The sequence below is a fragment of the Nicotiana attenuata genome, chromosome 10 (genome assembly GCF_001879085.1).
Source record: "Nicotiana attenuata strain UT chromosome 10, NIATTr2, whole genome shotgun sequence".
Classification (NCBI taxonomy): Eukaryota; Viridiplantae; Streptophyta; class Magnoliopsida; order Solanales; family Solanaceae; genus Nicotiana; species Nicotiana attenuata.
This window is the reverse complement of record NC_031998.1, coordinates 18,399,741-18,465,593: the sequence shown is the minus strand read 5'-3', so window position 1 is coordinate 18,465,593 and position 65,853 is coordinate 18,399,741. Positions and strand designations below refer to the sequence as shown.

The 65,853-nt window shown below is 40.2% G+C and overlaps 1 protein-coding gene and 1 long non-coding RNA gene across 4 annotated transcripts; one reads left to right on the top strand and one right to left on the bottom strand.

The window, feature by feature from the left end:
- On the top strand, window positions 36,707–45,558 carry LOC109233097 (syntaxin-52-like). Of its 3 annotated transcripts, XM_019398856.1 has the most exons (9): window positions 36,707–36,940; window positions 38,969–39,097; window positions 40,584–40,666; window positions 42,045–42,120; window positions 42,718–42,941; window positions 44,168–44,373; window positions 44,470–44,570; window positions 44,717–44,761; window positions 45,097–45,558. In XM_019398856.1, exons 4-9 carry the CDS (start codon window positions 42,118–42,120, stop codon window positions 45,220–45,222), a joined length of 705 nt encoding a protein of 234 aa, XP_019254401.1. In that variant the 5' UTR covers window positions 36,707–36,940; window positions 38,969–39,097; window positions 40,584–40,666; window positions 42,045–42,117; the 3' UTR covers window positions 45,223–45,558. The 3 variants fall into 3 exon arrangements, with proteins under 3 accessions (XP_019254401.1, XP_019254400.1, XP_019254402.1); XM_019398855.1 differs by lacking the exon at window positions 38,969–39,097; XM_019398857.1 differs by lacking the exons at window positions 38,969–39,097; window positions 42,045–42,120 and having other exon boundaries at window positions 36,708–36,940.
- Window positions 50,043–52,203, bottom strand: LOC109233096. Its single transcript, XR_002069037.1, has 2 exons — window positions 50,663–52,203; window positions 50,043–50,312 (listed from the first exon to the last, which is right to left on the bottom strand). It is a non-coding gene; the product is annotated as an uncharacterized LOC109233096 (long non-coding RNA).

The window sequence follows — 65,853 nt, the reverse complement described above, 5'->3', positions numbered from 1 at the left end:
TTTCAACTAAAACAAAACATTTAATTTTCTAATGCCTTACAGAAGGAGGAAACGTTATGTACTTCAAAGTCTTTCAACTAAAACAAAAAAATTCATTTCTAAGGCATTACAGAAGGAGGAAAACGTTATGCACTCTTAAAAAATAATCTCTTTCAAGCTTCATTCTCCAAGACATTAAGATCAGATCCTACAAGTTGCAACGGTTCCACCAAGATTTAGCAACGTAAATTTTGCGGTTCTAAGGGAGTAAGGTGTACCTCTTTTTCAAAGACATCATACAGATTTTTTCCTACTCCAGGTATGTTAAGGCTAAGCCTTCTTTCATTTTGGAATGATCTCGTAACTACACGAGTTTGATAAGGAAGCATAAAGAAAACTTCATATCCCGGAATTTATGTATATTTTGCTAGTCTCGCAAGTTTCTTTCAACGTAGTTAAAAGTGTTTGTTATCTGAATTGGTTAATAACTTCTGCATGATTATCTTATTCTCTACTTTTGTAGTGTACTGATGTATGATTAAGTTATTTTCCTAGTTTCAATGGCACGTTTGAAACATATGTATGATTCGGTTATTTTCCTATTTTCAATGGCACGTTTGAAACATATGTATGATTCAGTTATTTTCTTAGTTTTGTAAGTTACAATAATCTCCATATCGGAACTTTATATTCAATTGAGTATTTTCTTCTTCCAGTCAAGAGAGCAGAGAATTTATATATACAGTATTAAAGTATTTTCATTACCATCGAACTATAATTGATGGGCAGGCCCCTATTGGGCAACCGTTGATTAGATGGTAAGTTATGCACCAAGCCTACTGTGCCGAGCGCCTATGAGCGAGCCCAGTTGGTCGAGATACAGAGCCTAGTATGGCCGAGTGCCTATGAGCGAGCCTACTACGGCAGAACATATATATATATATATATATACATATATATATATCGAGTCTTATATGGCCAGACAACTATTTTACTTACCATATTAAGGGAGTTGAGTCAGTATCAGCATATGAGCATATCTTCAGATTTTCTTTGACTCTCAGTTTCTTTCAGTTATTATGTTATCAGTTCAGTTTCAGCTTTTAGTACATTGCCTTACATACTCAGTACATTATTTCATACTGATGTCCCATTCTGGGGGCGCTGCATTTCATGCGTGCAGGTTCAGACAAACAGACGGGTAGACCTCCTCAGTTGGCGTTGCCTGAGTTCAGCCTTATCGATAAGCTCCCCGTCTTTTGGAGTTGCCGGGTCTAGCAGTTTGGTATACATCTTGCGCATTTATGTAGATAGGCTATGGGTAGGTCGGGGCCCTGTTCCGATCACAGTACATCTGTCAGTAGAGGCTTGTAGACATATCCTGTCAGTTAGTGCAGTATGCTGGGCTTGTAGGCCCTGTACGTATATTTTGTTAGCTCGTCAGTTGTAGTAATTATGACGGCCTTGCCGGCCCAGCTGTTGACATTTAGTCACCGTTAGTCTCTATTCAGTTATATATTTTGCCTCGTATATTATCTTGTAATGTGGCCACGACCAACGTATGACATTACATGTTCAGAGTCTCTTAGTCGCAAGTGATACACAAGGATAGGTAAGGCACTGGGTGCGGGTCTCACCCCCAAGCTGGAGGCGTGACAAGAGTGGTATCAGAGTAGTTCTGTCCTATGGAGTCTACAAGCCGTGTTTAGTAGGGTCTTTTTTATAGATGTGTGGTGCACCACACATCTATAAAAAAGACCCTACTAAACACGGCTTGTAGACTCCATAGGACAGAACTACTCTGATACCACTCTTGTCACGCCTCCAGCTTGGGGGTGAGACCCGCACCCAGTGCCTTACCTATCCTTGTGTATCACTTGCGACTAAGAGACTCTGAACATGTAATGTCATACGTTGGTCGTGGCCACATTACAAGATAATATACGAGGCAAAATATATAACTGAATAGAGACTAACGGTGACTAAATGTCAACAGCTGGGCCGGCAAGGCCGTCATAATTACTACAACTGACGAGCTAACAAAATATACGTACAGGGCCTACAAGCCCAGCATACTGCACTAACTGACAGGATATGTCTACAAGCCTCTACTGACAGATGTACTGTGATCGGAACAGGGCCCCGACCTACCCATAGCCTATCTACATAAATGCGCAAGATGTATACCAAACTGCTAGACCCGGCAACTCCAAAAGACGGGGAGCTTATCGATAAGGCTGAACTCAGGCAACGCCAACTGAGGAGGTCTACCCGTCTGTTTGTCTGAACCTGCACGCATGAAATGCAGCGCCCCCAGAATGGGACATCAGTATGAAATAATGTACTGAGTATGTAAGGCAATGTACTAAAAGCTGAAACTGAACTGATAACATAATAACTGAAAGAAACTGAGAGTCAAAGAAAATCTGAAGATATGCTCATATGCTGATACTGACTCAACTCCCTTAATATGGTAAGTAAAATAGTTGTCTGGCCATATAAGACTCGATATATATATATGTATATATATATATATATATATGTTCTGCCGTAGTAGGCTCGCTCATAGGCACTCGGCCATACTAGGCTCTGTATCTCGACCAACTGGGCTCGCTCATAGGCGCTCGGCACAGTAGGCTTGGTGCATAACTTACCATCTAATCAACGGTTGCCCAATAGGGGCCTGCCCATCAATTATAGTTCGATGGTAATGAAAATACTTTAATACTGTATATATAAATTCTCTGCTCTCTTGACTGGAAGAAGAAAATACTCAATTGAATATAAAGTTCCGATATGGAGATTATTGTAACTTACAAAACTAAGAAAATAACTGAATCATACATATGTTTCAAACGTGCCATTGAAAATAGGAAAATAACCGAATCATACATATGTTTCAAACGTGCCATTGAAACNATATATATATATATATATATATATATATAAGCCTCTAATTGTCAGATACATTTTAAGCCTTTTTGGTTCTCTAGGTTTTTGAAGAACTAGGTAGCATTCGAGAGCTATTTAATGATTCCATCAAGACTGTGTTACAGGTAATACAAATTCAATAGGATACTAACATTTATGCTAAGGTTTCATTCAAAATATGGTCATTTTGGAAAATATTTTTACCCTGTTTATGTTTATATTAGCATTCATAAAGTATATAGCCTCAGAAATTCTGCTTGTCTTTTGGTGGCAGTTTTGGAAAAAATGATGAGCATTACAAAGCAAAGAACGTACAACAGTATCATGGCAGTAGTGCTAAACAAGTCTTGGGAAACAACACTAAAATAGGTATTTGATCAATTTTAACATAATTTGATGACATGTTGTAACGACCCGATCGGTCGTTTTGAGTATTTGCACTTTGCTCGCCAGTTCTCGGGCATGACTAGCCCCGTATGATGTATTATGACTTATGTGAATTGTCGTTTTTGGTTTTCAGGTTATCCGGAATTTGATTTGGGAGAAAGATTCTCAACTTGAAGCTTAAAATTTGAAAGTTTTGACCTTTTAGTATTCGATCTCGGATTTGAATTTTTAGGAGTTGGTTTGCTCCGTTGGGTGATTTTGGACTTGTGAGAGCGTCCGGAGTGTGATTTGGAGGTCCGTGGTAGGATTAGGCTTGAATTGGCCAAATTGGAAATTTGATAATTCTCGGGCGATAGTGGAAAATTTGATATCGGAGTCGGAATGGAATTCCGAGAGCTGGAGTAGGCTCGTAATGTCATTTGTGACGTGTGTGCAAAATTTGAGGTCATTCAAACGAGGTTTGATAGGTTTCGGCATCGGTTGTGAAAGTTTGAGGTTTCAAGTCCATTAAGCTTGAATTGGTGTGCGATTCATGTTTTGGTTATTGTTTGAGGTGATTCGAGAGCTCGATTGAGTTGGTATGGTATTTTAGGAATTGATGGCACATTTGGTTGAAGTTCTGGAGGCCTCGGGAGTATTTCGGGTGAGTTTTGAGCGCGTCCGGACATTACCGGAACTCAGGCATGGTTCTAGGGCTTAATTTTTGCTGAGGGCGGAATAGGGGGCGCGACAGCGTAAATTTGGTCGCAGAGGCGCTCGGATCTTGGCGATTTTTCGAAGGTTTTTCAAGAAATTCATCGGGGTAAGTGATTCTAACTCGGATTTGGCTAAAATACATGAATCTATCATTGATTTTATCATTGATTTTATCATTTGATTATTGATTTGGGGTGAAAATTTGGGGAAAATTTGTGGAACTTCATAAAATGAACTTTTGGAATTTGAAAGTTGATTCGAAGTCGGAATTGAGTGAAACATGTATGGTTATCTCATAATCAAGTGGATTGTCGGATTTTGTGACTTTGGTCGAATTTCGAGACGTAGGCCCAAGGCCCGGCTTTTGAGTTGAGTTTTTGACCTTTTGGCCTTAAGCTTAGTATTTTCTTATGGGATTGGTCCCTTTTGCTCGTGTTGATTGTATCGAATTGTTTGTGGCTAGATTCGAGGCATTTGGAGGCCGGTTCAAGAGGTAAGGACATTGTAGAGTAGAGGATTAACCGGGTTGAGGTAAGTGACCATAACTTACTCTCATTTTCTGCGATGATGTCCTGTTGTCCTCTAACTCTTTGTTGTATTTTTTTCCCAAGGTATGTGAATGTACCTTTTGCATTCTATAACTTTCCACTAGTCCAATGTTCAAGAAGAGTCCTCATTGTAAGGACCCGGCCGGTCGCTTCATGAGCTATAGCCCTGTTTCCCTCATTTCTGCTTCCTTTTGTGTTCATCAGCTATATTCGATCGTATCGTGTTAGTTGGTTCGGGTTTGGAGTGGTTTTGGAGTGAATTGAGACACTTAGTCTCTTTTGTGAAGGCTTAAGTTAGGAAAGTTGACCGGATGTTGACTTATGAGTAAACGACCTCAGATTTGAATTTTGATGGTTCCGTTAGCTCCGTTAGGTGATTTTGGACTTAGGAGCACGTCCAGAATGTGATTTGGAGGTCTGTTGTAGAATTAGGCATGAATTGACTAAAGTTGGAAATTTGGCGATTTTGGTCGGCAGTAGAAAATTTGATATCAAGGTCAGAATGGAATTCCAGAAGTTGGAGAAGGTTCGTAGTATCATTTGTGACGTGTGTGTAAAATTTGGGTCATTCAGATATGATTTGATAGGTTTTGGCGTCGTTTGTGAAATTTGGAAATTTGAATGTTCTTAGGCTTGAATCCGAGGGTAATTTGGCGTTTTGATGTTATCTTGAGTAATTCGAAGGTTCGACTAAGTTTGAATGATGTTATGTCTTGTGTTGGTATGTTTGGTTGAGGTCCTGAGGGCCTCAGGTGAGTTTCGGGTGGTTAACGGATCAATTCTTCATTTTGGTAGTTGGCATATTTTTCTGGTATTTTGTTGCAGAGAATTCCTTCATCGCGTTCGCGAAGAGATTTTTGAGAGGGGCACCTGAGTTGTTCTTCGCGTTCGCGAAGTAGTTCCCGCGTTCACGAAGGTGTAGAATTTTAAGGCTATGCGTTAGCGACTAGGTCATCGTGTTCGCGTAGAGTCAACGATCTTTGGGAGCTTCAGGAAGATAAGCCAATACGTTTGTGAGGGTTGTTCCGCGTTCGCGTAAGATCAACCAGTTTAGGCTTTGTGTTCGCGAAGGGGGATTTCCAGGTCAGTGGCAGTTTGTGCTTCGCGAACGCGAGGGCAATGCCGCGTTCGCGAAGAGTAAAATTTGGGCAGCAGTGTTAAATATCAAAACTGAGGGTTTGAACCCTTTTTTCATATTTTGGGCTAGAGACCACGGAATTGGGCGAGTTTTGAAGGGAAATTCAAAGAGGTGATTGGGGTAAGTGTTTCTTCACTTGATTTTGGTTAGATTCCATGATTGTATCTTGATTTTAATCATCTAAATTGGGAATTGGGAAGTAAAATTGGGGGAAAATGGAAGAGAATTGGAGAGATGATTTTGGGGATTTGGATGGCTATTTGAAGTCGGATTTTGATTATTTTGGTATGGGTAGACTCGTGAGTGAATGGGCTTTCTAGTTTTGTGATTTTTGTCGGATTCCGAGACGTCGGCCCGGGGGCCGGGTTTGAGGGGATTTCGGGATTTGTGCATAATTTGCTAGTTTTTCTTGTGGAATTCATTCCATTAGCATGTATTGATAGTATTGTTCTGGTTGTGAATAGACTCGGAGCAGTTGGAGGCCGAGTCGAGGGGCAAGAGCATCGCGGAGTAGGAATTTGACCAATTTTAGGTAAGTAACGATTGTAAATCTAGTCCTGAGGGTATGGAATCCCGGATTTCGTATCATTTTACTATTTTGAGGTAGCGCGCATGCTAGGTGATGGGCGTGTGGGCGTGTGGGCGTGCACCGTTGGGGATTTTGACTTGGTCCGTCCCGTGGCAACTATAAGTTGTGTATTTGGTTGAAACTATATGATACTTATGTGTTTTAGAAGAATTTCTATACATTGGGCTGAATGCCGTATTTGGGCCTCGTGCCAAAGCTATTTGGACCCTTGGGGGCCTTTTTCTTATAATCCTCTCACTATTTTTGGTTGAAAATCTATAGTCAGTCATGTTATACTTATTGATTTCATAACTGAGTCTTTATTTCCCTGTTTTGATGCATATAAAATGTTATTTTGGGCTGCGTACCCTATTTTTACTGATAGCCCGAGTGGCTTGAGAGGTTTATGACTGAGAGAGGCCGAGGGCCTGATTTGTGAGGATATTTATGGGATCGGGCTGCAGGCTGCAGCATGTTGTTACGATTCATGAATGAGTGAGACCGAGGGCCTGATTGATTTATACCACGAGGTGGCCTGTTATAGCGCTTGGGCTGAAGGAGCCCCTCCGGAGTCTGCACACCCCCAGTGAGCGCGGGTACCGTGAGTGTGAGAGATGTTATGACCGAGGGGCCGTATATGAGTGACTGAGAGGTTTGCCCGAGGGGTTGTTCATCAGTGATGTTTTGCCCGAGAGGCTATTTATGATTTTATTATTTTTGCTCACTATTGTACTGAGCCTCTGTTGAGAACTGTTGAAAATATCTTCAAATGATTTTTCTGAAACTGAGTTTAAACGAAATGATTTCATTTAAACTCTACTTTTAAAAGCCTGTTGTACTTTTACTGAGATTTCATGATATTAACTTATATGCATGATTGCTCATCACAGCTTCTCAGCCTTTATTTACTTTGGTTACTTACTGAGTTGGCATACTCACGTTACTCGTGCACCTTGTGTGTAGATCCAGGCACATCAAGACCCGGTAGCGGCTGTTGACAAGTCCAGCTATAGATCCTTCTCGGAGTTGGCAAGGTAGTTGCTGGCGATCGCAGCCCTGTTCTTCTCCCTCCTATCTTCTTGTAGTTTATTTTGTAGTTGCAGTTCTTGGCTATGTTAGTCTTAGTATCTCGGATAGTGTTTAGTAGACGCTCATGACTAGTGACACCTCGATGTCGGGCTTTTCTTTCCGCACTTTGTTATTTAGATTTTTGCTATGAAGTTTTATTATTAATTAGCTTGAATTTATATTTAAATTTAAATATCGGGTTGTTTTTGGTAAAGAGTCGGCTTGCCTAGCCTCACGATAGGTGCCATCACGACATGATAGTTTGGGTCGTGACAAGTTGGTATCAGAGCCTAGGTTACATAGGCCTCACGGGTCATGAGCGGGTTTAGTAGAGTCTTGCGGATCGGTATGGAGACGTCTGTACTTATCTTCGAGGGGCTACAGAACCTTTACGAAAAACTTCACATTCTTGAATTCTTGTCGTGCGAATCTATTGATTCTGGTAACTAAACTTCTGTTACTCTATTCTCTCACAGATGGTGAGGACACGTGCTACCGGTCAGGATGGACGGCCACCAGTACCACCAGTTGGGGCCGCGAGAGGCCGAGGTTGCAGTCGAGGCCATGGTAGGGGCAGGGGTGTAGCCCGCACAGCAGCTAGGGCAGCACCTACAGATCCACCAGCAGCCCCAGTTCATGATCAGGTCCCAGTTGTGGATGCTCCGGCGGGACCAGCTCAGGCACCACTGTGCCTATTGTTATCCCGGGTCTTCAGGAGACCTTAGCTCAGATTTTGACAGTGTGCACCAGTCTCGCTCAGGCGGTCTCTGTTTCACTACAGCAGCTACTTCCCAGGCTGGGGGCACTTAAACTCGCGCCGCCCGTACACCTGAGCAGGTTGTTCAAGGGCTTCAGACACCGGGGGTACCATCAGCCCAGCCGGTTGCACCTGCTCAGGATTATGTGGTACCATTCATGCCTGATGACGAGCAGTATAGATTGGAGAGGTTTGGTAGACTTCAGCCTCTGACTTTCATTGGTACAGAGGGCGAGGATGCCCAGGGTTTCTTGGACAAGTGTCTGAGGATTCTTCATACAGCGCGTATTCTGGAGACCGGTGGGGTCTCGTTCACTACCTTCCAGTTCTCTGGAGCTGCCTTTACTTGGTGGGAGGCTTATGAGAGGCGTAGGCCTGTTGGTGCAGCGCCCCTTACCTGGCAGTAGTTCTCCATCCTCTTCTGGAGAAGTGTGTGCCGCAGTCCCATAGAGAGGAGCTGCGCAGGCAGTTCGAGCAGTTGCACCGGGATGATATGACTGTGACGCAGTATGAGATGAGGTTCTCTGAGTTAGCCCATCATGTTATTTGGTTGGTTCCCACAAACAGGGAGAGGATCAGGAGGTTCGTTGATGGCCTCTCATATCAGCTATGGATTCTTATGACTAGAGAGAGGGTGTCTGGTGCTTCTTTTGAGGAGGTTTTTGACATTGCTCAAGACATACAGTCGATTCGCTATCAGGAGCAAGTGGAGAGGGAGGCCAAGAGGTCTCGTGGATCTAGTAGTTTTGGGGGTGCTTCTCATGGGGGTTAGTTTCAGCACGGCAGAGGTCGTCCATTCAGACATGCTCAGTCAGCTCGCTTTGTTCACCGTGGGGCATCATCGGTCCATGGTTCTCATAGTTCTCATCAGTGTGATTCATCACTTAGTGCCCTCCCAGCCCAGAGTTCGTCCCGTGCCCCATCAGTTCAGGGCTCTTCTATGCCAGGTTCTTCTACCAGTCATCCCGGTGCTAGGGGTTCCCTTCAGTCCCCGTCACCAATACCAAGGGGTTGTTATGAGTGTGGGGAGTTGGGGCATATGTGGAGGCAGTGTCCTCGTCGTCATGGGGTCCGCCTCAGTAGAGGAGTCAGCCATCGACTTCATCAATAGTTACTTCACCACCCGCCCAGATAGCTAAGGGTGGAGGACAGTCAGCTAGGGTTCGCCCTAGAGGGGGAGGTTGATCAGGTGGTCAAGCCCGTTTCTATGCACTCCTAGCCAGACCAGATGCTATTGCTTTAGATGCTGTGATCACAGGTATTGTCTCAGTCTGCCACAGGGATGCATCTATCCTGGTTCCACTTTTTCATATGTGTCATCATATTTTGCTCATTATTTGAATACGCCTTGCGAGTCTCTTGTTTTATCTGTTCGTGTATCTACTTCGGTGGACGATACTATTGTTGTGGACCACATATATCGGTCTTGTGTGGTGATTATTGGGGGTTTGGAGACCCGAGTGGACCTTTTACTGCTTAGTATGCTTGATTTTGATGTGATATTGGGCATGGATTGGTTCTCTCCGTGTCTTGATTTTCTGGACTGTCACGCTAAGACAGTGACGTTGTCTATGCCAGGGGTGCCACGAATTGAGTGGCAAGGTTTATCGGATTATGTTCCCAGTAGAGTGATCTCATTTTTGAAGGCCCAGCGGATCGTTAGGAAGGGTTGTTTTTCTTATTTGGCTTTTGTGAGGGATGTCAGTGCAGAGACTCCAACCATTGATTCAGTTCCGTTAGTGTGGGACTTTCCGGATGTGTTTCCTGCAGACCTGTTGGGCATGCCGCCGAATAGGGATATTGACTTCGGAGTTAAAGGAGTTGAAGGAGAAGCTTCAGTAACTCCTTGATAAGGGGTTTATTCGGCCTAGTGTGTCATCTTGGGGTGCACCTGTTCTATTTGTGAAGAAGAAGGATGGAACAATGAGGATGTGCATTGATTATAGGCAGTTCAACAAAGTCACAATCAAGAACAAGTATCCTTTGCCTCATATCGATGATTTATTTGACCAGCTTCAGGGAGCGAGAGTGTTCTCCAAGATTGATCTCAGGTTAGGGTATCACCAGTTGAAGATTAGGGACTCGGACATTCTTACGACAACTTTCAGGACACGATATGGTCATTATGAGTTCCTTGTGATGTCTTTTGGGCTGACCAATGCCCCAGCAACTTTCATTCATTTGATGAACAACATGTTTTGGCCTTATCTCGACTCGTTTGTTATTGTATTCATTGATGATATCCTGGTGTACTCGCATAGCTAGGAGGAGCACGGTGTGAATTTGAGAGTTGTATTGCAGCGGTTGAGGGGGGAGAAGCTTTATGGAAAGTTCTCCAAGTGTGAGTTTTGGCTTAGTTCAGTGGTGTTCTTGGGCACGTGGTGTCCAATAAGGGTATTCAGGTTGATCCGACGAATATAGACAGTTCGGAGTTGGCCCAGACCGTCCTCAGCCACAGAGATTCGTATCTTTCTTGGTTTGGCGGGTTATTACTGTCGGTTCATTCGGGGATATTCATCTATTTTCAGGTGGTCAGACGAGTGTGAGGCGAGCTTTCAGAAGCTCAAGACTGCCTTAACCACAGCTCCAGTGTTAGTTTTGCCATCAACTTTAGGTTCTTATACGGTATATTGTGATGTTTCTCGGGTTGGTATCGGGTGTGTGTTGATACAGGAGGGTAGAGTGATTACTTATGCTTCTCGTCAGTTGAAGCCCCAGGAGAAGAACTACGATGTTCATGATTTGGAGATGGCTGCCATTGTTCACGCGTTGAAGATTTGGAGGCATTATCTCTTTGGTGTGTCTTGCGAGGTGTTTACTGATCATCGTAGCCTCCAACACTTGTTCAAATAGAAGGATTTCAATTTGAGGCAGCGGAGATGGTTGGAGCTGCTAAAGGACTCTGATATTGCTATTTTGTACCATCCGGGAAAGGCCAACGTGGTGGCCGATGCCTTGAGTAGGAAGGTGGTGATTATGGGCAGTCTTGCATTTATTCCTGTTGGGGAGAGACCTCTTGCGGTTGATGTTCAGGCTTTGGCCAATCGGTTTGTGAGGTTGGATATTTTGGAGCCCAGTCGGATCCTAGCTTGTGTGGTTTCTCGGTCTTCCTTGTTTAATCGTATTAGAGAGTGCCAGTATGATGATCCTCATTTGCTTGTCCTCAAGGACAGAGTTCAGCACGGCGATGCCATAGATGTGACTATTGGTGATGACGGGGTATTGAGGATGCAGGGGCGGATATGTGTGCCCAATGTAGATGGGCTTCGGTAGTTGATTGTAGAAGAGGCACATAGTTCGCGATATTCCATCCATCCGGGTGCCGCAAAGATGTACTAGGATTTTAAGACAGCACTATTGGTGGAGGAGAATGTAGAAGGATATAGTGGGGTTTGTAGCTCGGTGTCTTAATTGTCAGCAGGTGAAATATGAGCATCAGAGACCGGGTGGCTTACTTCAGCAGATAGATATTCCAGAGTGGAAGTGGGAGCGGATCACCATGGATTTCATAGTTGGACTCCCACAAACTTTGAGGAAGTTCGATGTTATTTGGGTGATTGTGGATCGACTGACCAAGTCCGTGCACTTCATTCCTGTGTACTACCTATTCTTTAGAGCGGCTAGCTGAGATTTATATCCGAGAGATTGTTCGCCTGCATGTGTCCCGGTTTCCATCATTTCACATAGAGGTACTCAGTTTACATCGCAGTTTTGGAGGGTCGTGCAGTGAGAGTTGGGTACTCAGGTTGAGTTGAGCACAGCATTTCACCCTCAGACAGACGGACGGTCCGAGCGCACTATTCAGATATTGGAGGACATTTACGCGCTTGTGTCATTGATTTTGGGGGTTCATGGGACCAGTTTCTGGCACTCGCGGAGTTCGCATACAACAACAGTTATCAGTCGAGTATTCAGATGGCTCCATATGAGGCTTTATATGGGAGACGGTGTAGATCTCCAGTAGGTTGGCTTGAGGTGGGCGAGGCTAGGCTTTTGGGTATAGACTTGGTACAAGATGCTTTGGACAAGGTAAAAGTGATTCAAGAGCGGCTTCGTACAGCACAGTCAAGACAAAAGAGTTATGCTGATAGAAAGGTTCGTGATGTGTCTTATATGGTTGGGGAGAAGGTTCTGCTGAAGGTTTCGCCATGAAGGGTGTTATGAGATTTGGGAAGAAGGGCAAGTTGAGCCCTCGGTTCATTGGGTCTTTTGAGGTGCTTCGGAGGATTGGGGAGGTGGTTTATGAGCTTGCTTTGCCACCTAGCTTGTCGGGCATGCATCCGGTATTTCATGTTTCTATACTTCAGAAGTATATCGGTGATCCATTTCATGTCTTGGATTTCAGCACGGTTCAGTTAGATGGTGATTTGACTTATGATGTGGAGCCAGTGGCTATTTTGGAGCACCATGTCTGAAAGTTGAGATCAAAGGATATAGCTTTAGTGAAAGTGCAGTGGAGAGGTCGGCCCGTGGAGAAGGCTACTTGGGAGACCGAGCGGGAGATGCGGAGCAGATATTCACACCTATTTGAGGCTTCAAGTATGTTTCTAGACTCGTTCGAGAACGAACGTTTGTTTAATAAGGGGAGGATGTAATAACCCATCTGGTCGTTTCGTGAGTAATAGCCCCGTTTCCCCCATTTCTGCTTCCTTTTGTATTCTTCAGCTATATTTGATCGTATCGCGTTAGTTGGTTCGGTTCGGAGTGGTTTTGGAGTGAATTGAGACACTTAGCCTCTTTTGTGAAGGCTTAAGTTGGGAAAGTTGACCGGATGGTGACTTATGAGTAATCGACCTCGAATTTGAATTTTGATGGTTCCATTAGCTCTGTTAGGTGATTTTGGCCTTAGGAGCACATCCGGAATGTGATTTGGAGGTTCGTGGTAGAATTAGGCATGAATTGACGAAAGTTGGAAATCTGACGATTTTGGTCAGCAATGGAAAATTTGATATCGGGGTTGGAATGGAATTCTAGAAGTTGGAGTAGGTTCGTAGTGTCATTTGTGACGTGTGTGCAAAATTTTGGGTCATTCAAACGTGATTTGATAGGTTTTGGCGTCGTTTGTGAAATTTGGAAATTTGGATGTTCTTAGGCTCGAATCCAAGGGTAATTTGGTGTATTGATGTTGTTTTGACTAATTCAAAGATTCGACTAAGTTTGAACGATGTCATGGTATGTGTTGGTATGTTTGGTTGAGGTCCCGAGGGCTTCGGGTGAGTTTTGAGTGGTTAACGGATCAATTCTTTGTTTTGGAAGTTGGCAGATTTTTCTGGTATTTTGTTGCAGAGAATTCCTTCATCGCATTCGCGAGAGGGCTCTCGCGTTTGCGAAGTGATTTTTGAGAGGGGCAGCTCAGTTGTTCTTCGCATTCACGAAGTAGTTGCCACGTTCGCGAAGGTGTAGGACTTTAAGTCTACCCGTTGGTGACCAGGTGATCGCGTTCGCGTAGAGTCAATGGTTTTTGGGAGCTTCAGGAAGATAAGCCTACGCGTTCGCGAGTGTTGTTCCGCGTTCGCGTAAGGTCAGCCAGCTTAGGCTTCGCGTTCGCGAAGGGGGGTTTCCAGGTCACAGGCAGTTTGTGCTTTGCAAACGCGAGGGCACTACCGCGTTCACGAAGAGTAAAATCTGGGCAGCAGTGTTAAATATCAAAATCGAGAATTTGAACCCATTTTTCATATTTTGGGCAAGAGACCACGGAATTGGGTGATTCTTGAAGGGAAATTCAGAGAGGTGATTGGGGTAAGTGTTCTTCACTTGATTTTGGTTAGATTCCGTGGTTGTATCTTGATTTTTATCATCTAAATTGTTGATTGGGGTGTAAAATTGGGGGGGAAATGGAAGAGAATTAGAGAGATGATTTTTGGGATTTGGATGGCCATTTGATGTCAGATTTTGATGATTTTGGTATGGTTAGACTCGTGAGTGAATAGGCTTTCTAGTTTTGTGATTTTTGTTGGATTCCGAGATGTGGGCCCGGGGGCCATGTATGAGGGGATTTCGGGATTTGTGCCTAATATGCTAGTTTTTCTTGTGGAATTCATTCCATTAGCGTATATTGACGGTATTGTTTAGGTTATGAATAGATTTGGAGCGATTGGAGGCCGAGTTGAGGGGCAAGAGCATCGCGGAGTAGGGATTTGATCGGTTTGAGGTAAGTAACGATTGTAAATCTAGTCCTGAGGGTATGAAACCTCGGATTTTGTATCGTTTTACTATTTTGAGGTGGCGCGCATGCTAGGTGACAGGCGTGTGAGCATGCACCGTTGGGGATTGTGACTTGGTCCGTCCTGTGCCAACTATAAGTTGTGTATTTGGTTCAAACTATATGATACTTATGTGTTTTAGAAGAATTTCTGTAAATTGGGTTGAATGTCGTATTTGGGCCTCGTGCCAAAGCTGTTTGGACCCTTAGGGGACTTTTTCTTGTTATCCTCTCACTGTTTTTGATTGAAAATCTATACTCAGTCATGTTATACTTATTGATTTCATAACTGAGTCTTTATTTCCCTGTTTTGATGCATATAAAATATTGTTTTGGGCTGAGTACCCTATTTTTACTGATAGCCCGAGTGGCTTGAGAGGTTTATGACTAAGAGAGGCCGAGTGCCTGATTTGTGAGGATATATATGGGATCGGGTTGCACGTCGCAGCATGTTGTTACTGATTCATTAGTGACTGAGGCCGAGGGCCTGATTGATTTATGCCACGAGGTGGCCTGTTATAACGCTTGGTCTGAAGAAGCCCCTCCGGAATCTGCACACCCTCAGTGAGCGCGGGTACCCTGTGTAAGAGATGTTATGCCCGAGGGGCCGTATACGAGTGACTGAGAGGTTTGCCCGAGGGGTTGTTCATGAGTGATGTTTTGCCCGAGGGGCTGTTTATGATTTTATTTTATTTTTTGCTCACTGTTGTACTGAGCCTCTGTTGAGAAATGTTGAAAATATCTTCAAATGATTTTTCTGAAACTGAGTTTAAACGGAATGATTTAATTCAAACTCAGCTTTTAAAAGCTTGTTGTACTTTTACTAAGATTTCATGATATGAACTTATATGCTTGATTGCTCCTCACTGCTTCTCAGCCTATATTTACTTTGGTTACTTACTGAGTTGGCATACTCACGTTACTCCCTGCACCTTGTGTACAGATCCAGGCACATCAGGACGTGGTAGCGACTGTTGACTAGTCTAGCCGTAGATCCTTCTGGAGTTGGCAAGGTAGCTGTTGGCAATCGCACCCCTGTTCTTCTCCCTCCTATCTTCTTGTAGTTTATTTTGTAGATGCAGTTCCTGACTATGTTAGTCTTAGTATCTCGGATAGTGTTTAGTAGATGCTCATGACCAGTGACACCCGATGTCGGGCTTTTCTTTGCGCACCTTGTTATTTAGATTTTTCTTATGAAGTTTTATTATTAATTAGCTTGAAGTTATATTTAAATTGAAATATCGGGTTGTTTTTGGTAAAGAATCGGCTTGCCTAGTACCACGATAGACGCCATCACGACATAGTAGTTTGGGTCGTGACACTCATGTAATCTAGTAGTTGAACTACGGGCAGCTCTCTTGCATCTTTGGTTACCGCATTCAAGGACTCTACAATATTTGATGTCATCGTCCATGTTCTATTCAACGTAGCATGTACCCGAGACCATTTGTGATAACCAATATCGTATAGGCATGCTTTAACACGCGTGTCGATCTCTTCCATCTTTGGCATTCTTTCATTAAATTCATCAAGCGTGTATGAAACGTGCCGTGACAAAATACAATTCGCTTAACTTTAAATGACCTTTCTTGAACTTTGACTTAAATTTGTCCAAATATGCCACATGCAAGCATAATGTGGCATGCCGGTATAAACCGTAGATGTTGCCTTCAATATACTCTTATTCCGGTCTGAAACAACACACTTATTTGGTTTTTCACCATATGCATGTTTGAATTGCTCAAAAAAACCACCTTCATGATGCGTCATTTTCTGAATCAATAACGGCGTATGCTAGTGGTAATATGCTACCTATCACATATGTAGCAAAAAGAAAATTCAATTTCAGTAAGAAAACTTGAAAATATCAAAAATACATTTTCAGAAACAACTTTAATACAATATTTTTACAATTAATCTACAATACCTGTTGAATCCATTGTACTTGCTTTTAGCATGATTCTCCTATATGTCGACTTCAAGAAGGTACCATCGACCACTACAACTGGCCTACAATGCTCCTAACCTTTGATAGACGTACTAAGAGCAACAAATGCATACAAGAAACAGCCATATTTAGTCTTGTGCAATTTGACTACCGACCCCAGATAAGTCTTCTCCAAAATATACAAATAACTCGGCAACCGACTGTAGGAATCAGCAGGATGACTTCTCAAAAAATTTCAAACATTTTTCTTTGCTCTCCAAGTTTGCATGTATGTAAAGTTCACATTATGTTCCGACAACATGTCAGTTTGTATGTCTTTAGGTGTGTATATTATTTTAGGATTCGCATATTTCGGCATGACGATGCTGCCAACTACCATGCAGTAGTTTTGCATTGTATATTTGTGTTGTCCATTAACGAGCATGTGTGCAAGCTGTTGAATATTTGAACCTTGAACAATGCTGATTCATTTATGCTTGTGGACTTGAAGAGTCACGTACAATTACCACCAAGACATACGAGGCAGTAGCTGCAGAATCAAAACAATGATAAAAATGTTAGACAAATTGTAGTTACCAAAAAATCAGGTTGTTTATGCACAAAAATCGTTCTAAACAATTTATAAACATAAAAACTACCACTTATACACAATATGATTTTGACAAATAAAATGTTATTACCTTCTTGCACTAGACCTTTTCACCGTAAATTAAAATTTATTCATGACAGCATAGTGCTTTATTTCTCTGACAATTGTTTGCTTGTCTTTGTAAACTTGGCCTACTTCAATTACTTTTGGCTATGTTCTGTTATGACTATACTTTCATATTCCACAATTACTGGAGATGTTGACATATCAATCAACTTCACTGTTCCTGATACTTCTCCAAATATGTTACAATTACTTGACAATTGTACCACGTTAGTATTACGATAATCAGACGTACCTGCACTCATTTAAAAGTATAGTAATTCAGATCTCTATATATTTAGGTGTTCAGTTTTTGACCGAAATAAAATTTGTATTATACTTGTAGATAATTTGTCTGTGATCATAATTTGCTTTTTTCAAACCTTAGTCACTGTGTAACAGTTACAATTCAATTGTTTTTAAAGACATAATAGTTGAACTACATTTGTTATGTAGTATAGTTGTAGATAATTTGTAGTAAAGTTATAGAGCACTTGGAATTGCAAAACATCAGGACTAAAGAAACATAGCAAACTTGCAATTGTACTCGCATTCGACATACTGCATTCCTAGGTTTTTGTTTTCCTTTTTCCTCTCCATATACACTCGAACTCCAATATCGTTTCGAGTTTTTATTGGAGGACAACGTTCGTTGACAGTGTATTTGATCTCGATGATTTTTACAGAAGTATCGATCATTAGATGTCTGCAATTGCGGCATTCAATTGACTATAATGTGAATCTTCATTGACTACAATTCCGTCAACATCAAAATCTATGTATCTCCTAAAGCTATCTTACCGACCATTGAGCTGAAATATTATCGCCAATTTTGACGTTATATCGCCAAATTCAATCCAATTGTAGAGAAAACAATTAGGCAATGCTACAAAAACTTTAGAATGTAACTATATGTTCAGAGTTGATTGTCAATACTTCACGTTAATATGCAATTATTTTCTTCAGAAGTTTTTTTTTTAATTTGTTGCTTTGTTTATGGAAAATCATATAAATTTGCGTAAAAGAAGGATTCTGGAGATTTGTTGCCTTGTTTATGGGACGAAATTGCGTCTAAATTTTGTAACTGAAATATACGATATCCCAAAATCGCGCATCTAAAAAAGGAATTCTACCGAAGAAAGGAGTCTATTTTAAATGAATGTATATTTTTTATAGCTAAAACGTGTTTAGGTCGAGTAAATTCCAAAACTGAGATAATTTTAATAATAAGGTTTCATATAGGAAAGAAAAAACCCCTAAAACTAACGGTACCAACCATATACTACTAATTATGTGATACTGTGCAAAAAATAAAACCCTACTGTTAAAAAGAAAAAAGAGTCATTCCCGATTTTTCATAATCATGATTCACGAAGAGCCCTAACCTTCTAAAGTAAAACTTCTCCTTAAGGTTGAATTGTCGTTGCTTCGTATGTTTGTGCCAAGTCCCTCCATAACTGATTCTCAATGTACAAAATTTTGAGTTTTTCTTGGAGAAATAAATTGATTTACCAATTTATTTATTATGTTCATCGTTTTCTTTGGGTTTCTTCAGTCACCCCTTCTCCAATGGCTGCCCCTAAACCCTCATTTTATCTTTTTGTCTTATTTTTTTTCAATTCCAACCTTATTTTCTTAGCCTGAAAATAAACTCCAAAAAATTATAGTCAGCCAAAGATGATCAATCTAAGAAAATCTCAAAATATTTTATTTAGTCAAGATGATCAATAAAATAATTTCTGAATCACGATAAATAAAAAAAACAACAATAAAATTGACTTTTTATTCTGCAGACTTACATGGCGTGAAATGACAGGTCGATATCCAATTGGTAATGCTGGAGCGGTGGAAACAAACACCATATCATCTATCAAACTTATTTAATGAATCTCTGGAACCTTCCTCGTAGCGGCAGCATTAGCGATGGTTGGTGTTAATCGCTGTTGGAAAAATCGGGATTGGCTTTTTGTCACAAACCAATATTAGATAATTAATTATCCATTTTTTAAAATTTAAAATAGTATAATAATAATAATAATTAACGATTAACAAAACTGAACTGCATAAGATAAATTCTTATCATAATGTGGTCTAGTCTATTCCCATAAATCCGGAGTCATGAATACATGATCATACTAGAATTCTACAAATAATGTCTGAATGAAATACAACTGTTCGAAATAAAGTAAATAGTAAAAATAGTATAGAAGGGTACTCGAGGGACTGCGAACGCCAACAGCTCTACCTCAAGTCTCCTTTCGTAAGTCGATCCGGGCAAGAACTCCTCTACACGCCACTGGGCCGACACCGATATATGCACAAGAAGTGCAAAAGTATAGCATATGTACAACCGACTCCATGTACTCTGTAAGTGCCGAGCCTAACCTCGACGAAGTAATGACGAGACCATGGCAAGTCACTCACAATAAACCTGTACGAAACAATCATAACAAAAAAAATAGGAATAGAAATAAAGCAGTAAACTCATGTAAACGGACCCAAAGGTCAACTACCAGAGGATCCCAAAATAACATAATCTCAAACCTCGTATCACAATACTGAAAATAAACTCTACGGCCATAAACAACTACAACACATCAAATCCGTTGCGGCGTGCAACCCGATCCCAAGTTTGAGCACAATATTTTTTACAGCAACTCATTTCCAATATCATATCATATGCATTCCTGTTCCATTGTGGCATGCAACCCGATCCCCCAATATCATTTCATTTCTGTCACGACCCCAATTTCCCTCTATAGGATGTCGTTATGGAACCTGGTCTCTAAGACAAGGAAAACCTAACATTTACTAATTTAATACTCCCTCCGTTCCAATTTATATGAACATGTTTGGCTGGGCACGGAGTTTAAGAAAAAATAAAGACGTTTGGAATTTATGGTCCTAAACAAATCAAAAAGGGGCCTAGAGTAATTGTATGGTTATAAAAGCTTGTCATTAAGGGTAGAATTGTAAGTTTAAGCTACATTGTTACCAAATTTAGAAATAGGTCATTCTTTTTGGAACGGACCAAAAAGGAAATAGGTTCACATAAACTGGAACGGAAGGAGTAAGAAATTTTAACCAAATCACTATTAGGCATGAAACAGAAATTTCTATAATAATCCAACAATCCAAGGTACATATATAACATCCCAAAATCATTAATACAAGTTATAAGCTCTACCGAGTTCACTAGAAATTTTTTAAGTACAACTATTTCGGAATAGAAATAAACTGTACAAAATAACTTCAGAAGGTGACTCCGAGGCCTGTGAACACGACGAAAGGTATATCTTGAAGTCTCCACATCAATGCCAGATCAGGTAGCTAATGATCAAAAGACTCTAAAGTACCTGGATTTGCACAAAAATGTGGAGAAAGCATAGCATGAGTACACCACGGCGGTACCCAGTAAGTATCGAGACTAACCTTTGTGGAGTAGTGACGAGGGACAGTCAAGACACCTACCGGTCTTAATAACTTGTACAAGTGTGAATGTGAAACTAACGGGGAACAATATCAATACAAAGCTAAGCATGGTAAAAATAACAAATAAATACTTGCATTTGGAAACTAGAAACAATAATTAGCAACAAGGCACAACAGGTAATAACGCCGTAGAGTATGCTGAATACAGTTAAGTATGGTGAAACCAAGTAAGGAAAACAAGTAACAACTCAATGAGAACAATCGCTTTCACACAATATTTATTCGAGAACGACCCTGAGGTACCACATCTCATAATCACAAATCACGGGTCCCAATTCACGAACCCTAATCACTTGGCATCTTGTGCCCGCATTATAAATCACAACTGCACAGACAACTCACGTGTTGCACGGGCAACTCATGTGCTAATACCATTAACACCTTATATCTGCATGGAAAACTCACATGCTAAGGGAGTGACAATATCTCATATCCGCACGGACAACTCACGTGCCAGCAATAACAGTAACTCATAACCGCACGGACAACTCACGTGTACAACCCTCACAAAGAAGGCAAGTAAATGAGAATATATGTAAATGATCAATAAACATCAGGATTCATCTTCTTAAACCGATATGAGTGAATAATAATGTGTATGTTTGTGCAAGTGTTCTATCCCAACTCGAGTCAACAAATAAGAGTAGAGACAACGAATGACACATAGGCAACAACACAACAAAACGTAAAATGCATGACTCACACCAGGTAGGCACACCACTACACAAAAGTCATCAATAATAAATCCCTCAGGCCATCACAAGTCATCACAAATCATCCCCAACATAGCCCCCTTTTTCACCACGTGGGCAAAAATATAGTAAATACCTGCCTTATCTTGCCGCACGCGCATAATAATATTCCCGCCTTGTCTCGCCACATGCACAACCCCCCTCCCCCCCCCCCACCACACGTATATATATATATATGTGTGTGTGTGTGTGTGTGTGTGTATCCAGTCTTGTCATGCCGCATGTGCAATTATCAATAATAACAATAGCACGGACAACTCACGTGCGAACACCCGACAATCCTCTCAACAGTATCATGTGTGCCAAAAACATAACAACACAATATAACAACTCGTACCACATGTTCCCATATGCCACAACATTTCCTCAAAATGCTTCCAATACCACAACCACACATAGCCCTCGTCTCAACGACACTAAGTACAACAACAACTATAATAACACGGGAGTACGACAAGTAAATCAACACGGGAATCTCTAAACACAAAGAATGGAAGAACGAGCTCACAATGAAAGCCATAACAAGTAATAATGGTTTCAAACAAGAATAACTCAACATCAGGAGAGATAATGTGTAACAACGGTATCAAATAAGAGTAACTCAATAATGGAAGGGATAACATGTAACAATGATCACAAATACGTACAACTCGACGATAAGTGAGATAACATGTAACAATAATTCCAAATAGGTATAACTCAACAATAAGATGGATAACATGTAACAATGATTCCACTTAAGGATAAGTCAATTAAGGCATATAAGAGTATATTTGGTAGCAAGGGTAGAAGATGAATCGATCAACTTCAAATAAGACACACATAAGGGTAAAATTTAGCAATGGAAGATTTAACATGATAAGACAACTTCATTTTAATGTACATAAGAACCTAAGAGTCTAAGCCGGTCAAATGTCCACATATAAGCCGTTTACACATCTTTCACGTAGTTCAAATAGTACAAACAAACTAATCCCTACAGGGTAATTCCCCCACACAACGTTAGGCAAGATACTCACCTTAGAAACCCTCAATCAATACTCAAAAATAGTTTTTCCTTTACAATTCACCTCCGGTCGGCACAAATCTAATCAAAATCGACTTAATAACATCAAATAATGCAAGAGAAATCAATTCTAGTAAATAAAGCTATGATATTTACACAATTCCTCAAAAGTCAACAAACGCAAACTCGGGGCCCGCCCGATCAAAGCTTGGTTAAATGCTACATTGCGACTACCCATGAAACCACGAGTTCATATATATGATTAGTTTCAAAATTCGAGTCCAAATCGTCTCTCAAAACTCAAATTCTTATTTTTCAAAAACTTGACAAAGTTTCACAAATTTTCACTTTGATTCACATGATTTGATGTTAAAATCTAAGATATATTGATGGAACATGATTAGAAATAGATTTGAATCACTTACCCAAAGTTTGTAGATGAAAATCCCTCTTCAGAATTGCCTCCTACCGAGTCTAGGGTTCCAAAATATGAAAATGAGACCTTCCTGTCCCTCAGCTTTTTGTCCAGTCGCAGGTGTCACAATTGCGACATGGGGTTCGCAAACACCGCAAATGCAAAGAAAATATCACAAAAACAAACTTCTCACATTCCTGCTATCATCGCAAATGCGATAACTGATTCGCAAATGAGAACATTGGACCATCGTGAATGCGACCACTACTGAACCCAGACCACCTTCGCAAATGCGAACATTGGGTTCACAAATGCGACCCTAACAGACTATGCCATATATCGCAAATGCAACCTCCCACCCCGCATTTGCGAGGCCTGTAGTACATGTTCACACCAGCACCACTAAAACTCTCCCAAACACTCAGAAATACATCCAAAACTCACCCGAGCCCTCGCGGCTCCAAACCAAACATCGACACAAGTCTAAAAATATAACACGAACTTGCTCGCGTGATCAAATCATCAAAATATCGGGCCTCGAAACAGAATTCAATATGAAACTCAAGAACTTTTAAAAACACAACCGCGCATCTGATTCCTATCAAATCAACTCGGGAGGACGCCAAAATATGTGGACAAGTTCCAAACGACAAAATGGACTTATTCCAAGTCCGAATCAGAAATCCAAACACGATAGCTACGAATTCAACCTACAGTCAAACTTATCAAACTTCTAAGCCTTTAAATCGCCAACTTTCGGCAACAAATTAACCTACGGACCTCCAAAATCGATTCCGAGCATACGCCCAAGTCCAAAGTCGTAATACGAACCTATCGAAACCATCACCGCTACGAGGTCATTTCCAAAAAAGTCAAACCTCGGTCAACATTTTCAACTTAAGCTTCTAAAGTGAGAATCATTCATCCTAATTCATTCCGAGTCATCTGAAAATCAAATCCGACCAAGCACACAAGTCATAATACACAATCCAATCAAGACCTCGAACCGCTGAGTGGAACCTTAAAGCTCGAAATGAACAGTCGGATCGTTACAATTTCAGTACCGTTGCGACGCGCAACTCGATCCCCCAATATCACTTTATTAACATAAACAACTTGACACCATTATTTACGAAATGTCAACATAAAAATAGAATGAAACGTACGGAACATTAAAGAACGGCCAATACAAACGGAGAATATCCAATGCCTCGTAGGCTCAAACCTTGACAATCCATCAATACAAGAACAGCTAAAGGACTCACATAATCGAAATAGCATAATAAAGTGCATCAAGTTATATAAGGACAATAAAAGTAGGTGAAAACATGTGACAATGAGAATATACAACTAAGGCAAGTAGGAACATGTAGTAGGTAAGTAGGTATTGAGGGAGAAATGAACAAGTCAAAACAAATAATAATTGAATAAAAATTAACAAGTAAAGCATAGATATTAAGTAAGAATATGTAGTAGTTAAAGCATATAACAAGAGATAACATGGAATAAATGAAGACATGGAAGTAAATAGCCCAATCCCGTAAACTTTAATTGTCACGACCCAAAATTCAACTAGTCGTGATGGCACCTAACCCAACCCGCTAGGTAAGCCAATAACCAACTATCCAATTTAATGAGATTTATTAAGAGAATAAAAGATAATACAACTGCTTTTATACAAAGAATTCCCCAAGGACTGGTAGTACAAATCATGAGCTTCTAAGATTTGGAGGTTACAAAGTCGGTATGAAATAAATACATCATATGTTTGAAATATACATGAACAGATCAAAAATTCTAAAGCCACCAAGGACTAGTGATAGCCATAACTGAAACGCAGGTACATCTTCCGATCCAGCTCCCTCCGTACGTAGCAACATCAGCCTCTGACATCTGCATGCAAGGTGCAGAAGTGTAGTAGTATTTATGACTCTGGTGGCAACACGTGATAGGAGAATGACATGATTCTCGAGGAGTTACACGACGGCTTGTACTCAATAAGTAACAAACATAACCTTAGGTTGAAATTAGTGACGAGCTGGGACAAGGTTCAGAGTCCAACTCCAATAACCAGCATCAGTTCATAACAATATAATAAAATAGTACATGAAAATAGCTCACACGTAAGATGCTCAACTCGTTCACAATTACGGAAAAATAGGCATGCTTTTCAAGTATAACAGTAAATCCCAAATCTTTCACCAAAAACACCAAAAATATGAGTAAGTTTGAAAAATGTGATTTTCCCGAAACCTTTCAATAATAAATAAGATGTTTCATTTTTAGATAGCATGAGAAAAATACATCTTTACGCCTACATGTCAATATACAGGTGAAATCATGAATGTCACCAAAATCGGGTAGCATAAGGAAATGCATCTATGCATGTATCTCAAGTACGCATGTCAAATGCAATGTATCTCGGTGATAAACTCATGTACTCACACTCTCAGAGTACTCAATATCACTATCTTGTATCCTCTCTCACCATGCTCAATACTCAGCACACTCAATCACTCAGCACTGTACAATAACTGCTGCGGCGTGCATCCCGATCCACATATAGCCATAAGGCCCGTTGCGGCGTGCAACCTAATCCACATATATATAGCCATAAGGCTCGTTGCGGCGTGTAACCCGATCCACACACACACACATATATATATATATATCCATAAGGCTCGTTGCGACGTATAACCCGATCCACATATATATCGCCATAAGGCTCATTGCAGCGTGCAACCCAATCCATATATATATATATATATATATATCAATCACAACACGACACGACACTCAGAACCCAATCTCTCCAGTCTCACGGGCTCACAACGCTCATACTAAGCAGCCCTAATCAATGATGCGAGATGTGACAATATACAATAACATAGATTGAGATATGATATGAAATGATGAATGCGACTGAGTACATAACTGCTATTAAGCAAATAACTCAACAACAAAGAACAACCACAGTGGGTCCTAATAGTGCCAGTATATTGGCTAAACATGATACTAGCATAAATTACAACTCAAGTGCTTTAACACTTAGTGTACAGTTAAAATGTTCAGATAAGATGGCTACACAGTTCCATGGAATCGACTAAATCACAATTCACATGGTGCACACCCACACGCCCGTCACCTAGCATGCACATCACCTCAATATCAATCACTTAATAAGTAATTTAGGGTTTCATACCCTCAGCACCAAGTTTAAAAGTGTTACTTACCTCTAACAAGACATATCCAATACCCAGTAAGTCAAACGTTCTCCAAATTGTCATTCCGCACGTACCGACCTCCGAACAGCCCAAAACTAGCCAAAAACAACTCAAATGCATCAAATGAAGCCCAAGGAAACATTTTCAAATGGTAAAGGTGAATCTTTAACCAAAAGCCCAAAGTCAACCAAAAAGTCAAACCCAGGCTCGCGTCTCGGAACCCGATGAAACTCACAAAATCGACAACCCATTCAATTACGGGTCCAACCATACTAGTTTCACTCAAATCCGACTCCGAATCGATGTTCAAAACTCAAGAATTTACTTTATAAAATTTTAGACAAAACCCCCCCAATTTCTCTTTTGAATCCATCAACCAATTGAAAAAAATAAAGATAGATTCGTGAAATATAATGAAAACTGAGTGTAGAACACTTACCCCAATCCACGTGATGTAAATTGCTTCAAAACTCACCTCAAACCGAGCCCCAAATCTCCAAATATGATATATAAAAACCAAAAACCTTGATAATATAGCTTCTGCCCAGCAAATTCCGCATATGCGGTCACATTGTCGCATCGACGGCCTCCGCTTCTGTGGAAAAAATTTTGCTTCTGTGAAGCCTCTCTCAAGACCAGCCTTCCGCACCTACTGGACTTTCCCCTCTTCTGTGCACATGCAGGTGCGGTTCAAAATCTCGCTTCTGCGCTCAATCTCGCTTTTGCGCCCATGGACATCGCTTCTACGCGACTGCAGATGCGCCTCAAACTCCGTATCTGTGATGACTCTCAAACTCAGCTCCTTTCGCAGGTGCGATCACCTCTCTGCTTCTGCGACCATTGCACCTGCGCAACATTAGCCTCATGTGCATAATATCAGTACCAGCAGCTGCCAGCGACAACATATGAATGGAAAAATGGTCTGAGACACGTCCGTAACTCACACGGGCCACTCGGGACCCCGTCCAAATACACCAACAAGTCCTATAACATAACACGGACCTACTCGAGGCCTCAAATCATACATAACAATATCGAAACTACAAATCGTACATCAATTCGAACTTAAATGAACTTTGAGCTTTCAACTTTCCAAACTTGAGGCGAAACATATCAAATCAACTCGGAAAGAGCTTAAATTTTGCACACAAGTCCCAAATGAAATAACAAAGTTATTCGAATTCCTGGAACCACATTCCGAATCTGATATCCTCAAAGTCAACTTTCGGTCAAACTTATTAACTTTTCAAACCTTCAAATTTCCAACTTTCACCAATTAGTGTCGAATCTTTCTAGAAATATCCAATTGCAAATCCGGACATACGCCCTAATCCAAAAATAACCATCCGGGCCTAAAGAAACCATCAAAACTCCATTCTAAGGTCAAATTCACAGAAGTCAAACTTGGTCAACTCTTCCAACCTAAAGCTTCAATCATAAACTTTTCCCGTTAATCCATAAGGGTGGGACACCCATATTCCGGGACCATACAAGCCTGTTACATGAAATGCACTAAAACCAAAGCAAGCCACCCCTGAGAAATAAATGAAAGGACCCGAATCCGTTAGTATGGAACATTTTCTTTTCTAAGTAAAATCCCCTTGTATATGAAAGAGTTAAAAAGTTCTTCCGTTGTTGTGGAAGAAGAATGAATTTCATAGTAATAGAAATACATGTCCTACCAAGACACAATTTGGAACTTGCTATCCTCTTGCCTAGCAGGCAAAGATTTACCTCCGTGGAAAGGATGATTCATTCGGATCGACATGAGAGTCCAACTACATTGCCAGAATCCATGTTGTATATTTGAAAGAGGTTGACCTCCTTGCTTCTCTCATGGTACACTCCTCTTCCCGCCGAACCCCTTTTCTCCTCGGTCCACAAAGACAAAATGTGGGTCTGGTGCCAACAATTCATGGGACTCACTATGTCGGGATCACTAACTAATACTAATCTAATATAATAGTCTAATATAATAGAAAATACTAATATAATAGAAAAGAATTGTCTTTTCTGTATACTTTCCCCGGTTCCGTTGCTACCGCGGGCTTTACGCAATCGATCGGATTAGATAGATATCCCTTCAACATAGATCATCGAAAGGATCTCGGAGACCCACCAAAGTACGAAAGTCAGGATCTTTCAGAAAACGGATTCCTATTCAAAGAGTGCATAACCGCATGGATAAGCTCACACTAACCCATCAATTTGGAATCCAAATTCGAGATATTCCTTGGGAGGTATGGGGAAGGATTTGGAATGGAATAATATCGATTCATACAGAAGAAAAGGTTTATTCTGGTGGATTCTTTCCAATCTACTTCCTTTATGATTTCGTTCGAAATCAAATAAATACAATTCCTATTTGATATAGCTATTTGTGCAAGTATTTTACGGTTAAGAAGCAACTATCTCTTGTACAGACCGTGTATTAATCTACTATAACTATAGGATACTCCCGAGCCGTTTATCATTACGATAGGTGTCAAGTGGAAGTGCAATGATGTATGCAGCTGAGGCATCCTAACAGACCGGTAGACTTGAACCTTGTTCCTACATGACCTGATCAATTCGATCAGGCACTCGCCATCTATTTTCATTGTTCAGCGGATCGCAAAATCTTGGTGATCTTCTCTATCTAATGAATGAGGAGTCCACTTTAAAATCGTCCGTCCTGCACCCACCCCCCGGTATATGCTTCAATAGGAATCACACAAGGGTAGATTAGAAACCTCTGGTAGAATGCCCGCCCGTAACCCAGCAGATAAAGTACATTACATAGTCCAGGGATTGGCGACTTACCCATTCACTGACTTTGGAACTGGACGTTCCCAAAATGGGGACTATCGAGTAAATTTAATATAATAGACGCATGTTGGCATTCCAGCCTTCCTTCTCCTTTCAGGGCCTACCCGAAAGAGAATCTAGTACTTCTTGGTCGTGAATATCTGAACTGGTAATTTTGCTGTTCAAGAATTCTTGTTAGGCAGTTCATACCATCCATACATAGTGTATTGATCTAAGATTTCAATTCTTCCGTGTTTCAGCAGTAACATATTCTTGAGCTAAGGTCCAAACTATGAAAGAAATCGCCTAGCAGCACGACACTTGTATTGCTCTCCCACAACCCCATTTTCACGGTTTAGGCTGCTCCCATTTCGCTCGCCGCTACTACGGGAATCGCTTTTGCTTTCTTTTCCTCTGGCTACTAAGATGTTTCAGTTTGCAGGTTGTCTCTTTCCTGCCCATGGATTCAGCAGCAGTTCAAAAGGTTGCCCTATTCGGGAATCTCCGGATCTATGCTTATTTTCAACTCCTCGAAGCATTTCGTCGATTACTACGCCCTTCCTCATCTCTGGGTGCCTAGGTATCCACCGTAAGCCTTTCCTCGTTTGAACCTCGCCCTTCACTTTTAAGGCTATGCCAACAATTTTATTTTATAATACCTCGGGAGCTAATGAAACTATTTTAGTAAAATTTAATTCTGGGTTGTTTGCCTATTAAAGCGGTACGTGAGCTGGGTTCAAAACATCGTGAGACAGTTCGGTCCATATCCGGTTTTGGGCGTTAGAGCATTGAGAGGGCCCTCTTATCTCTTCCTTCTTCGAGCTCTGGTTATGGAAGAAGGAACCGAGAAAAAGTGTCTCTAATTTGTTTCCCTTGATTTGAGGGCTGAAGCAACGTATTTCTCGAGCGCAGGATGATGTGGACCTCCTTGTAATTTACTTGATCGTCAAGAAGAGTTAGTAGCGCTTTGGATTGTTCACGAGGGACAACTTCTCTTGATCACTCCTTCTTGTTTTCTTCAATTTGAGGGACAATGTAGTGTATTTCTCAAACGAAAGGAGTTCCTTGTGATACAACTAGTATTTGGGTGTTTTTGCTTGAGTTGTACGAGATGAAAGTATCATATACAATTCTCATAGGAATGGCTTAACGAAGTTACTCCCCATACGAGACCGGAAAGGAAGCTTCATCCTGGCTATGGATAGATCACCCAGGTTCGGGTCCATAAGTAGTGACAATTGCCCTATGAAGACTCGTTTTCGCTGCCCCTACCGTACTCCAGCTTGGTAGTTTCCACCGCCTGTCCAGGTTTGAGCCCTGGGATTTGATGGTGGACCTAAAAAGCCACCTACAGACGATTTATGCCCAATCATTCTGGATAACGCTTGCAAAGCGCCGCCAAAGCAGCATAAGAAGGCTTCTATTGCTATGTAACTATAACGGTCCTAAGGTAGCGAAATTTCTTGTCGGGTAAGTTCCGACCCACACGAAAGGCGTAAAGATCTTTCATCATGTGGGAGTTAGAATTAATTCCTGATTATCTACTTCTATGCATGTGGGGAGGAAAGAAACGTCTCTACTCAGCTACAAAATTTATTTTGTACACGGCCGGGGGTTCTATTTTTCTCTTAATGGGAGTTTTGGGTGTTGCTTTATATGGTTCTAATGAACCAACATTAAATTTTGTTCGAGTTTTAGCAAAAGCGGCTCTCCGGGGTCATATCGATTGGTTGAAAGGCCTGAAAGAGAACGTTATTTTAGGGGGGGGGTGATACCCATTGGTACTGGATTCAAGGGATTAGTGCACCCTGGTCCCATTCATAAAATTCATAAAAAGGGAGAGATGTATTGATATATTTATTGGATCCATCGGGACTGACGGGGCTCGAACCCGCGCAATTGTTGTAGCTCGTCAATAAAAAAATTCTGACATTCATTTTACTTCAATTCTATTTGAATTTCTGTTGTATAAATAGAAAGACTTTAGGTCAATCTTGAGATGGAAATTCCTATACATTCTCTTCTATTTGCTTGTTCTATTCTAAATCACTAAGAAAAAATAAGAAAATGATAAGAAATTCTCCATTGGTAACAAATGGTTATCCATTAAGCGGAGAAAATCTTATTTAAAAGCATAAAACATAAAGATTAGGCAGGCTCCCACTCTGGCAAGAACGGACTAAGAGGGTCAGCTACCCAGCAAACTTTCATAATTAAATACCGTTACTGTATAGGTAGATCTAATTTTTTTAGGAACGTATCGAGAGAGAATTGGATTTGGTTAGACAATGTGTGGTTGGTAAACAAGGATAGGTTTTTTAGCAAGGTCTAGAATGTATCGTCAAATATTCAGTATGATTCTACAAGATCTAGTTTCGTTCAAGTAACGGATTATAGCCAACTGAAATGATCTTCTGATCAATCCAGAGATCATTTGGATTCCATTAGTAATAAGGATTCAGAATATCATACATTGATTAATCAAAGAGTGATTCAACAACGAAAAGAATGATCGATTCTTTGGGATCCTTCCTTTCTTCAAACGGAATGAAAAGAGATAGAATCAGGCCGATTCCCAAAATGCCTTTCTGGATATTCCTCAATGTCCCGTCTATTCACGGAACGTGAGAAGCAGATGATTAATTCATTCTTCCAAATCAATCCCGATTAACCTGAAAACCAAAACCGGCGATTCACACAAGTCATAATACATCATACGGAGCTACTCATGCCCTCAAACTACTGAGCGAAGTGAAAATGCCCAAGACGACCGGTCGGGTCATTTCATTAATCTCATGACGGCGCATATACACTTGTCACCTTGCATATACGTCGTTTCCCCACATAATTCACACAACAAACAAACCAACAAGTCCTAATTTCCTCAAGTCAAAGTTAGACACAACACTTACCTCACTCCATAACAAACTCAATCAATCCACCACGGGCTTTCCATTTGAACAAGACTCCAAACCAACCAAATCTAAAAAAATTATCGATCAAACAATCATAATAAGCTTTAGAAACTACTCACAAAGGAAAAAGGTTCAATCTTTGATGATTTGAAAAAGTCAACTCCGGGACCGCTTGGTCAAAATCCAAGATTACCAAAATCGATCACCCATTCACCACCGAGCCCAGTTATGTGATTTTTTTTCCAAATCTGACCTCAATTCGAGGTCTAAATCTCAATTTTACCAAATCGCAAATTTCTACCCAAATCCCTAATTTCTACCATGGAAACCCTAGATTTGATACTAAATACTCATGAAAAGTAATGGGTAATTGAAAGAAAGGGGATTAGAGTTACTTACTAATGATTTTAGAAAAAAAAAAGCTCTCAAGAAAATTGCCTCTAGAGTGTTTAGGGTTGAGAAATGGTGTAAAATGAATTAAGTCCCGTTTCCCCCCTTTTTACCCAGCTGCAGGTATTACAATTGCAAACTCTTGTTCGCAATTGCGAACACTGCAAATGTGAAGCGCGGATCTCAAATGCAATCAGCGCGTCAGAAGCCCAGAAGTCACAAATGCGACACGTTTATCGTAAATGCGCATTGTCCTCCCTTCCCAAATGCGGATATTGTCACGATCCAAAATCCCTCCTTAAGAGTCGTGATGGCACCTAGTCTCTAAGATTAGGTAAGCCTAACACATACTGAGTTATTAATAGATCTAAACTAATTAACCATGAAGCATGAACCAGTTTTGCTATACATAGCCAACAACCACCAATAGATGTACAAAATCCCAAAAATCGGTAGTGCAAGTCATAAGCTTTTGTAAGAGTAACTACAAATACATCATTGTTTGGAATGGAAGTAAACAGTAACAATATAAAGCTCCAAAAGGTGACTCCGAGGTATGCAAACGCAACGATAGGTATACCTTAAAGTCTCCGCAACAATACCCGATCAGCTATCTAATTACCAGCACGCTCAAACGTACCTGGATCCGCACACAAATATGCAGCAAGCATAGCATGAGTGCACCATAACGGTAACCAATAAGTATCAAGCCTAACCTCGGTAGAGTAGTAAAGAGGTCATGTCAAGACACCTACTAGACATATAAACATGTGCAAGTATTAACATAAACTAAGAGAGGAACGAATATCAATATAAGGCTAAACATAGAAGAATAACAATATAACACTAGCCAATGGAAAGTAGACGTAACACATAGCAACAAGGAGTAAACAGGTAATAATGCCGCGAAGTAATTAGAACGCAGTTAAAGTACCAGTGAACCCAACTAAGGAAAAGCAAATGACATCCTAATAATCAACCATCCTTTCACCAGGTTTACACAAGAATCACCCTCAGGTACTACACCTCAAAATCACAAGTCACAGGTCCCAAATGTCAAATCATAATCACATCGCATCTTGTAACAACATTACCAATCATAACCGCACGGATAACTCACGTGCCAATATCATTATTACCTTGGATATGCACGGATAACTCACGTGCCAATGATATCAATACCTCATATCCGCACGGACAACTCACGTGCCACAGTCCAATCCATGCACATAAAAGGAAGGTCTATAAGAACACATGTACATGATCAATAAACATCAATAGTCGTACTCCTGGAAGATATAGGTGACATGTTACGGTGTATGCTTGTGCAAGTGTACTAATATAGCCCAAGTCAGCATGTAAAAATCAGAGACACCGAGTAGCACATAGGAAACGACACAACAAAACTCGTAATATGCATGACACACACAAGAAGGTCACACCACCACACAATTATCATCAATAACAATGCCCCAAGCCATCACAAATCTTCCCCGACATAGCCAATCTTCTCTCGCCTCGTGCGCAATAATAAAGTATATGCCCGCATTGTCTCGCCACACGGGCATAATAATTATCCCACCTTGTCTCGCCACATGCGCAAACCCAACAAATATAGCTCGCCTTGTCACGCCGCATGTGCAAATATTAATAATAACAATAACACGGAAAACTCACATACAAACACCCCGACAAGTCCTCTAAAAAATTCCACATGTTCCAAAAAAAATATAACATCACAATATAACAACTCGCACCACATGTGCCCATATGCCACAACACTTCCACAAAAATAATCCCAATACCACAACCACACATAGCCCACGGATCAACAACACTTAGTACAACAACATCAACAATAACACGAGAGTATGGCAAGTAAATCAACACAAAATTTACAACAATACAATAAAACGGACGAATAAGCTCAACAATGAAAGACATAACAAGTGATATTGACCTCAATTAAGAATAATTCAACTATGAAGGAGATAACATGTGGAAACAAAAGAGACAACAATTTCAATTAAAGCATATAAGAGTAAGTTTGGCAATAAAAGATGGAAAATGATTTAACAACTTCAATTAGAGCATGTGAGAGTGAATTCAACAAAGAAAGATATAACATGTTATGATAAGTTCAATTAAATACATGGAAGGAGTCTAGAAGTCTACACCGGTCAAAATATCACATATAATTCGTGTACACACCTGTCACCTCGTGTACACGTCTTTCACATAATACAAATAATACAAGCAAATCAATCCCCTACGGGATAGTTTCCCTCACACAAAGTTAGGCAAGATACTTACCTCAAATGCCCTCAATCAATACTCAAAAATAGCTTTTCCTTTACAATTCACCTCCGCTCAGCTCAAATCTTACCAAAAATGACTTATTAACATCAAACAATGCAAAAGAAACCAATTACAATAGATAAAGTTATGATCTTTACACAATTTTCTAAAAGTCAACAAAAGTCAACCCCGGGCTCGCCCCGTCAAAACCCGGGTCCAAGGGTAGATTTCGACTACCCATAACCCCACGAGTCCATATATGTATGTTGTTTCATAATCCGAGTCCAACTCGACACTCAAATCCTAGATTTTTATTTTCAAAACATAGACAAAGTTTTCTCAAAATTTCACTTTGATTCTCACAAATTTAATGTTAAATCTCATATATAATCATGAAATATAGTTGAAAATTGATCAAAATCACTCACCCAATGATTGTAGATGAAAATCCCTCCTCCAAATCGCCTCCTACCGAATCTAGGTTTCAAAGATATGAAAATGAGACTAAAATCCCGACTTATAGCCCTTATGTTCAGGCGTAGGTGTCGTAAATGCGAACTGGGGTTTGCAAATACGAACCTGCGAATGCTAAGAATGATCGCAGAAGCAACACTCCTCACACCCCTGCTAATGTCGCAAATGCGACAATTTTATCGTAGATGCGAGCTTGAACATACCCGCAAAAGAGACAAAAATGATCGCAATTGTTTGAAAATGCAAACCTAGCATATCCCATCCCATCTCGCAAATGCGATGTCCCTCCTCGCGAATGCGAGTCCGCAAATGCGAACAAAATCTCGCATTTGCAAGATCTGAAGCATTTGTGCAAAAACCAGCAAAACTAAGACTCTTCCAAACATTCTGAAACGCGTCCGAAACTCATCCGAGTCATCGGGGCTCCACACCGAGCATCAATACAAGTCTAAAAATATAACACGAACTCGCTCGTGCGCAAGCCATCAGAATACCATTTGAAACCATGAAATCGAACCTCCAAAATACATGAAATTCACATGAAACTCAAGAACTTCTATAAACACAAACGCGCGTCTAATTCCTATCAAATCAACTCGGAATGACGCCAAACTTTGCAGACAAGTTTCAATAACAAAATGGACCTATTCCATGTCCCAAAACCAAAATCCGAACTCGATAGCCATAAAGTCAACCTACGGTCGAACTTACAAAATTCTAAACCTTTAAATTGCCAACTTTCGGCAAAACAAATCAAATCAACCTAAGGACCTCCGAATTCGAATTTCGGGCATACGCCCAAGTCCAAAATCACGATACAAACCTATCTAAGTCATCAAAACACCGTTCCGGGGTTATTTTCACAAAAGTCAAACCTCGGTCAATATTTTCAACTTAAGCTTCTAAAATAACAATCACACATCCATATAAATCCCAAACATCAAAAAATCAAATCTGACCACACAAGCAAGTCATGATACACAATATGAAGCCACCCAAGACCTTGAACCACTAAACGGAACACAAAAGCTCAAATTGACCGGTCGGGTCGTTACAGATACACTATTCGCATTTGCGAAGATGTCCAAGATTGCTAGTGGTCGCAAATGTGACCAAAAACTTCGCAAAAGCTGCCTAGTCAGTTTGCAAAAGCGAACCTTTTCCTCGCAAATGGGAGGTCACCCAGCCCATACCCCTACTCGCAAATATGAACTCTTGTTCCCAAAAGCGAGGCTCACAAATGCGAACCAGACCTCGCAATTGCGCGATCTGCAATAGACACCAGAAACAGGAGAGGCATCATCAGTCCTCAAACCATCCAAACTTATCCACAACGCATTTGAAACTTACTCGAGCCTCTTGGGCTCCAAATCAAACATGCACACAAGTGTAATAACATCATATAAACTTGCTCGCTTTCTCAAATCATCAAAATAACATCAAATAACAAGAATTGATCATCGAAACTCATGATTTTCATCTTGAAAACTCATTTTCAAAAAATTTCACATAACGAGTCGAAATGCGCTCGGGTCACCCTAGACCCCAATCAAAAGTGCGTACAAGTTCAAAAACATCATACAAACCTACCGGAATTGTTAAAACATCGATTTGTGGTCGTTTACCAAGAATGTTGACCGTGGTTAACTCAAGTGTCAATTTAAGCCTAAAATTACTTTTTCTTCAAAGTTTTACGTAAAAACTTTTTGAAAAACGACACGAACCAAGCTTTAAAAAAATATCAAATGAAGCTAATGGAGGTTTTAGAACACAAAAATAAAGGCTAGTACTCAAACGGCCTATCGAGACGTCACACTTTTCCCTTTATTGCTAGGTAGTACCGTTAGTTTTTAAATAAATTGTGTTAGTGAGACTAAAAATGCTCTACTTTAATAAATTTAAGGAATTAAAGATGCTCACGTTAATATTTAAAGGACAAATATGAATCTACTCTCAAACATAAAGGACAATTTTGGCCAAAAACTCATACTTTTATTAGTCAGCATATGTATATCCCTTCAAAAAGAATTCCCAATCAAAGAACTTGCCAAAGATCCCACGGCCCACATTATGGGAGTACTATAACAAGTACATTCGTGTTGTAATTTTTGCAAACGGACAATAAAGCTGGCTTCCTTCCTTCCCCTCATTCCTTTTGACCTTTTCCTCAATTAATTGTTACAAGAACTAAAGGAAAAATGGTCATATACAGAATTCACGCGGAATCCTGATCCAAAATTATCAGCGAACTGTTGATTCAATTCATTGCGTAAGGTAAATTCCAACACCCTTCACTAATTACTTGTTCCTTCTGATTTGAATCTAGATTACTCTGGTTTTCATGATGAATCATTTAATTTGTTTTGTATTTATCCTTTCTTTTTGGGTTTCTGCTAAACTCAGGAAGATTGCTGCGTAAACTTTAAGAATTTCGAAACTTTTAGCTTTTGTCTTAATTCGGTTTATTATTTTGGTAGTATTTTGACAGTTGTATGGAGATTGTAATGATGTCAAAACTAGGTTCTTAATAGAGCCAATAGTTCACTTCTGGTGTTAATGGTTTGGTATGTTTTAGAGGTAAACTGAATTCTGGAATTAGTTGCTTTAGTTACTATTGTTGTTTCTGCAATACTGCAGAAAATATATATGTATCACATTTGAACTCATCTAACAGAACTGTAAAATAACAGCTTGTTTGGTTAGTTGTTACACATAGTGTTGTATTGTACTGTTACCTTAAATAAAATGTTTGTTTTGAATTTTGATTGTTACCTTAACTTTAATCTTATTGTATTGTTAAGAGTTTCTAATGATGCAAGTACGTTAACTATTATTTCCTTATATCAATAACAGGGTCTCAGCTCTCCTTTATAAGTATAAAAGAGTTGATGTTAGGCTTATGCTGTCAGTTATGAGTTGCAATATGACAACAACACCTATGCCTAATTCTCAAACTAATTCATTTCGGATTATAAGAATCCTCAATATGGATTTTGCTCTACTTCGACATGATTCGTTTCAATACTCAATAAATTTGGCGTTTAAGATATTTTTTTTGGTATAAGTTTAAGACAATTAGGGACTTCCGAGTTAGATTCAAGAAAACAAATACTTTGGAGTTTTTGTAATAACTGAGATTCTGTTATGCAGCTGGTGTAGTAATGAAAACCTATGTTGGTCGAGGATAGGACCATATTGTTTCATAGAATGTGCAATGATATGATGCCCTCAATAGGTAATGTGCGAACAGGATTTGTCTCTTATGAGAAACAAAAGTGAGCCCACACTTTAAGATAGGTAATGTAAGTATTTAGTTAATGTAAACCCAGCAAAAAGATAATGATGGAATGTACATCCAAAAAGGTGAGTACTTTAGTGTGTGTAAAGAACTAAGGGAGTCAATCATAGTGTCAGGCTCTTAACACATTTTCCATGCCCATGTTTCACCAAAAACCAACATAGACATTTGTGTTTGAGATATCTACATGTCCTTATCTTCAAAAACTCTAGCATTTCTCTCCTTCCAAATAACCCACCATGCGACTGCTGGAATTGAGTTCCATATACCAAGAGAGGATCTGGTCATTCCCTTCTTATGCCAAGCAAGCACGAATACAGAGTAGATCTTGGCATACAACTTCTAATGCCCAAGGAGTTAAAGAAAAATTCTAGATTTGGCATGTAAAGCTTCAGTATAGGAATAAGTGATTGACATTTAACTCTTCTTCCTCACAAATTATGCATTAACTGCAAAGGATGATGCCTCTCTTTTGTAAGTTGTCGAGTGCGAGGCGTTTGCCAGACTGTAAGAGTCTATTGAAGGCCTGGACATGTGTGACAAAAGATATCAGGGAAGTCAATTGATTTTGGCTTCAGAGCAAGCAGCTTTCTGAAAATGCTACAAGACGCTGATGCTGTTTTATATTGGAGTTTTCTAATCGTTAAGCAAATGCCTTCATGTGTTCCATAGAGAAGGGTGTCTCTTCAAACTTATGGATGTGCTGTAATAAATTTATCTTCGATTTTATCTCTATAAGATGAAATGGTGATATGATCTTATTGTTGCGGTTCGATAGCAAATTTAGTCAAATAAAGAAATTTGCAAAGCTGTCCTTGTTAATCGTCAGGTGATTTCAGGACATCTTATACCAGGAACTTGGCCTTTTCTTAATAGGAATGACGCTGGACGAATAGAATTTAATATATTATCACTTAGTTAAAGAAACTTACATTCATAATAAAGTGATCGATTCTATGTTGTATGTGGTGGCTCAACTGTTTGTTTACTTTCTGTTGATGCAGTTACTAACGTTCCCCTACAAAGAGGAAATAGGGAAGGCATATGGAAGTGTTGCATAAATTTGATCGATTAAACATGACAACTAGTTTGCAAATCAATTCCCAAAAAGAAGTAGCTTTGCAAATTTCTCCGTAAGTAGGAGTGAACAGCACTAAAGAAGCAATTTGATTTCTTCATCACTAGAGTTACCTATACCTATAAAGATAAAATGTGTTTGTGTTTGGTGATTGTGTATTTGTTCATTTGTTTAGCGTAACTGTTCGTACTTTTTGTTCTTTCTGATGTTATGGTGAACTAGACCATATTAGTTCATAATCTCTGTGCTTACCAGAATATAACACCATATTTGGGTAAAGTTTTATTTATCTATTTTCTTTTTGGGTCTTCACTGTAGACATGATATCATCATGGTCATATGAGGTGATGAAGACGGTTAACTTGCAACTGCACTAAAGAAAACTTTTGTCAATGGGAAAAGGATGAATATGATTTCTGTGGACACATAATCACTCTGAGTTATATTGTGTGTGTTTGTGTGTCTGTGTTTTTAAAACTAATTATCTAAAACTGCATTAAGGAGAGAGATTATGCACATGGAAAAGAATGAACGGTTTCTGTGGGCAGATAATAACCGAAGATGTAAAACTATTTCTTATCTTGGTTCTATACCTCTTTAATTTGAACAAAATAGAAAAGGCTTGTTAAGTAGGGAATATGGTATATTTTCACCTCAGAAGAACATTCACCAGCTAGTAATTAGTGGTATCAGGAAATTGTGATATGCCAAATAAATGTTCTACAGGATGTTCTTCATTTTTTCAATTATTTAATTTTCTTGGGAGTCTTCACAGAATTTTGAGAGCTTAGTGTTCTATTTGACCTGATATTGCTAGTGTCAACTGTCTAACCCAAATAAAGGAGGACTGTCGTGGTAATTTGACAGCTTGCATAAGACATCTATCGGTCAAGGATTTATTCTGGCTTACCAGATGAATGTCTACCTCCAAAGCTTTCACTAGCCATTGGGTCGCATTCCTACCTGCAGCATTTCATTCTCTTTATGATGGGCGTCCTTCTAGTGTTGAACCCCTAATTTGTCTTAAGAAATAAATCATTGAGTGTTGGAATGGTCTGGTTCAAAGAGATGCTTTGTTCTATCAGTTTCAGCTCAGGAACTGCAGCAAAGCTCCTATTTTTCATTAGCTCTTTTTCCTATTGCTGAATAGCTTCTTGAAGGATGGGTTTACAAATCTCTGATCGCTTTTATAATATTTTCTTATTAACCCCTATAAGAATCTTATTCCACATTGTTTAATGAGCATACAAGTCTAGAAGGGTTTGCTAGACAAATCCCTTAAATGAATTGCGCTATCCAAGTCAAGAGTTAATATGCTTCTATATAACTTCCCTTTACTTGCAACGGTTTGTCTTCACAATCATTTGGTTTGGTTAACTTCATTCTTGTTCGCTCCGTGCACACAAGTCAAGAGTTAATATGCTTCTTTATAGCAAGTCATGGCCATTATTACATTAACTTTTTCAGAATATACGCCTCAGATTTTTCCTCTAGTTTTTTAAAATTTTATAAATATTTATGTATATCTACTTCTTTGTTAGGCATGGTCTGCAATTGAGAAGTTCTCAGGCAATATTGAGGTAATCTAAATCAACAAGCCTGGTTGACATCGTTTTGGTGAAAGGTCAGATTCATTTCCTTTCATACCAAGTATGGAAGATTTAGCATATGATTGATGTTCTAGTATGTAATACTTCCAAAACATGCCTGTTCTGCTTCTTATGAGCTTCATTCCGTGAAAACCTATTCATGTGCTTGTGTATTTGCGTTTAGATGTTTTTGCTTGTACACAGGGTCGGATCTATGTAGGGTATTGGGGGTGGTACGCCACCCGGTCGCTTGGCTAAAATCTTATATATGTACTGGTATTTTGCTCAAAATATGAACATATATGACGGGTGGCACCCCAAGTCACAAAGTGACTGTAGGTGCCCCGGTTAAAGCACTAAAGCCCCAGATAACAGGCCAGGATCGAGACTCTCTGATTCCTAGTTGTTCTCTTGTCATCTTTTTCTCTTTCTTTTCTTTATGCTCCTCTTAAATTCTTTTAATTTCTTCACCTTTGTTATTCACTCTTTTTGTACCATCCCATTTTTAATATTTATTTAAATTGTATTTGCTTCCTTTTTCTTTTTCTAGATCTTCAAATTTATTTGAATGTGATTTTAATCATTTCCTCTTTTTATCCATCTAATGTTATTTTATTAATTTTAGAAAAAATTAGAATGATGCATCAAAGACATAATATTAATCTACCTATATGTAGATTGAAGTGTATTTCCTAATATAAAATTTTACTTTTACTTTATATTTTTTAATCACATTAATCGAATTTGAATCCAGAGAATTAGACCGAATTGGAAGAACTTACTCGATTTTGTGATCACATATTCATTTATGCATAAAAAAAATCTTTTAAATTGAATTGAATTAATTCAAAACGGACCGACACGAACCAAATTAATCAAAAAGGATCGAACCGACTAAATGTACACCCAAATTCTCTCTTCACTATGGTCGGTTTGCATTAAAAGCAGTGGCACCCGTATCCATCAAATTCCTGGACCCGCCTCTGCTTGTAAACATTAGATGTAATACGTTGTAAAACAGCTCCCAAAGTGTATAACATATTTGCTTTTTTAGATGATGAAGAATAAGGTCTTCTGTTCTGCCATGTCCTGGGTGGCCTTATTTTTCTATGGTTCCTTTTATTTCAACAGTCATTGTTGATTTTATTTTTTGTCCTTTCAAATAAGGAGACATGGCGTCCTAAGTTTCATCTGTCAATGTTTACTTTTTATTCTGGTTTCAGATTTTTATAGTTTTACTAGACTTTTAATATTCACTTTGGAGTTTAGACTATGTGAACTCAAGCTTAAGAGTTATATTTTTTACACTTACACTTTTTTGCGTGAGTTATGCTTGAGTGTTGAACCAACCATCATGAAGCTTTTTTTTCTGTTCTTTACCTGTATCTTATCTTTTATTACTTTTATTTGCAGCATCAAGCCTTATTTTACACTGAAAAGCCTTATTATACAACATTCTGGTTCTTTTCCCCGCGTTGTGACTTTTATGGCAAGCTCCAAGCCTGTGCACTTTTATTTCTCTTTATTTCTTTCCACATATTCTTTACTTTTGGCTGCACTGTGATATCTCAGAGGCAGTTTGGTATGGATGCTGATCTTTGCATGTTTATAAAAGTCTGAGATGTTATTTTTCTGTTGCACCTTGGAATTAACTATAAAGTTATTGCAAATTAACTCATTATGGGAAGCAGCTCCAAAGTTAAACTTCAAATAACGTACTCCCAAAATGAATGTCTGCTTTTATCATTTATATCATCCTAAAACAATGTTCATCTTCTCAAAAGGAAATTTTCGCAATATTTTACACCACAAGAAAATATTACTCCTATGGAATCCAACTTTATTGTTCCAAAGACAACCTTTTCTCTTTTCATTTCCTATCTATTCCTCAATAACGAATAGTCACCCACATACAATGCCCAATTCGACTTGCGTCGTTACTAATTTTGTCAACTCAAACGAGGGAATTCAATTTGGTCGTAGAGCTAATTAAGTATCCCTTTTATATTTTGAATAAGAGTCAGAAGTAATATTTAATATTCAATTTCTTATTTTTTTTGCCTAAGATGCAATTTTGATTTCTCAGCTATCTATGGCATCGTCTGCTGACTCATGGATGCGAGAATTTAATGAAGCATCCAAACTTGCGGATGAAGTCGGTTCTATGATTTCTGCAAGGAACTCCTTGCCCTCTTCCGGACCTGAAACACAACGACATTTATCTGCAGCTCGGAGAAAAATCACTATATTAAAGACAAGGCTCGATACTCTCCAGTCCCTTCTTCCAACACTCCCAAGCAAGCAGCCTTTGTAAGAAACTGCATACAGACTTCTATTTGGGTTTTTATGATACTATATAAATCATCTTTCAGTTTATTATGATATCCTTATAAAGTACTCAGGTTTAAACAGAAAGATGGCAAATCAACGTTTTCATGTTGTTTCACAAATTTACTTCAACATTTTCTGTTCTATACTTTGTGCTCAAGGATGCACTATCATTGACTTGAAAATTTAATTCATGATTATAACCTTATCTTTACTTGAAAGATCTAGTACTAGTTCCCTCTTTATACAGTTTGGTGTAAAATGGCTTTGTTTCTCTGGTTACTGCCTTTGGTATAGAGTTAAATTCCAGTTTCAGATTTGAGATATAACTCCTCAGATTATTAGCTATGCTTATAACCCGCTGTGACAACGGGTAGAAGTGAAGTTAATAAGTTTTTAATCTAAATCCACTGTTGATACGGGAGAGACAATTTGCAACTTGAACATAAAGTTTAAAATCATTATTTAAAGGTGAGCTGATGAGTCCTAGGTATGTTGGAACAGGGTTTAGTATAGGGTGGAGTGGAGCATAGAGATTGAGAGGGTCAACAGGAGGGCGGAGAGATTAGGAAAAGCTGGATTGCTGGAGTTGTGGTTTGAGGAGAGTGTAACTCCGGTGAAGTTTGATGGGAGTAGGCTGAATAGATGACTTTGATGGTCAACTTGGTCAGCATACAAATGATATAGTTAAAGAAGTGTTCATCTTCTGGAGGTACAGGTGCAGTACACTTTTATTAGTTCCAAAAAAAAGTTAAGTTCCATAAGCCGGAGGTGTTAAATTTTTATAGCTGAAAAATGAAAGTGGAGTGAATCGTTAATCCCGAATTCATTTTGATAGTTGTATGGGAATTTTTATGTTTTTGTTGAAGTGTGCGACCATCTCATCTAAAAGCTTAAGCTGTTAGAGAGCACATTTTTATTTACTTAATTGTGTCTTGAACACGCCCCCTCACGTGCGGGCTTGAATCTTATGGATGAGCCAAGCACGTGAAAATTCTTTTTGATATTGGGTGGCGGTGAGACTCGAACCCAGTACCTCTGATACAATGTTGAAGTGTGCGACCATCTCATTTAAAAGCTTAAGCTGTTAGAGAGAGCACATTTTTATTTACTTAATTATGTCTTCAACATTTTTTCAGAGTATATATTTGCTGTTATTAATTGATGAAGATTTGTAAGTTTATTCATGGTTCTTTACTTGTAAACAGAACCAAAAAGGAGATGAAGCGTCGTCATGACATCCTCGATAATATGATTACGAAAGCTAATCAGATGGCGACCACACTCAACATGAATAACCTTGCAAATAGGGACAGCTTGCTTGGCCCAGAAACTAAGCGACCTGATGTTATCAGTCGGGCAACTGGTCTTGACAACCAGGGTCTTGTAGGCTTTCAACGACAAGTTATTAAAGGCATGTTGTCATAACACTAGAAATCTACATGTTCTGCTTTTTTTTTTTCAAAAAGCTAAGTTAATGTGGTTGTCTTTTGATTTATATTTAAAACAGAGCAGGATGAGGATCTTGATAAATTGGAGGAGACAGTGACAAGCACAAAACATGTTGCATTAGCAATCAATGAGGAGCTGAACCTACATACTGCACTACTGGTGGGTGATATTACTGCAAAAAGTTTCATTTTAACCTTTTATGGTTTTGTCTAACACTTGAAAGCATTTCTATCCCTTTCATTTTGATGGGGTTTTCAAAAACTGTATCTACATTTTAGCAGCATAACATTTTATCTGATATGCAGGATAACTTAGACTACCATGTTGATACAACAAACTCCCGGCTTCTGGTATTGCTCGTTTTCAATATGCTTCACATTGACATTTTTCTTTTTTTGGTTGTGCTGTGTGTTACTGTTACATGAGTTAATCACTCTTATATATACATTTCTTTAAGAAGTAGTTTTGCTTTTGCTAAAGTCATAGTTTATTGCATAACATGAATACACAAACCAATGTAATTAGCAGAGAGTAAACTAAGATTTTGTATGGTAATCAAAATGCTGATGGGTGCACTTGCATTCAAACCTGTGGATGGTAAAATTGGATGGAGGAATTAATAAGTGAAATCTCTGATTTTGTCATGCTCAAGCTAATGCGGTTTTTCCATTTTCCTTTGAAACAGAGGGTGCAAAGGAAATTAGCATTTTTGAATAAACGCACAAAAGGCGGCTGTACATGGTTGTGCCTTTTGGTCATATTTATCGTTATTCTAGCCGTTGTCATTTTCCTATTGGTAAAGTACTTGTGATAATTGATGATGGTAAAGTATCATCCAATTCTTCTATTGTTCATTGTTGGCTACAAGAGAAGCCCTTTGTTCCATTCCTTTTGCAACTTCTTCAATCAACTTCAAAAGTTCTAGCTATACAAGGACTGCAAATTTTTCATCATTTGTTATGAAAGCAGGTATTATGTATATTTTGGGTTTTCCTGTGCTTCCGGGGGAATCGTACATGACACAATATAGCTTTTAATTTAAGAAGAAACAAGGCTCCGCCATGGATACAAGTGGCGGTTGTAGAGACAATTCTTATGAACATATTAAATTTTATGGTGCAATGCATTCTTCAGGCTTATAGTCAAACTATTACGCAGTTTATGACATATCAAAATGTGATTGTTTTGGTGGGTTTACTCTCTTGGATACATGCTTCTGAATGTACAAGGATCACACATATTATATCCACTTTATTGGAAAGAATAATAATTTGTGTTTGGTCTAAGTCATTTGAGAAGTGCTTCTGTTCGTAACAAAGAGGCAGTTCCATGTTTGGCCTATCTTCTAAGAACTGTTGAGTGTCGAATATGAAGATAAATATAAATATTCACTTAAATCTTTTTTTTTTTTTTGGTCAAACGGGCAAAAAAAAATTCAACCAAGTATAACTATTTACTTCCGCTAGCTCCAATGAACTACAGAGCTACCCAAATAAAGCCACTATTGCTACTTAATAGTCTCCCCTCTGATCTATCTATTTACAATCAGTCTTACAAGACTAGACAGGAAAATTATTCAAACTTTCTAAAAACCTCTTCCACTTGATCTTTTTTTGCGCTCTAATATGTAGGAGTACTATGTCTCGAATCGGGCGAAGTGTAGCAATAGTCACTTTTAAGCCTGCTATTTAAAATATATCCACGATTTACAATGTATTTAAAGATTAGCTAATTCATCCAAACTTCATGACTAAGTATCATGAATTTGGAAATTCACGTGTTAGTGTCATGAATTTGGAAATTCACAGACTTAGTGTCGTGAATTTGAAAATTCACGACTTAGAGTCCCAAATTTTGAGATGCTAATTTGAAATTCAAGACACTTATGTGTCCTGAATTTTTGAACTACTAATTTCAAATTCAGGACATAAGATTCGAATTTCAAGACAAAATTATCGAACTTTAGGATACGATGTCTTGAAGTTTGAATTTTGAGCTTTAAACTCTAGGACGTCATGTACTTAAGTTTGAGCGAAATTGGCTAATCTTTAAATACATTGTAAACTGTGAATATATTTAAATAGCATACTTAAAAGTGGCTACCTGGTGTCATTTCCACTCTCGAATCCTCGTAATACTTTCTGTCCTTTGCCCCTGAAATCTTCACATGTCCGGTTCCATCCAAGTGTGGTAAACTACTGCAAAAAGAAATGCCAGTATGCTTGCTCAAGGCTTGCAATTGTTAATCCTTTTTGAGAGCCATTCCAATGTAACAGTGTATCCCAGACAGTCCTAGAGTACTCACAGTCAACAAAGAGATGAGACACTGTTTCCTCTGTATTCGTTCTGCATTATACACATTCACTTGGCACAGAGATGCTTCATTTCTTCAATTGATCAACTGTGATAAGTCTTTGATGAAAGGCCAACCACAAGATGATGGTGTCTAGGAACTGCACTTGAGCCCAGTATTAAACTCTTTCATGGCATCTTTTTATATTATGTGTTAATTGCTCAAAGTAAAGGCTGGATCAAGCTTGGCTTGAACAACAATGGAGGTCGAAGTAAGAGAGAGAACATTCGAGAAGAAGGAGAAAGGAAAAATGGGAAATAAAACCTCACCTATTATTGATACCTGTAATGAATATATATACACAGTATTCTATCTAATTAACTAAATGTCTGGCCTAGCCAGTTTGCACCTAACTAACCACTTTACAACTAACTAACCACTTTACAGCCAACTAGCCACTTTACATAATTAGGCAATCTCAATACCCCCCCTCCCCTCCCCCTCAAGTTGGTTGTGTGGAAAACGCTGCCAACTTGTGCAAAGCTGCTGAATACTTGGCTCCTGTCAGGGCCTTTGTTAGAACATCTGCAAGCTGGTCTGTAGTCCCCACATGGTGTAGTGAAATTAACCCCTCCTGTAGCTTGCTTCTCACAAAATGGCAATCGACTTCTATATGTTTGGTTCTCTTATGGAATACAGGATTTCTGGTTATGTGCATGGCAGACTGACTGTCACAAAATACTGCAATGGGTTTAGAAAAAGGTGCTATGAGTTCTTCAAACAATCTACTGAGCCACACCAGTTCTCCTACTACCTTCCTTAAGGCTCTGTATTCTACTTCTGCAGAGGACAGGGAGATAGTGTCCTGCTTCTTGGACTTCCAACTAACTGGACTGCTGCCCATCAACACAAGGTAACTACTCACAGATTTTTTAGAGTCTGGGCATGTCGCCCAATCAGAGTCGCAATAGGCTTTGATGTGTAATCCTGATCCTTAGACAAGAATATGTCCAAGGTGGGATTCCCCTTTAAGTATTTGAGATGAAAGGCTGCTTTTAGATAAGGTTCTTTGGTCATCTATGAATTGGCTTTAGCGTTGCACACTGTAAGTTATATCTAATCTGGTGTTGGTGAGGAAATTGAACTTCCCTATCAATTTTATGTAGTAAATGCGGTCTATTAATGTTTCTCCTTCCTTAGCTTTAAGTTTCACCGTGGGGTCCACTGGAGAATTGAAGTTGTTGTGATCCATGCACTGGTATTCTTTCAATAGGTCAAGAGTGAACTTTCTCTGGGATATTATTACAGCATCACTTTTGTAGAGAACCTCTAGTCCCAAGAAGTAATGTAGCCTCCCCACACCCTTTATTCTGAAACTATTGTTTAAAAATGTTTTTAACTCTGTAATCTCCACAGTGTCAGTTCATGTAACTACAATGCCATCGACATATAATGCTATATAAACAGCTGAGTGCTCAGTTTTCTTGTATAATAAAGAATAGTCATACATTGAATGTGCATAACCCCTTGAGCATAAAGCCTTAGTTAGTTTAGCATACCACTGCATGCTTGCCTGTTTCAGGCCATAAAGATATTTGTTGAGTTTGCAAACCAAACCTAAGTTGTTTACTGCTAGGCCCTATGCGACCTCTATGTACACTTCCTCATTTAGATCCCCATGTAGGAATGCATTGTTTACATCCAATTGTGATGTGTACCACACTTTCTTGACAGTGATGGCTATTAGGGACCTCACAGTTGTCATCTTGACTACTAGGGAGAATGTTTCTCTGTAATCAATTCCACCCTGTTGGGTATATCCCTTTACAACCAACCTAGCTTTAAGCCTTTCTACACTATTATCTGCTTTATGTTTTATTTTATACACCCATTTACATCCTATGTCTTTCTTTCCAGCAGGTAAGGGAACTAAGTCCCAAGTGTGGTTGACATGCAATGCTTCAAATTCTTGGTTCATAGCTGTTTGCCAAGTAGGATTCATAGCTACCTCCTGATATAATGAGGGTTCACTGTCACTGCAGATGTCTCTCACAAGACTTTGACTCTCAGGATTTAAGACATCATAGGTTATATGATGATTGTTAGAGAACAGGGCATTAAGGGAGAAAGGTACAACAGAGTTGCTGTGAGCAACAGATGGTGATGATCTTATCTTAGGGAGTGAGTGTAGGTAGTCTTGTAAATATACATGTGTCCTATGTGGTCTTTGTGATTTCCTTAAGGCAACAGGTGTGCTAACAAACTGATAAGCTATTGGTGATGAAGTGTGGCTTGAAGATTGAGGTGTTTCAGGTTGTGGTAAAGGACTGGAGGAATTCATAGTAGGTGAACTGGTGTTGAACTCAAGGTGTTGGGATTGTCTATGTGTAACACATGGTGCCATTATCACTATCATAAGCAAGTTCAGTGCCTTTTTGAATTTAATCAATGAATGGAATAGAATTAAGAATAGAAGGAAATGAAGTGTTTCCAGGTGATATAGCAAAAGGAAACACATTCTCAATGAAGACAACATCCCTAGAAACAAATATCTTCTTAGTGGAAAGACTTAAGACCTTTTACCCTTTGACACCATAGGGATAACCAATGAATACGTGTAGGGATGTTCTAGGTCCAAAACTTCTCATGTGAGAGTATGTTGGTTTTCTCCTGTGAAGTAATTCAAATGGGGATTTAGGATAACTGTTCGAAGAGGGTAATCTGTTTATGATGTAGGTTGCACACAAGATGCATTCACCTCAGTATTTTACATGTAACTTTGATTGGAATAGGAGTGCGCTGGCAGTTTCTAGGAGATATTTATGTCTTCTTTCTACTATCTCATTTTGTTGAGGAATATAAGGGCAATTCTTTTGGTGAATGATGACTTTGGATTGGAAAAACATACTTGCCTCTATACTGGTGAACTCCAAGCCATTGTCTGATCTGATTATTTTAACTTTTGTATTAAACTGGGTTTCAACCATAGAAATAAATGTTTCTATGACTTGTAAGGCATTACTTTTGCATGTGGGAAGGTTAGTCCAAGTGGACTTACTGTAATCATCCACTAGTGTAAGGAAGTATTTGTAGTTGTCATGTGTTGCCACATGATAAGGTCCCCATATGTATATGTATAGTAGCTGAAAGATTTTTGTGGAAAAGTTTGTTTTCTGGGGAAATGGTAGTCTTCCCTGCCTGGCCATTGGACAAATGGAACAAAGAAAGGGTTGCTTTGAAGGAAAGGAGATGGGAATAGAGGAAATCCCTCTCATTTTGACAAAGGGTACATTCCCAAGTCTATTATGCCACAGAACATTTACATCATGATCAGGCGATACACAAAAATTCAGACTAAGGTTTTTATTATTCAAACATGGACCATTTACAGGTGGATAAGATACACACTTATTTGTGGACAATGAACTACATACAAATGAATCAATGTGAAAGTGTAAGTTATGTGTGCAATGAGCCTTATTACCAAGGCAAGAAACTGAGTTGCTAACGGTAGAACCTGAGTACTTGTTTCTCAGACATTTTGGGCAAAGAAGGTACATCCCATCACAAGCCTTACCAATCTCCAGATGCCTCTTCATTGAAGGGGCCTGCAGAATACAAAGATTGTCAGTGAAGGCTACTATGCTTCTGGGATTAACACTGGTCAGACCATGAATAGAAATTAGGTTGTATTTGAAAGAAGGTACAAACATTACTTTATGTAAAGTGATATCAGCCACAAGTATTACACTACCAATTTCTGTTACTCTCACTTTATATCCATTTGGTAGGACAACTAGGAGTGGATATGACAGTGTTACAATATTGGTTAATAGGGACTTATTGAAGGTCATGTGATTTGAGGCCCCTGAGTCTAATATTCAGGAATCAGTCTTGTTTTTGAGACATTGACACGAAAATTTACCAAAATCTATAGAGGAAGTACAGACTATTATACCTATAAAGTTCACAGCCCTATCGATAAGATTGGTGGCACCTGCATTCTCTCCTCAATTCCCAGCTTGAAAGTGTTGGAGCAGATTCATGATTTGCCCATATTGCTCCTTTGACAGGCTAATGTTCTGTTCTTCATTCAAATCATTTTGTTCTTCTCCCTTGTTGGATAACATGTCAGAGGACTGATTTCCATGTACATTTGCCACTATTCTCTTTCCCTTGTTATAATTCTGGTTCCGATTGAATCCCTGATTCTGGTTGGAGTTTTGGTTTGGATTTTGATTTTGATTGCGAGGATATCTAGAACTCTCAGGGTAGCCATGTAATTTGAAACATTTTTCCTTAGTATGCCCTGGCTTTCTGTAGTAATCACATATAGGTCTTCCCCTTCCTTGTCTACCATAGTTGTTGTTATTGAACAAATAGTTGGTCCTATAAGTATTGGACCTAGAACTAGCAGCATTCATAGAAGTTGATTTGATAAATAGCTGAGTGTGTGGCTTGATTTCCCTTTGCTTTTCATCTTGTATTAGGATAGAAAAAGCTTGAGCTAAGCTTGGTAATGGGTTCGTCATGAGGATGCTTCCTCCAATCACTGTGTAGGTTTCATTCAACCCCATGAGGAATTGTATTAGTCTCCTGTCCTGCTCAGCTTTGTAGAAATTTTCCTTCGCGCCACAAGTACAGTTGCAACTGCATTGAGACTTTTTTACTCAAGGTGCTCAATTCTTCCCAGAGTTTCTTCAATTTGGTGTAGTAATTAGTAATATCAAGAGTTCACTGAGATGTATCGTTTATTTCCTTTTGGATTTGGTACAGTCAAGCTCCATTTGTCTGCTCATACTGATCTTCTAGCTCAATCCACAGCTCCATAGCATCATTTGCATATTCAACACTATCTGCAATTTCCTTCGACAGGGAATTAAGAATCCATGAAGTCACTGTGTCATCACATCGCTCCCATTGACGCAATATGGTGAGTGAGGGTCCAGACGCTTGCATTCACTATTTATAAACCCTAGCTTGTTTTTTACTGACAGGCCTCGCAATACACTACGCCTCCATAAATGATAATCAACACCACTGAAAGGAATGGAAACAATGATAGCACTGGGATTATCCAACGGGTGCAGATACAAGGGATCACCTTGATTGATTCCGGAATTTCATGGAACTTCGATGTGCACATTTGTGCTGGCCACATCACTCAAATCATCAACGGCCATGAGTGATTGAGATTAATTGTGTTAGTATTACACTTTGGGAAAAAAAGACCCTTCTCAGACAATCAATTAGGGCAAAAACGAAACCGCTCTCAGAAATCAATCGAATTGAGGAAAAAGGCAAAATCGACGAACACAAAGGAGAAATGGATAATTGAGAGATGATATATTGGAATGACTAGGCTCTGATACCATGTTAATTGCTCAAAGTAAAGGTTGGCTCAAGCTTGGATTGCACAACAATGGAGGTCGAAGTAAGAGACAGAGAGAGAACATTCGAGAAGAAGGAGAAAGGAAAAGTGGGAAATAAAACCTCACCTATTATTCATACCTGTAATAAATATATATACACAATATCCTATCTAATTAACTAAATGTCTGGCCTAGCCAGTTTGCACCTAACTAACTACTTTACAGCTAACTAACCACTTTACAACTAACTAGCCACTTTACATAATTAGGCAATCTCAATATTATGGAAGTCCTGATATGTATATTCCCTCCCCCCAAACCCTTGTAATATTTGCTAAGGTCATTCTCTAGTACCAAACACGTTCCTTACAAACCAACATGATTGTCTAGGACCGGACATTCACTTGGAATGTTAGATTGAGTTATTTAATGTAGCATCAGTAAGGAGGAAGTGAAAGGCATGCAATTTCTCTTTCAAGTCCAACGAGTGCTGTAAGTTAATATTTTACGTTCGTTAAAGCAAGTGACTAGAAGCAATGTTAAGATGTTGGAGAGAAAATTATTTACATAAATTGCATCCATTTTTTTTAATTTAATAGATTGGAGTTGCTCTGACTGTCTTCTATATACTTGATCATTTTGCTACAAATAAAGGTCACTTAAGTAAGTTTTAAAATTGTTTAAAACATTCTTAATTTATATAATGAAAAAAGTTGAGGATTGCTTTGTTCATCTGTTGTTATGGGCTATATGTTTGTTTACCGTGAAAATGGTAATAACAATTAAATTTGTTGATGGGACTCTAAAAATACGTGATCTATTTTTATGTCAGTTGTTAAGCAGTTGATGCTAGATATGTGAGACTTAGAAACGAAATAAGAGTTAAAGATAAAGCGATAATCAAACCGATAGTTTGACAATCGGGGCCTCGAACCTGTCGATTCTGGGCCTCGAGGTCGATTCCAGAGCTCGGCTACGAGCTATCGAGGGTGATCGGGGTAGGACTAACTGTTATAAGATGATTAACGAAGGCTCTTTATGGCCAATGATAAGAAATAAATGAAGAACAACAATGGAGATAATAAATGAGAGCAATAATATCAAGAGAATATGTTAGAGAGCAGAGATAATATTTTTCTATATTTCGTGTGGAGCAGCTGAAGCAACAAGGCTTACAAAATGACAAAGATCCCCTTTATATAGGAGGGGAATCCCTACATAGTACAAAATGTATTAATTACAAAGATATGGTGATGGGACAGCTAGATAAGACACCCTGATTCGGGTTTAGAGTAGACCGCTAGGCTCTGTCAGCCCTAGACGAGTGCCTTGGAAACTCCCTATTTTCATCATAGTCATGGTCATTACTATCCTGAGGTCGAGTGTCGACGACCCTCGAGGGAGGGTGCTCGGCTGTGGCCTCGAGCCTTCGAGGTGACCTTCCGAAGTACCTTAACGACGAGAAATTGGACCCTCCGATTTTGCCGTATACAGATAGTCTCCGTGTTTCCTAGAACGAAGCGATAGGAAACGATTTTGATATTAACCTCTTCGGGCTTCCCGCTATGACGTCATACTGATGATATCAACTTGTGACGTGAGCCTTCACGATAATCGGGATGTCTCATGGACTTGTCTTTTCAGCGCCATTCAATGCACCGTCGATTCTCATTCTCCAAAGTGACAGTATCGTGTCGACTCGGTTTTCAATAACGCATTGATTGCGTCTGCCGATCCGTCTTTCAAAGGCATTGATGGTCATATTATCATCTCCTATAAATGCGGGTCTTCCGGAACTATCTCTTTACCTAAGTGCCTTTCCACATCCATTCACCCCTTTCTTCTCACTACCCTCCTCCATTGCTACCTACTATGTTTGGGATCCATGGACTTCAGGTTATATGGCGGTATTTTCATAAGCCATGCCACGGCCCTTTGCTTGGGCTTTCCCTTGTCGAGCGGGATTACATTGTCTCGTTGCTATTTTTGTTGTTGTTGCGGTTGTCACGACTATCATCGTTGTCTAGAGGTGATATAGAGGGGTCGACTTCTTCTAACTTAGAAATGTGTTTGGACTATACACCGCTGGTCATGAGGGTGCTCGGACTATACATCGCTGCTCATCCTCCTATCCCGGCCTAGTGCGCTACACCCTCTTTGATTTCCTTCGGGTGAAGTGGTATCTTTGGCCGGTAGCTTGCATGACACGATGCTCCAAGAAGTGGATTTAAAGTGTCCATGCAAGCGAGGGCGACGCTCGCCAAGTCTTCTACCGGGCTATAGCATTTTTTCATCCCTTTTTGCTCTTCCCACTTTCCTCTTCTCCATATTCTCCTTTGAAGGTGCTACTTTGGCAGATCGGGATGAGACCGTCGAGGAAGCGGTGCTTGGAAGATATTGCCTTTGAGGACGTATGCCCGAGGAAATGGTGCCCGAAGATGCTGCTGCTGAGGATGCACCTTCGAGAGTAGACTAGGCTCTGGACCTTTACTATATGTGTACCCCTTCGCTTATTTGTTTCTGTGTAAGAACCCCTCATGGGCTTTTGTAATTATATGTAAGGACCCCTCTGGGCCTTTGTAATCGAATGTTTATGAATACAAAGATATTTCTTCAATTTTGTTTTCGATGCTTACTATACTCCCTTTTATTTATGTTTATGGAGATTCTGAATACATGACTCTGTCGGTTATTGCCTATATTGAACCCAGATGCGAGTATCTTTTCTGACCTTTGGTTGATTAAAACGTCTCCCCGCGGAACCCTTTGTCATTCCTCGGGCCAAGCCTGGATTGGTCTGATAAGATCAGGTCATCGAGGCCCCCACTTCGAGTTGAATGGAAGTAACGCCTCGAGCCTTGAACCCGTGATTTTATCACTTAGACCGTACGGTAATTTTGAAGGGAAATCTGCTCGGAGGCCCGATGATAAGGGCTGCCTCTAAACATGAGAGCAGTCCCCGAGCGAGCCTTAACTCGAGGCATTTGAAAACTTGCCTTGAACATAGTGTATATAGCCTTAAGGCGTTGTAGATAGGTTCCGGATGAGGGGCTTCCCAAGTTTAGATGATATCCCGATATCAAGCCCTTACGAACAAAGTTTGGAGCGCTTATCTCTCTGGAGCCTGATTTCTTTTTTGATGGAGGTCCTCGAGGTCGGGTACCACCTCGGGACTGGCCAAGATGTCGTCGGCTTCCTGGAGCCTAACTTTATTTTGATGGAGATCCTCGAGGTCGGGTACCACCTCGGGACTGGCAAAGATGTCGTCGGTTTCTTGGAGCCTAACTTCCTTTTGATGGAGGTCCTCGAGGTTGGGTACCACCTCGGGATTGACGAAGATGTCGTCGGCTTCCTGGATCCTAACTTTCTTTTAATGTAGGCCCTCGAGGCCGGGTACCACCTCGGGACTGGCGAAGATGTCGTCGGCTTCCTGGAGCCTAACTTTCTTTTGATGGAGGTCCTCGAGGTCAGGTACCACCTCGGGACTGGCGATGGTGTTGTCGGCCTTTTAGACGGGCAGATCATTGCCGTTTTCTCACATATATAGGGTCGCTCCTACTTCTTTGGAGACCCTACCATTTTAGGCAGTTACCCTTCTTTTTCTGTGTTAAGCTTTTCATCACTTCAGTATTAACGTACTTGCGCAAATATCTGCTCTAGTTTTCCGATTTTGCCACCATCATGACTGCTACATCGGGGTCTGTTCGGCAGAGAGGGGGAGTTCCACCTCCGGTATTCAGGACCAACAAGTGAGTATTTTGGAGATTACTTATTTGATAAGAGCACCTTGGGTTAGTGAGAAAAGACTGCGGATGGGGGGAGGAAGTAGTGTTAAGGGTACTTTCATCGGATGAAGGCATCACGGATCGCGCTGATGGGTTCCTGAATGTGTACACGTATCCTTTCACGTTAGGCCCCCTTGATAGGGTTGTGCTCGACTTCTGTTTTAAAGTATCGGGTTACCTTGGCGCAGATCCATCCGTCATTTTGGAGGATAGTGTTGATGATGAGGTTTTCTGTGGAGAAAATGGGGCTTGAATTTACGCTCAATCATCTTATTAGGCTGTACCGGCCCTTTCACCATCGGGGTCTGCTAACCTTGCAATGCCGGTCGGCCACGCCCTTTGTCATCGATGATGAGGAGGATGGAGATCGGGAGTGGATGAGTCGATTTGTCCGAGTACGGACCGATGACATTATCCCCGTGGAGATTATGCCATTCCTTGAGGAATGGAATTATACACGTAAGTGATGCATTCCGTGCCTTCATAGCTTTGTTTATGGCGAAGGCTGGTTCCGTACCCGTGCCTCCCTTTCTTTTTTTGTAGCGGTTTCATGGGCACCAAGCGACGTTCCTGATTTGTCGGATTGGGTTAGGAAGTTGGCGACCCACTCGACTTGCGACGAGCGTTAATGGCGAGCTTTGTCCCGGGGCAGACGGGAAGCGAAACATCATGGTGGGTGTTATGCTATTTTTTCCTTTTCTCCCTTCACTTGGAGAGGCATTTTCCCCTTTTGCGTATTAATCTTGCTATCGCAGGCATCGGAGGGCCTTTTGAGGTTCGCGTTTTCCTTTCCTTATTGGGTTTTCTTTTGCAGGCCTTCGACGAGCTTAAGTCCGGGATGCTTCATAGTGAAGCTAGGCTACGGAAAGCTCTGGATGAGGAGAGATCCCTTAGTCTCATTTGCGGTGAAAAGGAAGTCGAGCTGGCACACTTTCGGTACGAAGTGAGCCAGAGCCTGAATTATGAGAGCTACTTGAAAGAGCAGGTACTTTCTGTCCCGGGTGAGTGTGCATTCCGCCTTCTCACTTCTGAGGCTAATGCTTCGTTTATTCAGCTGCAGAAAAAGACGGAGGCCCTGGAGCGCCTTCGAGGTGAGGCTGGTCGAGCCAAGTGCGAACACGATAAGCTAGGAGCTCAGGCGGAGGTCCGGGCTTTAAAGGAGAAGAGTGCTCTGGCTAAAGTTCCCGCCTTTAAGGCCCAACTCCACTTAGCTCGTGACAATGCTTTGGTTCAAGCAGATGCGATTACGAAGCTCGAGTCTAAGCTTTCGAAGGTAAGTGCCGAGATCGTTAGTGCCCGGGCTGAAGTTGTAATGAGCTAAACTAAGGCTGACCAAGAGATGGCGATCTACTTAAAGGATGCTACCGATGCTGAAGCTGAACTGAGAAGGGTCATCGACCGTGAGGTAAGGATCAAATAACATGCTCGTTGCAAGTCTCGAAGAAAGACTCTCGAGGAGATCAGTGCTAGGGGTTTTGTTCTCTCGGAAGAGTTGGCGTGAGCGAGGGCGGACGGGCGTGATGCTCGGAGGCTGTTGGCCTATACTGAAGGAAGCGAAGACGAGGCTGGCAGGCCATAGCCCTCTGGGGGGAAGGCGTAGATTTTTCCGTCTGTATATAACATTTTCCAAAGCATGTTTGTAGATGGAGATTGCGCTTTTTCGTATATGTGTATAAAAGAAAAACCTTGCGGCTTTATTTCTTTTGTATCTCTTTTTGTCTCGAATTTGGCTAGGTGGACTGGTCTTTGATTTGGCAGGAGTCCTTAGATTCGTGATCTGGTCCTGGAGCTTATTAGGTTGGCTCGTAGGCTCTTACGCGCTTGGTCGATGTGACCTTTAGTACAAGCTGGCGTTTGAGCTCTTATGCTTTTGTTTCTAAGCATTTTTGTTGTTTTGGGTTTATTCTCCAAGTCGGATTTTGACTCAAGCTCATTTGACCCTCAAGCCTTTATGTTTGCACGGGCTGGCGACAATGGCTATTGCGCCTTGGGTCGAAGCGACCTTTTATGTGTGTGGACCTAAGGCTCATTAGGCTGGCGACCACGGCTCTTACGCGCTTGGACGATGTGACCTTTAGTACAAGCTGGCGTTTGAGCTCTTATGCTTTTGTTTCTAAACATGTTTCGACCAGCTATTTTGGGTTTAGTCAACGAGTCGGGTTTCGACTCGAGCTCATTTGACCCTCAAGACTTTATATTTGCACGGGTTGGCGACAATGGCTCTTATGCCTTGGGTCGAAGCGACCTTTTATGTGTGTGGCCCTAAGACTCATTAGGCTGGCGACCATGGCTCTTACGCCTTGCCCCTAGGCATATGTAGTTAACTATTTTGGGTTCAATCTCCGAGTCGGGTTTCGACTCTAGCTCAATCGACCCTCAAGTTTCTAGATTCGTGTGGGCTGGCGACAATGGCTCTTACGCTTTGGGCCGATACGGCCTTTTATGCGGGCTGGCGACAATGGCTCTTACGCCTTGGGTCGAAGCGACTTTTTATTGACTTTATTTTTCCCTTGTTAAGGACTTTTTGAAGTAATTTTGCCTGACTCTTAGAGGGTTTGGGAAGAACCTCGATTATGAGTCATTTTGCGGTGATGATCGAGCACCTCGGGAGGTTTGGCTCGGAGGCTGAGTATCTCGATACCAGTGATATGGAGCTGACATGGTCGAAGGTATTTTTGCCTATGTCGAGGGTAGCCTGTTTAACCGGTTCTTTTCAAAGTAGATTCGATGTAATTGAAGGCCTGTGATTTTGTAGCGACGGTCGGGCGTCCCCGAGTCGCGTTAGTTTGGCTGGTACAGCCTTATGAGTGTAGTCATTTGTGCTTGGCCGGAGCCATTTTTTATACCAAATAATGTAGTTCGGGCATCTATATCGAGGGTATGCCTTTTAGGGGTCTTACAAGATCGATATATAGCCCTAACTTTGAGATCGGGGTTATGCCTTTAGTGAGGTCTTACAAAACATTCATGCCTCTGAGGTCTTACAGTTTATTGGATACTTGGTACAAGTATGGTTCATGCCTTGCTTGAGGTCTTACAGATGTTGTTGCTGCCTTATGTAGGTCTTACGAGATCGAGTCTGCCCGCTCGGGGTCTTATGGCCTCGAGTTTATAAACGAATGGTGATTGGTGACAGTCCCCGAGTCATCGAGGGTATTCTAGCTCGGGAGCCATTGCTTGTAGACTTGGTATTGCCTCATTAAGGGCATACGATTTCGGAGATTCCGACCTTGAGGTCATGCGATTTTTGAGATTTTGACGCCAATCCCCAAGTGTTCCGGACGCTTTCGGCCTTGGAGATGTTTCATGATTTTTATGTTGCCTCGTTGAGGGCTTATGAGTTTGGAGTCCCGACCCAGAGGTCATTCAGGTGTTGAATTTTTGATGCCAGTCCTCGAGTGTTCGGGTTGCTCTAGACGGAGGAGTCGTTATTGCAAAAATGTCGAGTTGCTTTTGGAGTGTGAGATGCTTTGACAAAAGGTATTCTTTGATTATTTGGCACAAGTATACATTTTGTCGCCGTCGGGTACCCGGCTATACGGACACAGTTCGTTCGACCGTTTGGCCCGGTACATCGTTTTCCTGTTGGGACCCCATTTGGCGTTTCTTGATTCTCCCGAGTGGATGGCATTCCGGGGGGATACCTACCAGTGTTCGAGGTTGATTGCAAAAGAAGCCTAGAAAACTTGTCGAGTCTTCCTTAGGTAGCATGTGGATGTTGCCTCGTTAAAAACCTTGCCGATAAAACACTTGTCGGGATAAAAACTCGATCGAAGGAAAAGAGTGCAACGGATGCTTTAAAACCTTAAGGTCTTCGGGCTGGGTTAGCGCTTTGACTGCTTCGATCGGGCGCCTTCATAAGGGTTAGTCTGAAATATAAAATGAAAAGGGAGATGGTTATACCTTAGCGCGGGATGTGCCGGCGATGTTTTCGAGGTCTGATATGTCCATGTCGCTTGTAATGAGGACGCGGTATGGTCCTCTGCTATGTTTAATCGGGCTTAACCGAAGATGTAGTTTGGTTACCCTTTGGCCCTTTCGTGAGTGGAGGTATTGGTGTTAGTGCCACATCGTGCACCGCGAACATTTCGCTCGCCGCATGCTGTTCCCCGTAAACGGTTTTGATCCCATCCTTCATTGGGAATTTCATCATTTGGTGGAGGGTGGATGGTACTGCTTTCATGCAGTGTATCCACGACCGTCCGAACAAGGCGTTGTACCTCATGTCTCCTTCTATGACATGAAATTGACATTTTGGGTCGGATGATTTCTCCTTTCGTTGTTTCACTCGACATGTTGAATCCGTTGAGGACTCGATTGATGGGCACGATTTGGTGAAGCAGTCCGAGCTGCTCTATTACCCTCGACTTGATAATGTTGGTCGAGCTACCTGGGTCCACGAGTACACATTTTATTTTGAAATATATTCACAAGGAAAGAGATTACCAACGCGTCATTATGAGGTTGTGACAGGGTCTCGGTTTCCTCTTCGCTGAATGTGAGGGCATATTCGGGTATGTATCCCCGGGTTCGCTTTTCTCTGGTGATGGATATTTTTGTCCTTCTCATCACGGGTTCCTGGGGAGCATCGATGCCTCCCAAGATCATATGGATAACGTGTTGCAGCTCGTTCGTTTCGTTCTTCTTGGCCGCCTCTCTATCCCGAAACTGATTTTTGGCCCGGTCGCTTAAGAATTCTCTTAGGTGACCTTTATTAAGTAGTCTGGCTACTTCCTCTCGGAGCTGGTGGCAATCTTCGGTCCTATGGGCGTGCGTGTTGTGAAATTCACATACTAAGTTATGATTTATTTGGGAAGGATCCGATCGTATAGGCCTGGGCCATCTGGCATCTATGATTTTGCTGATGGCGAACACGATGTCTGGCACATCGACGCTGAAGTTGTACTCTGATAAGTGAGGTGCCTCAGTTGGCCCCGTGTTTCTATTGAACCCGGCTCTGTTGATCAATCCCCGAGGATTATGTCCTCGGTCTATCCTTCGATCATTGCGAGGTGGGTTGCGCCTCGGGGCGTTCCTCCTGTCTTCGGTGTATGGTTGATACCTTTCTTTGTTTGACTTTGGCTCCTTCTTTAAGAGCCTGCTTGGGTATACTGAGCCCGAGGGGGCTCCCATCTGGTCAGCTTCGACCCTGATTTTCGACTGGTATCGATTGTGGACGTCTGACCGGGTCACAGAGGGATACTCGACCAAGTTCTCTTTTAGCTGCCTCGAAGCCACTGAGCTTCTCTCATTCAGACCTTGAGTGAAGGCCTGCACTACCCAGTCGTCGGAGACCGGAGGTAGTTCCGTTCGTTCCATTTGAAAGTGAGATACAAATTCTCACAACATCTCATTCTCCCTTTGCTTGATTTTGAAGATGTCGGATTTTCTCGTGGTCACCTTGATGGCTCTGGCATGTGCCTTTATGAAGGAATCTGCCAGCATGGCAAACGAATCTATAGAGCTTGGGGCCAAGTTATGATACCACATCATTGCCCCTTTGGAAAGTGTTTCTCCGAGCTTTTTTAGCAGGACGGGCTCGATCTCGTCGTCCTTCAGGTCGTTGCCCTTTACTGCACAGGTGTAGGCGGTAACGTGCTCGTTAGGGTCCGAGGTACCGTTGTATTTTTGAAGGTCTGGCATTCTGAACTTCATTGGAATGCATTTCGGGGCCGCTTCCTGTGGGAACGCCTTCTGTGTGAAATTCTTCGAGTCCACACCTTTCAAGGTTCGAGGCACTCCTGGAATTTGGTCAACCTTGGAGTTGTCAGTCTTGACCTTTTTATCATTGGCTTCTATCATTTTTTCGCCCAATTCGATCCTTCGGGTGAGGTCCTCGAGTATCTTTACGATGGCAGGATCGGCTATCGACCCATTATTGCTCGATCTCTTTGGTACTTGTTTGGCCGGGGGAGCTGTCCTCGGTGCTACTGTGCTCGGAGTTTTCTGGTGACTCTGTAGCTAAGCGATAGTCAGTTGTTGTGCCTGTAACATTTCAAAAATAACATGAAGGGTGACCTCTCGTTCTTCCCTGGTTGGGGTTTTCTGAACTTCTTGTGGATCTCCTTGGTGTATGCTCCTGTTGGTGTGTGAGCTTATATCGACTTGATGTGTGTAGAGCGAACCCACGTCCGCTGGAATCGGTCCCGACGCATTCTCGAGGTTTCTTGGTGGCACACCAGCATCTGGAGCAGCCACACCGTTCTCTCCGTGATTTTCAAGATTGTCATTTTCAGCTCTATTCACTGAGCTAGACATTTCGACCTGAAATTGAAGATCTTGGACAAGATAAGGTGTGAAATATAATTTGCGTTGTGTAATGAAACCAGCAAGAAAATAATCACTACTCCCTCCGTTCCAATTTATGTGAACCTGTTTGACTGGGCACGGAGTTTAAGAAAAAATGAAGACTTTTGGAATTTGTGGTCCTAAACAAGTTAAAAAGGGGCCCAGAGTATTTGTGTGGTTATAAAAGCTTCTCATTAAGGATAGAATTGTAAGTTTAAGCTAAATTATTTCCAAATTTAGAAAGGGTTCATTCTTTTTTGAATGGACCAAAAAGGAAATAGGTTCACAGAAATTGGAACGGATGGAGTATTATTTTTAGCCCCACGGTGGGCGCCAAACTGTTTACCGAGAAAATAGTTATAACAATTAAATTTGTTGATGCGACTCTAAAAATACGTGATCTATTTTTATGCCAGTTGTTAAGTAGTTGATGCTAGATATGTGAGACTTAGAAACGAAAGAAGAGTTAAAGATAGAGCGATAATCAAATCGATAGGTTGAGAATCGGGGCCTCGAGCCTGTCGATTCTGGGCCTCGAGGTCGATTCCAAAGCTCGGCCACGAGCTATCGAGGGTGATCGGGGTAGGGCTAACAGTTATAAGATGTTTAACGAAGCTCTTTATGGTCAATGATAAGCAATAAATGAAGAACAACAATGGAGATGATAAATGAGAGCAATAATATCAGGAGAATATGTTAGAGAGCAGAGAGAATATTTTTCTATATTTCGTGTGGAGCAGCTGAAGCAACAGGGCTTTACAAAATGACAAGGATCCCCTACATAGTACAAAATGCATTAATTACAAAGATATGGTGATGGGACAGCTAGATAAGACACCCTGATTCGGGTTTAGAGTAGACCGGTAGGCTCTATCAGCCCTAGACGAGTGCCTTGGAAACTCCCCATTTTCATCATAGTCGTGGCTATTACTATCCTGAGGTCGACTGTTGACGGCCCTCGAGGGAGGGTGCTCGGCTGTGGCCTCGAGCCTTCGAGGTGACCTTCTGAAGTACCTTAATGACGAGAAATTGGACCCTTCGATTTCGCTGTATACAATTTTATCGCATAGATTTATGTTATTTCCACTGACGTGAGTCAAGAATAGAGGCGGACCCAAGATTTTAGTACGACGGGGGCACCATTGTATGCTAATCACTAGCGATAAAAGTCGGCGTGTGCAACTCTTTAAAATTCTAGTTTTTAATCATGATCAATTGAAGGGAAGGTGGTTTGATTAAGCATGTTGCATACTTTAAAATTCTAGTTTTTAATCATCATATCATCATACTTATACTTATACTTATATTTACTATACTAAAAGCAGGAACACTTTAAGTTGAAAGTTAATTTATAAATTTACCCATCAAAAGTAGAGTGATTGTTTTGCCCTTTCAATCAAAAAACTATTCCAACAATATTTGCTAAAAGTGGGAACACTTTAAGTTGAAAGTTAATTTACAAATTTACCCTGGAAATTGAATGATTGTTTTGCCCTTTCAATAAAAAAACTATTTCAACAATATTGGTGTACAAAAAGGTAAATAAATAAATGTGTAAATACAATGAATCAGTTGAATGGTAAATGGATGATTGACACTTAGGCTTCTCCCAGCTTTTTTTTATGTCCTTAATTATGACTATCTGGGACCACAAGAGTCAAGAGTATTAATTAAGCCCTTAGGGATCGTTTGGTTAGAAAGATGTTACTCCACGATTAATTATTTCGGAATTAGTTCTCCCAAAATTAGTTATTCAATATTTTCATGGGGATAAAAATTAGTATAATTCCAGGATAACTAATTCCGGGATTAATTATGCCATACTTTTCTACCGACCAAACATGGGATAAACTCTTTTTAAATTTAGTCCCAAAATTAATTATTCCTTAGCGCTCATACCAAAAGAGTCCTTACTATTATCTATCTATCTATCTATCTATATATATATATATATATATATATATATATATATATATATATATATAGGGAATGAAAGAGATGACTTGGCACCTCTCTTAGGCCAAGAATCATATTTATCTATTTTTTCAGATTTTTGAGTTTTCCCCTACTTTTTCTTCTTATATTCCGATTTATTATTATTAATTAAAAATTCAAAAGTCACGTCCCCAAATCTCTTAATTACACCTCAAACCAAAAGTCACGTCCCACAATTGATATATTCATCATGAGGTTATAATAGAATTCAATAGAATTTAATCTTTACCCACATGCATAATTGTAGCAGTTACCTGATCATTATTTACACATTAATGAAACAAACAATTGGGAGAATAACTGTTGCAATCTTCCATATTCCTTATTTATGGTGGAAAAAAGAATCCCTAAAGTCTCCGGCACCAGACTTATAAATATACCAACAATGGAGATATGCTATCATTCATATATTCCCTCCATGTTATTCAGAAACATAAAGTTGCTCGAATAAAAATACAAAAAGTGACTACTTCATCTTGGATCGAGCAAAAAAAAAAAGGTTTAAAGAGTTTATAAAATCGGGAGGGATTATATATATCTCCCATATTTCCAAGGTAAAACTATATATGATGATGATTTTTGCTAATCCATCCATGAGGACACGAGTTTCTTTTATTACTTGGGACCAGATGACACATATATGGGTACGCGGGAAGAAAACTTATGGTGTTGTTTGTGTTCTGTCTCACTATAATGTGATATAATTCTGGCTAGAGGTTTGGCTCATTAATGGATATGCTGGTGAGATTCCTGTAATTCTTGGCTTATGAGTACATTGAAGTACAATTTTTAAAACTATTTTTATAGGGAGACTCATGTTCTTGAGATGTGAAAATATTTATCAATGGCTAAGGCTGTATGGTGGGCCGGGCCCAGGCCTAAATGGGCTAAACGGGCCGGGCTAAACGGGCCTGGGCTTAGCGGTACCGGGCTCTGGCGGTCCCGGGCTTCGCGGTCCCGGGCTTCGTGGGCTCAACGGGTAGGACCAGCCCGTGACGGGCCTAAGCCCATATGGTCCTGGGCTAAATAGGGCCGGGCTCGTGGGCTTAGCGGGCCTAACGGGCTTTTTTTATTTCCGGGCTTTTTTTTTAATTTTTTTTATTTAAGGCAATTTCTTGTAAACCATATGTGTATGTATATATATAAATTGCTCTTATGCATGGCTATATAAATATATGTAGTATATATAATATAGAAATCTAATTATTAAAGTGTTTGACGAAAATGTAAAATAACAAATCAATAGTAAAACTAAATTGGCATGCATAATAAATTAATAACAAAGTACAACATGAAGCATAAATACGTCTAATAATTTTAAAATAACACAAATTGTTGAAAAATCTTAAAGACGAATTTGCGGATAAATACCCTCAATACAATACTTTATATGCCTCCTTAAAATGCCTGTGGTACACCCTGAACGAAAATTTAAGACTCTTCCACAGTTCTTGCACTTTAATATTTGGCTGGCCTTCTTCATTTTCTTCAAGCACTTCATAGTATTGCGAAACAAATAAGCGCACTCTTTCCGAACGAGGCATGATTTAACTTGAAAATTGAGATTGAGACTTGAAGTCTTGAAAATTGGAGATTGAGAGATTGAGAGAAATTTAGATTGAGAAATGAGTATTGAGTATTGAAATCAAGAAGAGGGAGGGGGGTACTTATAGTGTTAGAGAAGGTTAGTTTTGTAAATTGAAAAAAAA

Bases quoted from the DNA above. Each gene is read 5' to 3' on its own strand.
- LOC109233097 (XM_019398855.1), top strand. The intron at 44,571-44,716 runs GTGGGTGATATT...TCTGATATGCAG, and splicing joins ACCTACATACTGCACTACTG to GATAACTTAGACTACCATGT. The intron at 44,762-45,096 runs GTATTGCTCGTT...CCTTTGAAACAG, and splicing joins CAACAAACTCCCGGCTTCTG to AGGGTGCAAAGGAAATTAGC.